Here is a 72089-nt window from a genome sequence, read left to right on the forward strand (position 1 = left end):
AATAGTATCCTTTCATGAAAGCCAAGTGTGTAACCCTTTAAACATACAATGCAAATTGGACAAATTTCGAACAACCAACAAAAACAACAACAAAATTCCTGCACATTTATCTGGTTAAATAAATGCAGTAAAATCTATAAATAATTACACTATTATTGTTGCAGAAATTAGGACTCTAGAGAAGTCCAGTGTTTAGTTGAACTCAATAGAAATGATTGACGAGTTAAATAATTATACTGTGAGTAGATGTTTGTTGGTATTGCACCGATTAGTGGACATTGTTCATTAGTCTAAATTGGCAACACTGGCGCGTTTAGTACAAAAATTATGATTATTGTTTATTTTTCGTAGAATTTAGAATTTTAAACCGAAACATTCATTTGAAATTCGAGCAGCACAGATTTTATAAATTTCTAATAAAGTTAGGTAAGGATGAAAATAATATTGTTTTGGGGCAATTATAATTTTTATTGACTCGTTGTGGGTGGCGTTTGAACGCATTTAAATTAACTCAAATAATAGGAATGCTGTAGTTGTCTATAAGGAAACTGATGCATTGTTGTTTTCTTATTAAACAAACCAAAGGGTCGCTTGAGAGCATTTATACCCATTTATTGTCAATTCATTGTCATTTGGTTAGTTAGGTAATTAACATATAATTTTTTAAATTGAAAACATTTAGGTGTTAAATTTCCTAAAATCGCTCAATTATACTATTATTTGTCTGTTGGTCAATTTAGCTCTTAGTTGTTCAACTAAAAGTCACTTTGTCACATATTTATTCAATTAGTAGTTAATTTAGAGCTTAATTGTTCAATTAGGCTTCTGTTTGGACATAGTATAAAATGATATGGCAAGGTACTGTTGTTTGGAACTAGTAAAGCGCTTGTGAAATGATGATGGAAAAGAGAAAAATGAAGTCACTTTGCCGGAAGAAGACTTGCAAGGAATTAGCGAAGGCAAAATATAAGAAAATCTAACCTTTCCGTAAAGCAAAAAACCCCAAATTCGTCATTGGTGGTTTTCAGCTAATCTTCTTCATTTTAACTCCTTTTCAATTGACTTGAAGTAATTTTGGTTTTTTAATCGAAATTTTTGCTGACAACTCGAATATTATACTTTTACGACACTTTATTGTATATTTGGTGTACTCACAACGTCACATAAAGCATCGTAAAATCATAAAATCATAAATTTTTGTACTAGTTTAAAAAATTTGTTGTTGGATTGCGTACTAAAATAAGTTTAGGTAAATACAACTCTGAACGCTATGTTTCGTTACAACTTATAACTTTATGAGACTATTTGAAACCCCTGTTATGTTCTTATTCAAATGGTCACTTTACCCTCGTTGCGGCACGTCTTCCCATTATCCAATCGCCAAAATTTTTTGCAGAACATAATATTATACTCTAATGCAACTTTTGGGGGGGTGTGATGCCCTGTACGCTATATTTTTTTTGCTAATGCTTATTCATGAAATTCAATTTCTGCACAAAAGTTGAATAATCGTTTTAGTCGACACCCACTGACACCATAAGAATTCATTCAACATATCGCTTAATTGAGTTTCAAAAGAAGAATAGCGAAAAAAATTATGTAGCGGATACGCTAGTGAGCGAAAATTTAAAAAAAAAAACACGCATGTAGAGTCAAAACCGTGGATAGAGCGGCTAGTTCAAACAATATCGTAGTACTTATAATTATTTTAAAGTTTAGTCTATGACAAGTTCCATCTGACCAGTTGACAACGAAATCAACAAACAAACAAAAACAATTTTCACAAGAGGAAGTAGCAAAAATAATAACAAAAAAGTAACGGGAAATTGTAAATAAAACACAAAATATTTAATTTTTCATCAATATTTTTTTCGTCGTCTTCAAAGTAATCCTTACCAGATGCAATACACTTATGCCAACGATTTTTCCAGCCATCGAAAAACTTTTCATAAGCACTTTCTGGGATGGCCTGCAGCTCCTTCAGCGAATTTTGTTTTAGCTCTTCGATCGACTGAAAACGAGTTCCACGGAACGGTAATTTCAGTTTGGCGAACAAGAAAAAAAGCGCACGTAGCCAAATCTAATGAATTGGTCGATGGTATTCATTCCGTGTTTGACTTTAAATGCGGTCACAATCGTGGCTCCGGAACAAATTCATGCTCAGTCATGTCAAGTCAAGCTCAGAAACCCATGTCTCTTCGGCAGTTGTAATGTTAAAAATGGATAAAAACGAATCAATAGTCTGAGCCTATATACCTAATTAGAAAATTCCGAAATTTCGGTTGATACAGTAATTTCCGGCTTTCCAGTTATGTTTTAACAGATCATTTAGACCCATATGCGTGATATTTGTTGTTGTTGTTTTTAACTACTATCGACAACCATGTATGATTTTTGCTTAATAACCATAATAGCATTGAAAGAGGGCAGCGTTAATCCCGATTAACTGAACTAATCCCGATTAATTCAGGAGTTAGTGAAGATAACTCTGTTGCTAACTCCCATTTAGTTCTCAAAATTTTAGAGAGTTAGTTGCATTTTCGTTGGCTACGTGGTTAAAAATGGCCAATTTTATTCTATTATGAATGAAAAACAAGCAACACTGACAGCTGTATTATGTTAAGATGCAGTTTTAAAACTATCGTGTTGATGTAATAAAAAATGGTTTTGTAAAAATTGGTCGGCTAACAATCTTTATCTTCTATTCATTTTTATTGAAAATATTACAAAAATGACTATCAGCTGTTTGCGAGAGTTTCAAACTCGCATAGCTGCCGTCTGTCACCTACAAATTTGGATCTGGTTAAGTGCGCAGTTAATCCGGATTAACGCTGCCGTCTGTCGAGACTACAAGCTTTCAAATCGATTCGGCCATTGATCAATAGCAGCACGTAGAGTTTCTATTGGTATTGACGACGCTGTTCGAACCAAAGATTTTTTGAGACTTTCCGAATTTCTGTGAGGACCATATTCTGCAACTCTAACCACAAACTGTTGTCCGATGGATTCAAAGCTGCACTTCTAGGTGGCCAATCTTCTGTTGCTATGAAACCAGGAATATTGATTTTTAGCCACTGCTGGAGGATTTTTACCTTATGTGCTGAGGCAGAATCCAATGAAAGATTCCATGAAAGAGAGTATTGCTTAACTGCTTAACCATGTCTTATAAAACAACCTGTTTGTACTCTTTTTAACTCAGTTCAAAGCCCTTTTCATAGAAGTGAAGATGTGTAACTCCTTTATAGGAGATTCGCCATCAAACCATTACAGCAGATGGATGGTGGGACCTTGAAATAACATTTTTTCTTAATTTTTCGTGATTTTTGTTGCTTATTAAAAAATTCCCCAACAGTGAAAATTTACTCATCTGTAAAAAAGATACTTTCATGACAATTGAACATTTGCTTGAAGTATGTTGTCAGAAGATGACCGGTTGACCCTCAGAAAACGTTCATATAAACACTCTCTCGAATAAGTTTTGATCTGGTCGATATATCCATATTATAAGCGAATTTCTGCTAATGAGTTCGTGAACAGCTTTGTGGTTTTTATGTTTTATGACTATCGGACTTCCACTTCTCTTTTTGTCATCAATTGTAAAAGTTCGGGAAAAACGATCAATAGTGCAGTTGTGAATAAGCGAAAGAAAGCAATGAACTAGGGACCTATTTTGAGGGATTCTACTTTTTTACAGAAAAAACACAGAAACTTCAAATTTAATGGGGAATTTTCATTATCATTCTGTCATTCTTTATAGTTTATTTTTTGAAGATTATCTCTTTCAAATGTTGGTCACGGCTACGTCTCAGATGTTCCATCCGTTGAGTCCAATTTTCGATGACTCATTCGAACATTTTGTCCGGTAACTGCTGAATGACACATGTGATGTTTTGCTCCAAAGCCTGAATCGAAGCGGAATTATACATATGTATATATAGACTTTAGATTTTACATATCTCCAAAGGAAAAAGTCTATCCTTGTGATATCACATGATCTTAGTGGGCAATCGACCGTCCCAAAACGTGAAATTATCTGCTTATGAAGTGTTCTCTCCATTGATTGATGCCTTGTTGTCAAATATCGCGAAGATCACGAGCTTCAATTTCAGGCATCAAATATTCGGTTATCATGGCGCCATAACGGTCGCCATTGACTGTTACGTTCTCACCGATATCATTTTTGAAGAAATATAGGCCGATGATTCCACCGTTCCGCAAAACACACCAAAACGTTGTTTTTCCTGGATGATATGGCAGCTCTGAATTTTTTCAGGTTGCTCCTCGTCCCAAATGCGGCAATTTTGCTTGTTTACATACCCATTGAGCAAGAGACGGGCCCCATCGCTGAGCAAAATTTGGTTCAAAAACGTCGGATCTTCTTTGAACTTTTCAAGAGCAATATTTCGTATTCTTTCAATTTAAGATCCCTACGTAAAATGCGCAAAATCGGTCCATACGTCAGTCCGAGTTCCTGCGACCGGGGCGAATCGACTCTCCACTGTCTTCGTGTACACTCTTCGCTAAAGCTGCTATATTTTCTTCACTACTTGAAAAACATGGTCTATTTGGTAGAATATTATGCAATAATGAATGCTGGGTCTCAAGATGGGTGCCGGGTTGCGAATAGTACGCTCAGTAGGCCGATTATGTTGACCATAAGTTGAGCGAAGCGCGCCAAACGCACTCTTAACAGAACGTGAATTTTCGTAATAAAGTTGAACGATTTGTAAACGTTGTTCGGGCGTAAGTGTTTCATAATGAAATTTCAAACAATACTGAACAAAAATAACAAGACAGTTTGACATGACTCACACGTGATCTGTCAAAAAATACTATTGAAAAAAGTACCTCTGCTTGGATCACCTGCCCGTTATTTAGAAGAAAATAAATGTTGAACTTCCGTAAACCAATTTCTGTGGAGGCATATAGCCTGAACTCTCTTTTTATATTACGGTTAAAAGTGATACCAAAGTTTTAAGTTTTAAGAGGAACGCCAATTTGACTTTTAGGAAAAGAGAGTACTATGTTTTTTTATGATTTTGCCTTGCTATAAGTAATTTGCGTTGCAATCAAGAAAAATATCAATTATTGCATCCCATCAACAGCAAAAAGCTTCAGTGAACGCGTAAAAGAGGAAGCATGTCTTGTTGCCTCGCTTCACTGAGACTTCAAGCGGTGAAAAAATAACCACTACAATTTCTCGCAGTGTAAAGATAATCGCAATCAAAGGAATGCAGCCAAAAAGCAACAATAAAGCATTTATTAAGAAAGAATATACGCGCTTGTTTGTGTTATAAATAAATGAAATCTTCAAGAAAATAATCTTTTAAGCTTAATTCTATAGAAATTTACACAGCGACAGGGACAAACCGTTACCCACCGCCCACCGCGCGCAACAGCTGATGCCAGCAACACTAACAGCGGTAACAACAACAGCAAAAATCAAGTTAGACCGCATGAGCGCCAGAGCTCCACACCGCAGCCGGAGTCAACAAGAGTTGGTGGGAGGGGGCAGCGCCACAGCGGCAGAGCTGCAAAGCGGTAGCAATGCAAAGGAGATTTCTTCATTGTGTGCTTATTACGCTCAGCTCTATATGTAGATATATGTATATACGTATATTATATGAGTGTACCGCTTTGCGATCTGACAGTCACCGCGCAAGTGCAATTAACACGAATTCGCCAACAAGCAGCGGCGCGACTGCGGCTGAGCGGCGGCGCAGCGTCGAAGAACAATTAAATTGGATAACCGGTTCCAGCGTGCGGTTCATAGTACACACACTTGAGTGTATGTGTGTATATGCACAGTGCAAAGTTTGTTGCTTTCAAGCCGTGAGTAATATGTGTGCACGAGTGCGTATGTATGTACATGGCGGTGCATAAGTGGAGCGGTAGTGGAAATAAGCTAAATATCTGTGATAAAAAAATCATCATTGTGTGAATATGGCTGTGGTGTGGAAAATAAGCGAAATTAGAAGAATGCTAGCAGAAAGTACTTGAAAAGCGCTACTTGCAATTGAAATGAGAAAAAAAATTAAAAACTCTCTAAAGTGCTAACTCATACGAGGTCTATTCTTTAAGTCAGTGACTTTTGACTTTGTATCCCCTGAACTTGGTGTTAAGCTTGCCAAGGAGATTGGAGACAGAGTCTGTCAGTATTGGAGATATCAAACTGAATTTTTGCACCCGTCATTTTCTGTCTAAGAAGCTCCTTTTTTGTCGGAATTGCCGATATCCGACCACTATACCATATACATAGCTGCCATAAAACTTATCGATCAAAACCAAACCCTCGTATGGAAAACTTTCTATTTTACAAGATATATTCACGAAATTTGATATAGATTATTCTTCAAGCCAACACTGCAATGTCCGAACATATTGTTCAGTTGGAAGCACTATAGCATATAATTGCCATAAAAGCTTACCAATCATAGTCAGGATCAAGATCTTTTTATAAGAATTTCTATAAGAAATGCACCTATAAAGGCAACGTGTATAGTAACTTCAATATAACCGAAGCAAACGTTTTTGTTTGTTTTATATTGACTTGAGCAAATGTTGACAGTTTTGGGGGAATAAAATTCGATTACGATTGAGAAGAAGCTCGGCAGAAGCGATCATACTCTTGTGGAGAGGTTCACTTGTAGAGAAGTTCTAGCTTTTGACCCTTCAGACTGCTCTTGGTTTTTCCTGCACCTCCAATTCCTGTAGGACAAGTGAAGTAGCCAAGATCTCTTCTATTCCGAGATCTTGTTGCAGTCCGCGGGGTGGCGCTTCTTGAAACGAAGGAACATGCTTATCACGCCGTCTCACTGAACCTCGCGTACAGAAGATTCTCGGTCGTCTTATTGATTTGGAGGATGTAACTTTGGCCTGGATCATCGTTGATGGATTTCGTCGGTACCTTCGCTTTGGGCTCCGATAGAATACCCCAGCGGTCTACCACCTCCAGCTTTGCTGCTTTCCACGGGTTGGTTTGGAAGCGTTCTGACCGCTTACCCGTGTTAACGCCTTACCCGTGTTAACGTCGGGTCGTCATTGCATTTTAAAATTTTGACACCGCTAAGCCATCCTGCTTCATCAATTGACGGCATGGGTGCACTCGGTTCCCTCTTCTTTCTCGGAAAGAAGGCTTCCTCTAGCTTCATTACCACTATTTTCCACCGCTCCTGTGACATTTGTCCCAGCGACTTACGACGGTCAAATGCCGTTTCGCAATCTCATTGGCCGCCGCCGCTACCTTGGACATTGTCGGTTTGTCGTCCGCGTGCTTGACATCTAACTTCCCGGCGTCGTCTTTGCATTTACCTCTTTTCACCAATGTGCTTCTCAATGTGTTAAGCATACCGTGGATCCGAGACAATACACCAATTACGAGTGGCGAAGTGTGCCCGACCGTTCTTCACCTTCTCTCTAGCCCAAGCCAGCCGTTTCACCTCTTCTCCCTTCAGACCGTCGCTTTGTATCTCGCTTTTGCCCTCAATCTCTCCTTGCTTGGATTCTTCAGGGGCCCTCTTTTGTTGCCAAGCTTGGAACCCTCGGAGAGCGAAGAAGTTCATCTTCCCTTTCCGCGTGCGAGCATAAACAAATGATAACTTTCAGTAAAATAATCGATACAAATCATTAACTACTCCAATTAAATATCTCAGAAGGATCCAAAAACTTGTCTTTGTGACAAGCTGAAACTAAATATGGTTTCCAAAATGTTGAGAGGGCAGATAATGTAAAGTTTGAGTAAACACCCATTATTCTCACAAATCTTTTTTTGAGTTTTCTTACAATTCGGTTTTAAATCTGTATCCGGGAAAACAGTGAATTCGGCAAGACGGCAGTGAAGCAAGGTCTAAGAACATAATCTAGATCTAACATCAACATCTAATAGCATTGACAGACGGCAGCGTTAAACCAGATTAATTGCATTTTTCGGGATTAATTCAGGAGTTACCACAGCTAACTCCGTTGCTGAATCCAAAAATAACTCTCAAAATTTTAGGGAGTTTGTGAGATTTTCGTTGGCAACATTGTTAAAAATGGCCAATTTTCAACTATTGTGAATGAAATACAAGCAACCCTGACAACTGTTTATCAAATTCTCAATATAATATCAATAAAACTTCTTTGTTATGATGCAGTTTTAAAAATAATGTGTTGATATGCTTTTGTAATAAAAAATGGTTTGCTAAAAATTGGTCGGCTAACAACCGTAATGTTTATCTTCTATCAATTTTCATTGAAAATATTATAAAAAGGACAATGAGCTGTTTATGAGAGTTTCAAACTCGCATAGCTGCCGTCTGTCACCTACAAATTTGGATCTGATTAAGTGCGCAGTTAATCCGGATTAACGCTGCCGTCTGTCAAGGCTATAAAACATTAATGTATTTATATTGCTTTACAATCTAATGTTTTGGCTTGGCATGAATTCTGGGATGGAGCCTCGGTGATGAAACGACAAACATATGATTTGTTGCTAGAAGGAAGATAACAATACAGGAATCCTAAGTAATAGGCAATAAGCTGCCATTGAGCAATCTAAAAGTCATCAATATAAGGATTAATGCTTTCGTAACCGTTTTGAGACTTATGCTATATCGAATTCAAACAGTGCGGATAAAAATCCTACTAAAGGTCATAAACTGAAGTTTCGGCAACAGCTTTTCTGATAGTCCGATACAGTCTTCAAAACGTCTCAAGCTTGGCTAAACTGAGAGCACTTAAAGGAATAAATACACCTCTGCCTTCGTCAAAATAAAATTATGATTTGTGCTTGAACAAAGTGCTCAATCTACAAAGCTTGGACTAGATTAGAGCTCAAGTTTTAGGCAGTGCATTCTATAGCAAGAAATCTAAACGTGAAATCTTCGAAAGGAACACATAGAGTCAAAAAGTTTTAGCAAAGTATATATCATATTAAATATAAATCTGCCTTTAGAAATAAAGAGGTTGGCTTTTCAAGCAGATATTCACCGACTTATCAAACTGCGCTCGTGCACACATATATCTATGAGAATCTAGGCAAGGGCAATAAATGCGCGAAAGTGATAAATGAGACCAACAAACAGGCTATGAGCACGTACAAAAACAAAAACTTGCAAATTCGTAATAGAAAAGCGAACATATTTTTGCATTACAAATTTTCATTTCAGAATTGAGTTCAAATTGCAAAGGCACAACGCGCGCAAACGAAACCGACCGCGCGTCGATTACAGCAACAGTGTAATGGCAAGCGCGCGTACACTCAATAAGTCATTCAACCAATTACAATGTACTATATATAGGTACCCACAACCTTCGCGCACGCTGTACAAGTTTCTATTGCAATTGAGCTGAGAAAAAAAGCACACGCTATCATTGATGTTTTCTAAGCGGCGTCGCGAAGTTAGCAGTCGCGCGCGAGGAAACGCTTCACTTTTCGTGCACGCAAATAAATTATTTGAGAAATTAAACACAACAACTTTGTGTCGATTTAGTGGAGAACGCGCTCTCGCGTACATACTTTAAACAGCGTCTACGCCGATTGCCGGTGCTAATCATATCATTTCAGTATGAGTAAGAAAAAAGTGCGATAACAACAAAGAACATTGTGCACAGAGCGCGCCTTACATACTAAAAGGCTGTGTAAATAGAGGCGCTCCATATAGCAGCAACAACAAAGTGGGCAAAAATACCGCAAAGAATGTATTGTATACATTTTTAATAATTGATAACCACAGAAAGCGAAACATACTATGCGCTGCCTTTCAATGCGCTGCTATAACAGCCGCTGACGCAACAACGACGCGCAACCAACGTCTTGCATACATTCGTAATCAGCACTATACACACTTCAACAGCGCCGCCATCCCCAGCGCTTACTTGAAGCCGGGCGCGCAATCAAAAGCATAGCAGCGCATTCGCAATCGCGACGCGCGCCTGCACAGCGCTGAGCGGCTGGCAAGCAAATACCGCCTTGCGCTCGCCGCGTTCAGTACACTTCTGACGCGCGTTTTTTGCGGCCGTCCGTCACAACGCACAGCTACCTCAATTTTCATTTATTATAAAACTACTTTAATGTATCATTTTGCGAAAGTAACGCGAGCGCGTACGCTTATCGCCACAGCGGCCGAGTGACAAGACAACTTAACTTATCTATCTAGCGTGGCGTACTAAGGCTGGCGACAAGGCGACAATTAATCCTAGCATGCGCCTGGCTGCCACAACGCTCGTACATACTTAGCGCTAGCATGCGCCGACAGCAGCAAGAAGTAAGAGAAAAATAAACGAGCGTAATATATGGAAAACACAAGTGAATAATCGTTTCAAGGTAATGTGTAAGCTACAGCTGTCAGCGCGGATCGCTCATCGGTGATCGCGTGGATTGTGGCAGTGATCGCGCGTACGTGCCACGCCAAGCCGCCGAGCGCTTGAGGCAAATTGCAGGCAATTTTAGAACTTGAGCGCGTTGCCTCGAGTAAATTTTGGTACAAAAAACAAAAAGTGAAAAAACGAATTCTCCATACAAATTTGTTTGACTAAATGTTAAAGGAAATAGAGAATATGAAATGGTGCTTAAAACTCAAAAAAATGCATAGTAATGGGTTTTCTAGTGACATCAGCTGATTCATGCTGTTATTCTAGTGAAATTAGCGCGTCTAGTCTAACTACTAACAAGTGCTAAATAAATATTAGATTCGTGTCTGTGTGCGTGTGACTAATGACGTATTTGAAAAGAAACTGCTGCTAGCAGGTGTTACTTGCAAAACCGCAGAAATACTATATACATACGTCCGTAATAATAATGGATACTGCTGAGCTCAGTACAACAATAATTACAAAGCTATATTAATTTATACTCTCTACAATAAATCTCGGATGCTATTTATCAACGGCGTTCCGTTTATGCACACACACCTACGTACATACGTTTGTAAATGTTTAGATGAGTGCATCGAAAGCTCTACATACTGACTTACATACGACCATAAATACACTAGACTTCCACTTTACATTCACAGCTCTGTCGTAATAGGCAAGGAAATCGCAAACTTATTACTTAATAGTATAATTATAATTCACAGAGAAATTCCCTTCACGGAAGATCACTTCAAGTCATGCCTATTTGCATTAAATAAATACTAGTTTCGCTTCAATTGATGTAATTTTGCTTGCTTATTGAACCTTCTAGAAGGCTAGACTTTGACTTTGAACTTGAACTTTGAACTGTAACCGCAGCGACTTTTTCTCTCTCTTCCAACTCACCAACTCGAAGCTAATACCATTCACAAATATGAAAGATGCCTCATAAGAACTTGTATGCCAGCTTAAAGCTGATCCATTTCAAGGTTCCCTACTACTTAAAAAAAAATCAGAACCATCAAATTTAGTGGGGAATGTTAATTATCATTCGAAAGATCTTTCTTTGGCATTTATTTTTTTGAAGATTGTCTCTTTAAAATGTTGACCGCGGCTACATCTCAAATAATTTATACGTTGAGTTCAATTTCCGATGTCTGGTTAGAGCATTTCGACTGGTAACTGGCGAATGATAAGCGGGATGTTTTGCTCCAAGGACTGAATCGAAGCCGGATTGTCCGCAGAGACTTTAGAATTCACATATCCCTACAGAAGAAAGGGTAACGGTGTGATATCACACGATCTTGCTGACCAATCGACCCACCCAAAACGTGAAAATATCTGTTCAACGAAGTGTTCTCTTAATGAATTCATTGATTGAAGCGATATGTGGGAGGTGGCGACGTCTTGTTTAAACCAAATCTCGCCGAGATCATGAGCTTCAATTTCAGACATCAAATAGTCGGTTATCATGGCGCAATAACTGTTACCATTGGCGGTTACGTTCTCACCGGCATCATTTTTGAAGAAATATGGACCGATGATTCCACCGGCCCACAAACCACACCAAACCGTATTTTTTCTTTATGAAATTACAGCTATTGAGTTTCTTCAGGTTGCTCTTTGTCCCAAATGCGGCAATTTTGCTTGTTTACATATCCATTGAGCCACAAATGGCTCTCATGGCTGAACAAATTTTGGCTCGAAAACGTCGGATCTTCTTGGAACTTTTCAAGAGCTCATAGAGCGATGCGATGTCACTTGGAAAAGTCGATATGAGCAGCTTCTTGGTGAGGAAATTATAATATGTGTGCAAAATTTTAGATCGATATCTCAAAAAATGAGGGTATAATTCGCTTAGAAGAACTCATGTAATTATACAATCTCATTCCGTTTTAATTTTGGGTGATTTTAACCGAATTATTTTAAAATATAAGTTATTTAACCAGAGTAATAAAGAGGTTTAATTTTCGTATAGCGACATCAATTCCTTTGACAAATATCCATTCTTAAATGAGAGTAAGGTCTGTACAGAAATTTTTTAAGCTTTTGATCAAACCAAAATTTTTGTGGCATTGGTAAGAGAAATATCTAAAAAGAACGTCACTGAAATTTTTTTATTTTTCATTTTATTCATATTTTCACTAATTTCTCAAATTAGTTCCCTTCAAGAGTGATACTGTTTATAGCGGAACTACAACTTGTCGATACCATTTTTGTAGTACGACTTGTCTTTTGCTTCAAAATAAGCTTCAATTGCGGCGATAACCTCTTCATTTGACGAAAATTTCTTCCCATCGAGCATTCTTTTGTGATCTGACAGCAGTAAATAGTCACTGGGAACCAGTCGGTGCGTTGTCTTGATAAAACAGCACTTTCTGTAATAGTTGGTATTGATTGTCCTTCGTTTTTCAAGGTAGTCACTAAAAGCGAATTAACGGAGTCATGTTTCACACTCCAAACATTGTCACATTACCATACACTGCTCCGAATCATCAACTCCCCGTTGTTTTTGGTCAAAAGTAAGTTCGCGCGGCACCCACTTTTCACAGAGCTTTCTCAGACTCAAATATTGGTGAATGATACTATCTTCACGTTCAGTTGATATCTATAAAGTACCTGCTATATCGAACAACTTCATCGAAAATTATTTGGTGGACTTTTTTGATGTTTTCGTCGGTAGGAATTGCTTTTGGGCGTCCATTACGTTCACCGTTTTGGATGCTCATTTCAACACGTCTAAACTTGGCATACGAATCTTTGATGGTTGATTTTCTCGGGGAGTGTCCGGAAACTCGTCATCAACCCAAGTTTTTGCTTCAATTGTAATTTTCCTGTCGAAACTCCTTTCTACCAATTTTTTGGCAATAAAAGTTGATTCACTCACAAACTAATGATGCGAAAGCTTTCTAATTTATATACGCGGCTTTTGAGAGTAGGACTAAATACAAATCATATTGCTTTCATTCCGGCGGTACCATTTATGTGTCATTCTTCACTGGACTGGACCAGGCCTTGATCTCAGTTTCGAACACTTTTAGGCATCACCGAGCAGGCGATGACTAATATCCAAGCACATTTTTATTATTAAAACACTTTTCATTAAATTCTTTAGTCATCCGGAAACGGTTTAAATTGGTCTGGTGGTCTGTGGTCTGCCCAAATGCTCCTCACAACTGTACATATGAATATACATATATTATATATCCGCAAACTTGGACTCAAATACATCTTACTGGCTAATTTTCAGTAAAGTAAATAAACGAAAATGTAAAAGATTCAATTTGATAAAGATTATTCGGAGTTACAGCCAAGAGATCTTAGTTAGGACCTCTCATATACTAAAGTGCAGCGCGGCCAGACAAAATCGGAAAACTGAGCACAAAATAGTCATGCAATTTCGGCCACTACTTCTTGAAACTAAAAACGATATAACGGGACAAAATACAGGCCAAATACGAAAGCTTAGACGTTATGCTGCCCTAGAAAGCACGACACTTTTTTAAAAAGGGGATTAATCTAAAAATCAAGCTTCGCAATACAAAAAAAATTGTTTACAACTCTCATAACAAAACCGTTACTTGCATATACTATTAGAAACGGAATGGTTACCTTTTATTGAAAAGGGAATTTTTATAGTATAACATATCAGGTTATACTCGAAATTTGATCAAAGCAAATATCAGATGATGTAATACCAGCAATCTTAAATTCAATTAACAAAAGAATCCAAAATTAGAAATTGCAACAATTTATTGTTTTTTTTTTTTGTAAATACAAAATATGATCGAACATTGCCAAAGCTGCTTAGCCATAAAACAAACCTTTGTAAAACGATTATATGCACCTCGTCATATTCTCAATGATTCCGCAATAAGACTAAATGAATTCAGGTGACTTCAAACATTATATACCCCACACAAATTATAAATAATGCTGAGTATCAACTTTAAACGTTTAGGATGAGTTGCCTACACGAATATTTACAAACATTTCATTTTTGGATGCTTTAGTACAGGAACTAGTTGCTTTTCATTGAGCCCTTTGCTGGGCTCGGAAAGTTTCGTCAATACTGTATCACATTTTTTTCCTCAATTCACAAAAAAACTTCGTTGTGCGGAAAGCATTACAGCTCACGTTTACAAATTCAGATCCCGATCTCATTTAATCCGATAAAATATCAGAACCATAACCACAGTTAGGGGTTTCACATTCGTTCAGAGTTGTATTTGCGTAAACTGATTTTAGTATGTAATCCACCAAAAAAATGTTTAAACTATTGTAAAAATTTATGAGAAACGTTCCCTGAGATTAATGGTGTTTTGGCGGATGGTACTCTATCACTTCGAACTGCGGAAGAATGGTTTCGATGATTCAGAGCGGGTGAAAACGACACCATGGATAAGCCAGCCGGCGGAAGACCTGTGACGACGAATACCGATCAAATCATGGAAAAAATCAAGCTAGATCGGCATGTGGCATCTCGTGAATAAGGCTAGATACACAAAAATGGATCACATACGACACTATCAAGCGAAAACGGTCGTGGTCGAAGACCGGTGAATCGTCCCAAACAGTGGCCAAGCCGGGATTGACGGCCTGAAAGGTTCTGCTGTGTGTTGGGATTGGAAGGGAATCATCCACTATGAGCTAGTCCGATATGGCCAGACGCTTAATTCTACCATCAACTGCGAACAACTTAACCGCTTGAAGCAGGCGATCGACCAGAAGCATCCAGGATTGGCCAACAAGAAGGTGTAGTGTTCCACTAGGACCACGCCAAACCATACACTTCGTTGATGACTCGTCAGAAACTACGGGAACTCGGATGGGAGGTTTTCTCACATCCACCAAATAGCCGGACATAGCGCCAAGTGATTACCATATGGTCCTGTCCATGGCGAATGCCTTTGTTGGTGTAACGTTGAACTCAAAAGAGGCGTGTGAAAAGTGGCTGTCCGAGTTCTTCGCAAAAAAGGAGGGGCTATTATGAAGTTGCCATCTAGTTGGAAACAGATTATCAAACCCATATTTGAACGAAATCCGATCACTGTAACATTGAATAAGAGCAAAAAAGCGGAGGGAGATATTTGACAACCTAATATAAGTAGATCAATAACAGTTTTAGAGATATTATTGGCTCGATCTATTTCTCGCTCTCTCACATATTGAAGAAATCACATGGATATGATCGTGCCTGTTGTCCGATTTGGCCCATTTCTGTACTGTGATTTTTGCTTAAATTCCTGAGATATGAGATTTCATCTGAATGCCACACCCACTGTCCAATTTTTACATCGCTTCTCTTGGCACCCTAAAATGCCTTCATAATTTGCTGTTAAATTCTTTAATATCGCATTTTTATCAGTTTTCAAATGATTGGATTAGATTTTGTGGGTGGATTTTTATGGGTGTGAAAATATTCCCATATCCCCAGATGCAATATCAACCATCCTTGGGTACCATGGAACACGCACGGGAAGAATAATGCTGAAATACTAAGAAAACTACCTGCCACATTTGTTGGAAAGCGTCTCAGATAGCAAACAGGAAAAGAGTTTAAAATCTTGTCAATAGAAGTTCAAAAATCGTTGTTGAACTCAAATCGAAAGAAAATGTAATATTAAAATTACAGAAGAAGTATTTCAACAAAATTATTCAATACTAAAATGTAAAGCTCGTTTAATAAAGAGTGATTCATTTCGAGGTTTCCTACTTTTTTAAAGAAAATACACAGAATCAATTTGGATTGTTTATCATCTTTCAAAAGAACATTCTTTGGCATTTATCTCGGATGATTGAACCGTTGAGTCCAATTTTCAATGAGTCGTTCGAGCATTGTCAAGGCTTGAATTGAAGTGGGATTGCCCTTATAGACTTTGACTTTACATATCCCCACAGAAATAAGTGTAACGATTTGATTTCACACGATCTTGGCGGCCAATCGCCAGGCCCAAAACGTGAAATTATCTGCTCACCGACGTGTTCTTTCAATAAATCCTTTGATTGATACGATGTGTGGGAAGTGGCGCCATCTTGTTGAAACCAAATGTCGCCGAGATCACGAGTTCCAATTTCAAATATCAAATAGCTGGTTATCATGGCGATAATTCCACCGGTACAGAAACCACTCTAAACCGTTTTTTTTTTCTGGAAAAAGTGGCAGCTCCTGAATTTCTTCGGATTGATCTTCGTCCCAAATGAGGCAATTTTGCTTGTTTACATACGGATTGGATCCAGAAATGGGCCTCATCGCTGAACAAAATTGGGTTTACAAATGACGGATCTTCGTGAAACTTTTCAAGAGCCCATAGAGCGTAGCGATGTCGCTTGGGAAGGTCGAATGGCTTCAGTTCTTGCATAAGTTGTATTTTGTACGCTTTCATTTCAAGATCTCGACGTAAACTGCGCAAAGTCGTTCCATACGTCAGTACGAGTTGCTGCTAATGGCGCCGAATCAACTTTCCACGGTATATTTTCTTCACTGCTTGCTGGACGTAGTCTATTCCGTCGAATGTTATCCAATAAAGAATGCTGGGTCTCAAGATGGGTGATGATGTTGCGATTAGTTGCTCAGTAGGCGGATTATGTTGATCATAAGTTGAGTGAAGCGCGCGAAACACATTCTTTACAGAACGTGAATTTTCCTTATAAATTTGAATGATTTGTAAACGTTGTTCAGACGTAAGTCTTTCCACGATGAAATTCCAAACTGTAGTGAACAAAAATAACATAACAGCTTGACACGACTCCCACGTGTTCTGTTACAAAAAGGCTATTGAATCAAGTATCCTTACTTGGATCAGCCGCAAGCAAAGCTGCGTGGACCAAACATAAACCGCCAAGCAATATTCGCGTCTGCTTCTTACTTTAGAAATCTAACTGATTCATACATATATTGAAACTAAAATACTCAAATTTTCTAGAACTCGCAACATTCTATATTCTAAACGTACATAGCTTCCCCGTTGGTGACAAGTTCGAAAGTGTATATAAACGTTTTTTAACACAATATAAACTAGTTTTTAATAGAAACTGATTAATTTTAACTTTAAAAATAATTACAGACTCAAGGAAACTATATTCGATACGCAAATAAAGTCTAAATATATGCTATCGCCAAAAAGATAAGAAAACTGAGGAATATGTGCTATCATTAAAAAATAAAAGATATGACAAGTGATAAAAGTGCTATAAATGGTTGTGCAATAGAGCGTTTATATACACAAAATCTAAATACTCATAAAATATATAAAAAGTAGTGCAAAACACGAAAAAATACTCGAAAAAAAATAGCATTTGTTTAGAGGGGCGGCTGCTCGCTCCACGAGCGTGTTTTGTGTTCTTATGAAAACGTCTCAGTTTTGGCGCAGTCTTAAAGCCAAAGTGTCAACAACGAGCGTAAATATTCGTTTCGTAACAAAAACGAATTTGCCGTAAAATACTATCAGTGATAACAACAGCGAGCGCTAACAACAAAACCAACGACGACGACGAATTAACAACAGGAAAACAGCAAAAATATTTAATTAACAGCCGGCGCTGCCTCGTATATAGCAACAACAGCAACAACAATGGTTAAAGACAGACTGCCGGAGCTGCTACAGGTAAATTCAACACACACACACACATACTCACACAAATACTCTAAAATCTAAGTGCATGTGTATGTTCGTAGATTATTTTCGGTGGGGTTTTGAGAGTTGGGAGAGTGCAGATAACAACGCGTTGCCCGTGTGTGTTAGCGCATTAGTGTTTGAAAGATCTAAGCGGTGTTGCCACCAAATTGAAAGTGGAATACTGCCAAAAATGTGCAAATATGCCCGATAACTGCTTGGACCTTTGAGGTTTTTGGTGTTAAAATTTTAAAATATTTATTTACTGTATTTATTCATATTTTTATTATTTATTTAAGTAGCAATGCATGGTAGTTCAAAGAAGTTTAGAGCAGCCTCAAAGTTATTCGTATAGTGAAGCTCTTATAATATGCCATCTTAATTAGAATATTTTTCTTGAAGCTCATAGATACTGTCATGTTAATGGAGCCTCCAGTAATCATTTGTTAGATTAGGTTAATTTAGTAGGCTAATAAGCCAAGCATAGACCAGTTTTGGTCGTTTGCGATAACCGATGGAGTTCAGTTATTAGCTGCTAGTGGAGTAGTCATCCTTTAGGATGCCTGCGCTTGACGCGAGTTCAAACAGATGGTTATAGTATAGTCTTGCCAATGCGGGACAAGTGCACAAGAGATGTTCCATTGTTTCCTTGGTACCTTGCTGTAGACATTTCTTGCAGTCTTTTCGATCTGTCAATCCCGTCCTGCGGGCATGTGTCGCCACCAGACAGTAACCAGTTAGTATTCTCATCATGTGCCTACAGTCTCTTCTATCGAGTGCCACTAGGAGTTTTGTGTACTTCTGATCTACCATTTTGTACATGAATTTTGCAGTTTTGAACTCAGGTAGCTCATTTCATGGGATTTTGGTTTTATTTACCATATTTCTGTCGACTTCAGCGTTCATAAAAGTCAACTGAGTAATGTGAATGGTTGTCGGTTCACCAAAGATCTTAGCTTTGATATAGTGTTTGGTTGTTGCGACCTTAAGCAGCGAAAATCATATAGAACGTTTTCAAAATATAAAAATATTTTCGATATGCCAAGATCCTAATGACACGGAAATCAGTATGTAACCTGAAGCCTTTGGAAATTATAGAGCTCATAAGTCTTAATCAATGAGCTCATAAGTAGAAACTCAATTCGTAGTAAAACTTTTGAAATGACCGCGGACACACACAGTAGGAAATAGGAAATAAGTTAACTCTAATTAGTTTAAGCAAAAGGTTGTGAATTTTGAAGATTCGTCTCCAAGCAGCGCACAACTCTGGGGAAGAATGGTTCACCTTTGGCTCACCTTCAAACGGATGGTCTTTGGCTGCCCGAAAGATACCTGGTCTAAGCGGGAAGTCATGAGCTTAGAATCGTCATAAGTAAAAGAATCGTTTTTGGTCTCACTCCCAAGTGAATGGCGCTCAGAAAACTTTCCTCACTTGCATGAACTGCTGCATATGACTACATCCTCTGATTACGATTTAGTTGGTGAAAAACTGACTAGCGGAACGACGATTGACTAGATATAGAACTCAAAGAAGCTTTTCGATTTTCAATTTTTTATTGAACTTTATAGCCAGTGCGACAAATGTTCTTCAACATTAGCTAGATCCAGAACGTTTTCTATACAAAACATTAGGCCACTAGTCTAATTTGCAAGAAAAATCTGAAGTAAGCGCAATTGGAATAGCCTAACCCAGCGATTGGAACTATTAAAACACACAACATCATTGAGTTTACATTCTACCTAGCACTCTTGAAGATTTGACATCGCCCCAATGTCTATTAAGACTATGCTTCTTCACTGTTATGTCACAGCAATTAATTTCCATAGAAAATTTTAAACTTCTGCTAAGATGTTAGCAAAATGTTGGTACCGTTATGAAACAAGTAGCTATATGACTTCTACCTCTTCTTGTTCAAAACGGCAAAAATATAATACCCAAATCCATAAACTTCAAAAAGTTTTATGAACACGTGGCAACACCATTCGTAGGTGTAAATTTAATTGCACGTCTAAAAGTACATACGTTTGTGTGGTGGGTAAGCGTAATTGGCAACAGGAAGGGTGGAAGCGCGTGCAAACGGCCAACAACAAACAAGCAGGCGAGTCACATCGGCGCACACAGAGAGTTCGGCGACAATCAGTAGAGCACTTAGCGCTTGCAGCCAGCAGAAAATATGGCTAACAGCAGTGAGTAACGGCAGTAGGCGCAAATTGCGCAGATTTGGCAGCACCATCGGCAGGGCGGACGTGTTTTGTTCTTATTTGAATATTAAAACCATTTCTTTTTTGTTTTGCAAAGACATCAGTAAATCGGTGCTTTTTCAATTGCATTGGTCTCATGTTCGATAATCGCGCAAACAAATTGATAGCAATCAGCTGCAGACTGGCGGACACCGTTAGACCGTGATTGTATGAAGACAAGGCGCATCAGCTGATCACTAACAGAGTTGGAAAAAAAAAAAAAAAAAAAAAACATAAAACCGGTTAGTGTGTGTGATTGAGACAATATTTATAAGTGAATTGGGGTTGTTCAATGGCTTCGAAATTTGAAATTTGTAACGTTTAATTATTTAATTATAAAATTAAATAGATTTAATGATAAAGAATTGTTTACTTTTCATGGTTTGCTTAACAAATATTTTATTTGTTTTCGCAGCGCTCCAGCAGCGTGCTGTCCACCGTCTCCGGCACGAATGGTTCGGCATTATTTCAGCGCTCCAGCAACGTCGAGCTCAAATTCGCAGAGATGAGTGCACCCATGGACGCGATACTCAATCCGGTAAATAAATTTACTTTTAAATAAAAACAAGCGAGTATTTAAAGTGCAAGATGGCACCAAAGACGAGGCAGCAACTGTGTGCACAATAGCCTATGCAAATGTATAAATATGTATATGTGTACAAATATGCTTAAAAGTGTAGGCGACTTCTTAAAGTCGGCTGGTCTAACAAAGAAATCATCTTCCAGAAAGACAATAACAAACGGTTTACTTATTGATAGGCGCTATTAAATATGCTTAAGCTGATAGTCCCACATACATACATATTTATATACATATATATGTTTATATTTACATATTCAGTGACTATGTGTTAGAATGCAAAAATCTTTCTTATGCATACATATATATGTAGGTATGGTATATGAAGTGTTATAGATTGTGAGTTTAATAATCGCATCGCACAGTTATAATTTCTTTTATTTTTTATTTTTTTAATTGACTTCATCTGCGCACTTTTTATAATTTTATTTATATTTTTATTTATTATCTTTTTAATTTTTTAATTCTTTCTATTTATGTATTTTTTTTTAATCATACTTTGTCATAAAGGGTGATCTATTCAAGGTTCCCCACTTTTTTAAAGAAAAACACAGAATCTTCAAATTTAAAAGAGAATGTTTATTAGAACATTCTTTGGCAGTTATTTTTTGAAGATTATCTCTTTCAAATGTTGGCCTCGGCTACGTTTCATATGGCCCATCCATTGAGTCCAATTTTCGATGACTCGTTGGAGCATTTCGACTGGTAACTGACGAATGAAACGGGTGATGTTTTGCTGCAAGACCTGCATCGAAGCGGGATTGTCCGCATAGGCATTAGATTTTACATATCCTCACAGGAAACGGTCTAACGGTGTAATATCACACGATCTTGGTGATCAATCGACCGGCCCATAACGTGAAATTATCTGCGCACCGAAGTGTTCTCTCAATAAATCCATTGATTGATGCGCTGTGTGGGGAGTGACACCGTCTTGTTGAAACCAAATATCGCCGAGATCACGAGCTTCAGTTTTAGAAATCGAATAGTCGATTATCATGGTGCGATAATTAAAAATACGGTCGCCATTGACGGTTACGTTCTCATCGGCATAACTTTGACAAAATATGGATCGATAATTTCACTGGCCTGTAAAACACATAATACCGTTGTTTTTTATGTTATGGCAAGTCCGTCTTAAGGTTGCTCTTCTTCCAAAATTTGGCAATTTTACTTGTTTACATATCCATTGAGCCAGAAATAGGCCTCATCGCTAAACAAAATTCGGCTCAAAAACGTCGGATGATGTTGGAACTTTTCAAGAGCCCATAGAGCGAAGCTATGTCGCTTGGGAAGGTTGAGCAGCTTCAGCACAAGCTGTATTTTTTACCCTTTCAATTTAAGATCACTACGTAAAATGCGCCTAGTCGTTCTATACGCCGAATCGACTCTCCTCGGTCTCCGCGTACACGCTCAGCTACGGCTGCTTGCTATATTTTCTTCATTGCGTACTGGATGTGGCACATTTAAATGTAATCCGGTCAAATGTTATCCAATTATGAATGCTGGGTCTCAAGTTGGGTGATGTTGTTGCAAATGGTACACTCAGTTGGCCGATTATGTTGACCATAAGCTCCGCGCAGCGCGAAACACATTCTTTACAGAACTTGAATTTTCGTAATAAAGTTGAAAGATTTGTAAACGGCGTTCAGGCGTAAGTCTTTCCAAGATGAAATGTCACTGAACAAAAATAACATGACAGCTTGACATGACCACTAGGGATCTATCAAAAAAGTACATTTACTTGGATCACCCGTTATTTATTTGAATATTTAAATATAATTATTTACTGAGTTTTTTCATATATTTTTCAATTTTTAATTAATCTACAATCACATAATTTTAAACCCATTTTTTCATAAATCTGGAATTTTGAATCATTTAATTAATTTTATAATATTTGACAGTTTCTTATGTCAAAGTTTTAATTTTTTTGCATTAAATTATAGTTTTATAATTTAAGTATTTTTTTTTTATTATTCTTTCTATCAGGCACATTTTTGCTTGATTTTAATATTTTTAATTAAAAACAGTTTCAACTCCATTTTTCTATTCTATAATTTTGCATTATTTTATAATATTTGACAACTTCTTTTGCCAAAATGTTAATTTTTTTGCATTCAATTATCATTTTTAATTTAAATATTTATTTTGTTTTGTATTTTCTTTATTTAATTTTTTTGGTTTTATATTTCCAACTTTCATTCAAATTTTTGTTTGATTTTAATTAACAATATTCAACTCTATAATATTTTTTTAATTTTTCATAATCCTGTAGTTTTGTATTATTTCTAAAATAGCGTTTTTTGCCAACTTGTAAATTCAAAATTACAATTTTTTTATTATATTATCTTTTTCTTCCATAAGATATTAATATTTATACCCTGAACAGGGTATATTAAGTTTGTCACGAAGTTTGTAACACCCAGAAGGAAGTGTCGGAGACCCTATAAAGTATATATATAAATGATCAGTATGTTGAGCTGAGTCGATTTAGCCATGTCCGTCTGTCTGTCTGTCCGTCTGTCCGTCTGTCTGTATATATACGAACTAGTCCCTCAGTTTTTAAGATATCCTTTTGAAATTTTGCAAACGTCATTTTCTCTTCAAGAAGCTGCTCATTTGTCGGAACGGCCGATATCGGACCACTACAACATATAGCTACCATACAAACTGAACGATCGGAATCAAGTTCTTGTATGGAAAACTTTCACATTTGACAATGTATCTTCACCAAATTAGGTATAGATTATTTTCTAAGGCAACAATGTAATCTCCGAAGAAATTGGTCAGATCGGTTAACTATAGCATATAGCTACCATACAAACTGAACGATCGGAATCAAGTTGTTGTATGGAAAACTTTCACATTTGACAATGTATCTTCACTAAATTTGGCATAGATTATTTTCCATAGAAACAATGTAATCTCCGAAGAAATGGGTCAGATCGGTTAACTTTGGCATATAGCTACCATACAAACTGAACGATCGGAATCAAGTTCTTGTATGGAAAACTTTTGCATTTGACAAGATATATTTACGAAATTTGGTATAAATTATTTTCTAAGGCACAAATGTAATCTGTGAAGGGTATATTAGCTTCGGTGCAGCCGAAGTTAACGTTTTTTCTTGTTTTATTAAATCTTTGGTAATCAAATATTAATTTAATTTCATATTTCTAGTTATTTTTCTTTATGCAATTTTTTAGCCTCATAATCAGTTATTTTAAAATTATTTTTTAAGTGGTAGAATTACTATTTTTTTTAAATATATTTATTTTTTTATATTGTTGTAATATAATTGAAAAAAATTTTTTTTACGTAATCTTTATTTTTTAAATTTTTAATTTCCAACTCCACATTTTTTCTATTTTATATTTCTAGTAATTTGTTATTACATTTTTTCCTTCCACTTTGATAACGTTTTAAGCGCTAATTATTTTCTCATTTATAAATTTGGCCTCATTTTGCACTTTCATATCATTTAACCCGCGAAAAAGCAACAAACAAATTTACATGCTCCTAAATTGTATAATTAGCACACATTTTAGAGCATTGTTCTTAAAAGAACAAGAAAAGTGCTTGTGTTTTGGTGTGTGTGTTGTTTGCATATGCACTTAGCGGATATGTGAGTACTCTTAGGAGAATGCATACGTAATAGGCTTTACTTAAGTGTGTCATTATATATGTGGATGTGTATGTGTGCGTGTAACACCTGAGAGTGACAATCAGTATTGCCACTTGAGGAGAATTGAGTGCCCAGCCACAGTTTTGGATGGAATACAAGGATTGATCTAAAAGTTGATAGAAATTGTAACGGCTCTTGGCTTGAATTTCAACAATACGAGTCATGGTAGATAATTTTCATAATTACTTAACTAAAAACACCGTTATATTGAAAAGAATAAAACACACCCAATATTACTGAATTCTGTTACAATTTTGATCCGCTGTATGAACACTAAGTTCCAAAAAATCAACAACAGATTCAAATTCACAGCCAATAAATTTTAGTTGAGGTTACGGAGGTTAAGTGGAGAGGCTAGCCTTACTGAGGGCAAAAAGGTAACTAAATCTCTTGCAATCGATCTTGAGCCAAAATGCTTTTGCGACAGCACATGTACCGATGGTGGTCCAACGCTACAATCTCGGCTTGGAAAACACTGAAATAGTCAGAAAGTCTGAAACTGCAGTTGATAGAGAGCTCCTGACAGTAAACCCCTCCACCAACCTTCCCGCTAAGCTTTGAATTATCCGTAAGGAAGCTCACTGACACTCTCCTTCAACACAACTCCCTCGCCGGCATATGGGCAAAGAGCCGTCAGAGTTCAGTTTGGCGACTCCAAAAACATTTAAAATTAGTTATTATAGTAAAATTTTTGAAAGAAATTAGTATAAGTGGCAGCTCTCGTAGAGCACTACTGGGCTAAGCACGCTTATCAGCTGTTGCTAAGCCACTTCACGAGTATTATAAATAATTTTTATTGCTTCTGAAGTTGTATTACTATGTATGTAAATTCAATTCTACGAAATGTTTTTCGAAATTGAATAAGGGCTATAAGTATAATTTCTGCTAGAGAAGACACATAAATAAAGCGAACCCAATTCGATGCGATAAAAGCCCAAGCCAAAAGTCAATCCATCAACAAAGAAATCCTAAAAATCCCAGAGCATTCCCGATGATGGACCCTAATGTTTACAATATTATGCCAATAAGGTCATAAAATACATATATGTATGTATGTCACATAACGCTTTTATATGCTTTTGTATCATTTATAAGGGTACCATGGTACACTACACTTCAAAAAGTACAATTCAAGTACCGTCGCTCGACGCAGATTACTCAGATAAGCTCAATTATAACAGATAAATTTAAACCATAAATAAAAAATTTCCGAATTCTTGAGTTTGATGAACGCTTAGAAATTTTATAGCAATTCAGACATGTACTCGTACTTATTTTTTTATTTTTCGGCGCCAAAAGCGTTTTCTGCCTCCAATTTTTCAAATCAAATAATGAACGAAGTAGGCTGCAATATAGATTTATGAGGTTTCTTTTAAGCAGAAATATTCCGCCGTACGTTCGATCACCCATTTCATCAGAAAAAATATGACGCATAAATCAAAGTGAACCATATTCCAGCGAGGGCGCTCTGCATCCACCGAGCAAATTATGGTCACCAGAGGCAAGATCTGGGCTATAAGTTGAGTTCCAAATTGTTTTTAACCAGTTTTACGACATAAGGCCTAGCGTTGACATAATGGAGAATTGTTGTCTCGTGGCAAGTGGAAAATTCTGAGCATTTTTTAGCAATCGCTTGTCTCATTTTGATGAGTTGTTGTATATAGCGTTCTCCATTAGTGGTTATATCTGCTATTAGACACCATTAGAAGAATATTAAGCACAGTCTTCTAATCCGTCCAAATACACAGCACTTTGGCGTCATAGATATTCGAGGTTGCCATTGATTTGGCCGGTTGACCAGGTTCCATATATAGTTTTTTGCATTTGCGGTTATCGTAATAGATCCATTATTCATCACAAGTCAAAACTCGACACTATAACGACTACTTTTCATTTCTGACATGCGAAATTGTCTTGCCACGTCGTTTAGCTTCAATTTGGTACCAAATTTCCTTGCTTTTGAATGTACCCGACTGCTTTTAAACGTTTTGAAACAGCTGCTTGAGCAACTCCCAAAAATTTTGCGAGCTCTTCTCGTGTATGGCAACAATCTTCATCGATTAATACTTTCAGCTCCTTCCTCAAACATTTTTGGCCGCCCAGAAGATTTTTCACCTTAGAAGCCAAATCACCACTTTAAATCGTGCTGATCTTTCTGGGCACGTTCGCTCAGCTAGAGCATGTGCACCATAAAGTTCCACCAAAATACGATGGATTTCAAGATATTTTTCGTATTGAGGATGTATTCTAGTCTAGTGACCCGAATTCCGAAAGTTTTTTGGCAATCAATAAATAAAAGCATTTGATATTTTTACACATAATTAAAAGAAAAAAAATGTAATATGCGTCAAGAACGCATTTGAAGTTGAGGGAAAAAAACCGTGTTCTCATCGCCTTAACATCTGCCCTTGTAGTCTGCTAAAAAATAAAACGATGATGGCATCTTGACAAGTGCGAATGTCACTATGTCAAGAAGCTACAAAACTAAAAACAAAAACAAGAAAAAACGTTAACTTCGGCTGCACCGAAGCTAATATACCCTTCACAGGTGCATTTCTTTTAGTAACTATGTGATCAGTTTGTATGGTAGCTATATGCTATAGTTAACCGATCTGGCCAATTTTTTCGGAGACTACATTGTTGCCTTAGAAAATAATCTATACCAAATTTGGTGAAGATACATTCTCAAATGTGAAAGTTTTCCATACAAGAACTTGATTCCGGTCGTTCAGTTTATATGGCAGCTATATGTTATAGTGGTCTGATATCGGCCGTTCCGACAAATGAGCAGCTTCTTGAAGAGAAAATGACATTTACAAAGTTTCAAAACGATGTCTTAAAAACTGAGGGACTAGTTCGTATATATACAGACGGGCGGGCGGACGGACGGACGGACATGGTTAAATCGACTCAGCTCAACATACTGATCATTTAAATATATACTTTATAGGGTCTCCGACGCTTCTTTCTGGGTGTTACAAACATCGTGACAAACTTAATATGCCTTGTTCAAGGTATAAATATATTTCATAAAATGGCGTCTACTCAAAAATAAAGTTCGATTTTTTCACTCATTTTTTGGCGATTTGCTTTAAAATAATGATACGAGAAATATTTTATGAATATTCAAGCGCAGAATTTCAAGTAAATCGGCGGGTTAGAACTTGAGGTATGTGGCAAGCTTCGAAAAAGCAGTTTCAGGAAAAACGAGCTTAAGGTTTAATGTTAAAGTTTACCGATTCTGTTTCCGACTATAACTTCGGAAATAATTTGAATTTTTAAACCTCGTTTTTCTAGACTCGAATACCCCTTAAGTGAACATTGACAAAAATTACTGTTTCACCAGAAATCCAGTTGGATTATATTATACCATAATTTGTCTGAAATTATATACTCACTAAGAAAACTGCTGTCATAAAATAACTCTAAATATTTTAATTTAATTATCTAAACTAACTTAGACTTAAAAAATGTATATTTGTACATATTTATGTATGTATTTCAAATACTGCCATGATTATGAAAATTTCTGAATAACTACTTATATAAAAAGTGTCAAAAATGGTAATAACAAAACATTACACCAGCCTTAAAACCACACCTACTACCAATTACCTGCTTTTATTGAAGCAAAAAATCACGACAGAAACATTACCGACGACTTCTAGGGAACTATAACTTTTTGAAAAGCACAATCTTTACTCCGTAGTTTTACATAGAATGCATTGCTGAGTTCACTTTTCCTCAATTACTTTGTATCTGGAGTAATTAGAAACTTTTCTCACGTAGCAGCCTCAACATATGTAGTATATGCATATGCACATACTTGTATATATACTTATGTACATTATACCGGGTCGATTTTTTTTTATAAAATCGCTATATAAGAAATGTTCCTCATTTTCACTGCCATTTCACTTGCGGGCAATAAAATAACTGAATAATAGGTTGTATGGGAGCTATTTGGTATAGTAATGATAAATAGAATGTCAAAATATACCTATGTATTAAATTTCATTTGGACATCTCAAAGACTAATGTAGAAATTTTTAGAATACCCAAAAATTAAACTTCACCCAAAACATGGCTGACTCGAAACCGGTTTTAGACCCATACTCCATTAGGCAAAGTTGGTTAGAACGATCCGTAGAACAATTTTCGCATACGCAATTTTTCGTTTTTTTGACTGCCTGTAAATCAACCCGCTCTAATATAAATACATACAGCTGTGCACGTGCTTCTGCGTCAAGTAAATGTCTATTGAAATTGGTGCAGCGTTTCGCCAATAATTATTGCTCACATGCGTCGATACGTTCATAAAAACAATTGAAATTATTAAACATATGCACGTCGTCGTACATACCAAATTCTATATATTTACACATATACATATATGTATGTATGTTTATATGCATATTTATCATAAGCGTGCAGCGTTCGCAATTCATTAGAAAAATGTGCATTTCTCTGGATGCAGTGATCATTTTTTGTAGCAAATGTTCGTTATTAATTGGCATCTAATTCAAATAGATTTGCGTCATTGTAACTGTAAATTTGTGTTTATTTCTCATTCGCATTCTTGCAATTTATGGAGCAATTACTTACATATGTACATATGTATGGGAAAGCATTTACTCATTTTGTTTAATTTTTGCTTTTAAATTCTTTCAAATAAATTACAACCACGCACTCGAGTTGACGAGTACTTTAGATAATATTGTATTATTTTTTACTTTTTATCGCATTCAGCCATAATGCCCTTCATTGATAGATTGACAATTGTCATTGGTTCATGATATGACATCAATGACATAATTCCTTATTCGTACATACATACATACACTTACATATACCGCTACGGAACATTTGAGCTACTAAAAATATTTTGATGAAATAATTCTTTCCATAAAATTCATTATAACGGGTGATTCAAGTAGAGGTACTTTTTTCAATAGCCCTTTTTGACATATCATGCGTGTGTCGTGTCAAGCTGTCATGTTCTTATCGTTCAGTTTTCAGGCATTTCAATATGGAAAGGCTAACGCCTAAATAACGTTTACAAATCGTTCAACTTTATTACAAAAATTCACGTTCTGTAAAGAATATGTTTCGCGCACTTCGCTTATCGCCCTACTGAGCGTACTCTTCGCAACAATACCAGCCATCTTGAGACCTAGCATTTATTATTGGATAATATTCAACCGAATAGACCACAACCAGCACGCAGTGAAGAGATTTTAGCAGCCATGGTTGAGAGTGTACACTAAGGCCGTGGCTAATCGACTCGGCACTGTTCGCAACAACTCGGACTGACCTAAAGAACAGATTGGCGCATTTTACGTCGAGATCTTAAATTGAAAGCATACAAAATACAGCTTGTGCAAGATCTGAAGACGTTTGACCATCCCAAGCGACATCGTTTCGCTCTACGGGCTCTTGAAAAGATCCAAGAAGATCCCAACTTTGGTTCCTGTGAAAGTACGTTCGGTGCCATTATGTATGGAACTTGATTTCTTTTGCATGGTCATCACGAGCACGCTTACAGAAGTCCATACGCTGAACCCAATTTTCGACGGTTTTCAAGCATAAATCGGCCGATACTGCAGAAATTTCACTTTCGATATTCCTACGAAGTTCATCAATCGGCTGGCTTGTTAGCATAGAATATAGACTTGACGTAGTTCCACAGGAAATAGTCTAACGTCGTCAAATCGCACAACCGAAGCGGCCAATTGTCTGCGATAACACGTTCACCAAACTTGGTTTTCAATAATTCGATTGTGACATGCACTGTGTGGCTTGTGGCGCCGTCTTGTTGGAACCACATATTGTCCAAATCCATATCATCCAATTCGGGCCAAAAATATTCGGTTTTCATTGAGCGGTAGCGATTCCCATTCACAGTATTGTGCCGGTCTTGATCATCACGGAAAAAGTACGGCCCAATGACGCTGCCGGCCCATAAGCCGCACCAAACATCATCATTTTTTCGAGATGCAGTGGTGTACGTGTGAATTGCTGCCTGACCAACAACGCATATTTTGCTTATTGACGGTAAAAATCCGGATCATTTTAAAGTTGTTACTTAGCCCAATTCACGACCATACAGCGATTATGGTGGTCAAGGGACTTCAGTTCTTGTGTCAGTTTGATCTTGTAGTGGGAGACTGATTTGGGTCTTACTGAATTGATGCACTAGCGACAGCAGTATCCTCGACACTACGGGCACTTCTTTGATTCAATGGCAGAGGAATATTTTGTACTGTGTCTGTGAATTCAAATGTTTCTACTAGACTTTCAATTGTTGATCTGACAGGACAATTATGACGACCACAATTGGACGTAGTGCTCTTAAAGTTGAGACCACTGACTGCAAATTCAGTAGTAAGTTTCAATAATTTTGACTCGTTGTTGGAATAGTATATCTTGCTAAGATGAAATGGAAAACCTTGCCGAAGAGCGGGGAAAGATATGGCGTCGTTTGCTGTCCCTATCGGTGTACTTTTGTAGTTCCCCAATGGAAACCCCGTTACATTATGGTAGGCTTCGGTGCAAGCGAAGATAACACTTTTTTCTTTTCGTTTTTAAAGTCGTTTTCTTTTAATCTTAAGGCATCGTAACTTATTAGCTATAATTTAAAAGTATATATACTTATCTTTTACAGTTTTCGAAATATTTGACACGCTTTTATTTTTTTATAAAGTGAGAGTAACTAGTTAAGGTTCGGCTGCGACGGGACGGGAAGGCTAACTTCCTTACTTTTGTATTTTTATCATTATATTTAGACTAGAAAAAATCAGCGCACAAATAAATAATAAAATATGTAGAGCTCGTGAGGGCATTAATCATGTGAATAAGCATATATATGAATGTGAATATAATATAAGTATATATGCGTATGTTTGTATGTATGAGAGCTAATTGTTTACGAAACTAATTTCCTCGATTAAAATTCGCTTTGCTTGAACTTTTTTGTGCTTTTTGGTTAATTAGACTCCACAAACAATATTTTTAGTTTATTACTTACATACAGACAAACACATACATAGACATATCATTCATATGTATTTGTATATGTCATTGATTTTAGTACTTATAATAGCTACATGCCCCTATTACATACATACATACATATGCATATGGTACACAGAAAATAATTAATGAAAGCCCAAGCGCATGCAGAACTGAATACCCGACACACTTTAGAGAAATAATATATCATAGAATGGAAACCACCTGATTTCAGATTATTATTTCCAGCAAACAGATTTAGAGAAAAGCTTTCTTAAACAAGTTTTTTCTAGTAAAATATATATATTCCATAAATTATGTCAAGTATGCGCATACCGTTTCTCAAGATTAATAAAATATCTCACTGTAGATCACAATTCTTGGTTTTAAGTCAATCAACAATAGTGTAAAATGGCATTAACTGATTTTGTAGGTGCAGTCCGCAGTGCACTGGAGATGTCGATGAGAATGGCTCTATAGACACGTTCTTAGTAAGTGCAGCCTTTCCGAGGTTTGAGTACGGTTTCGTAAAGCCCAATCTTCGGTGAGAGTCCCAACCTTTGCTGGCCATTAAGGTAAAGCCCTAGGGATTTCACCTTATCAGCACGTTGGAGACGTGAGCTTCTGAATGAAGGGAGAGGTACGTCTGGGATCTTATACCTCCGGGTAAATAAAATTATTTCAGTTCTACTTGGGTTGAGGGCAAAGCCTTCGTGAAGATATCTTGTCACAAAAGTTTTCCATAGAAAAACTTCATTCTGACCTTTCGGTTCGTATAGCAGACATATGGTATAGCGATCCGATATTGGCGGTTTCGACAAATATGTAGCTTCTTGGGGTGAAGATGGCTTGTGCATAATCAAATCGATATCTCAAAGCTAATGGATCAGTGATGGACAGACAGATTTGGCTTAATCGACTCGGCTCATCACGCTGATGATATACATATATACATATTTATACATACATATGTACATATATATATTTTTTTTATAAGATCTCCGAAGTTTCTTTCTGGGTACTACAAACTTCGTGACAAACTTAATGTGTACCCTGTTCAGGGTATAAAAATCGCGAATACCCTTAAAACTATGGAAATATTTATGAAATATTTAAAAAATTATGTTTGATACCTTGAAATTATTCGTATCTATAACTATTAAAATATAACTTAAAAGCTAATCAACTACTTACATATTCAAACATTATATCATTCAATCATTTAATAACAATATTTCTCCTTAATTGCAGTATTCGGAGATACGAGTACAATTGGCACAAATATCCGCCAATTTGGAGACGATGAGTCGAATGGTGCAAACAATAAATATACGAAATTTCAATGGTATGTTAATACAAAAACACATGTACATACATATGTCTGTATTTACATGGAACATAGAAAACAATAATATGGCAACTAACCATATACAACATTTGCACTTTCAATTCTCACAGAAAAGGAAATGGATGAACTGCGCACACAGAATTTAAAAATGGGTAATCAGCTGATGAACAAATTCAAAGAATTCAAAGCGAACATGCCGCCTGAGAACGATTTCACATTGGAGGCGCGCATGAAGCGAACGCTCTTCTACGGTCTCTATCAGAGTTACATACAAATATGGACGAAAAACGAAGAGTTCCTGCAATTATACGAACGCAAGCTAAAGAAAAATCTGGAAATGCATTCGAAAATCAGTAAGTGCTGCGATTTGATAAAATATAAAATTAACTTCGTAAATACTTGTATATAATGTATAATAAATATATTCATTGTTTTGAATTGTCTAGTTAAAAATTATAGCTTAAAATTGAAATTTAATTTTTAATCCCAAAATTGGATTTAAGAGGTTTTATCCACTTGCAAGCGCATATCCAGGACGACTTTAGAAAAAATGTCTGGCGGTGAGGCAGATTTTTCTGCTTAAAACTATTTCAAATCCAAAACCAAAAAAAATTTATCACAATAGATGAATACAAAATAAAATCTTTCATAATAATTTCGATTTTTTAAGACAGTCTAAACTGCAAATTTATTCTTTAAAAACGGTTTTTTTTGGGTGCCACCAAAATTTTGAGTAATTCTTCGGTCATTAACTGAGAATTGTAACTAGAAAGGTCAAGGAAATTTTCGTCGATTGGTCCAGTTGTTTCGGTGAAATTTTTCTCACCGCCTCTGAAAAACACCGCTCCGAGAAAATAACTTACATACAAACATACGTATGTATATCTCCGAAATTATTTGCGAAATGAAATTGAAATTTTAGGAGATTATATTCAAATATGGAAAAAATCGATTTTCTTTTATTCACATGCGGATATAGGCCCTTAAGCAACTAATTTTGAGTCCATAAAATAAAAAAAAAATTTTTAATTAACAAAAAATTAATTTCTGACCCCAGAATCAGAGTAAAAAACTTAAGTTAAAAATAAACAATATATTTAAAATAAAAATGGAATGAAAAGGAATACAAAAGAAAAACTAAATCTACCTGGAATACTACAAGTATAAAATTCAATCTGATTATTTTGGTTTAAAAATTAATTTTAATTTTTTTTTACCTGTTATTTGGGTTTAAATTAAAAAAACGAACAAATATTTCTGACTAAAATGCTATAAAATTGTATTCGTTTTTGGGCTTAAAATCTTTTTTAACTTTTTTTACCAGGTATTTGGGTTTAAAATAAATCAATATTATTTTTAATTAAGATTTTCGGTATTGTAAAATAAAAAAAAAATATTTAAATTTTAATTTCATTGTTATATGTACATATGTATATAATAAAGTTTTATTACTCACCTACCTTTAGTGAACTGCAATTCCACTGAAGAAGAAATTGAAGAACTGATAGCAAATAAGACGACGAACCTTTTTGTTGGCAATGTAAGTCGTATACAAACTTATTCACACACACACTCTACACTAACATTTTACACTAACACTTTGCACGAACAGTTTACGCACATTTTACACCAACACTTTTGACTAACGCACTTTTCACTAACACTTTACACTAATATTTAACCTATCTCATAAATGAACATTTTTGATTATTACTTTTCGATATCTTTTTTCGCTAAGATTTAACTTATCACTTAACATTTTAAATGAACACTTTTCAATATCGCTTTTCGCAACCACTTTACAATAACACTTCTGCCGCCACTTTACACAAACACTATTCTCTGTTATTCTTATCCTCACTATCCATTTACACTAATGCTAAACATTATTGTTGTATTTTGTTTGCAGATTCTAGAAGAAACCGAAAATGAACGACGCACACTTCGCGATTTAATGGATCGCTTCAATGAGCTGAAGAAACTGGAAAAGTCCATTGAAGATGTGCACGCCTTATTCCTGCGCATACAAACACTCGTAATGGAACAGGTGCGTACAACAACAATAACAGCGGCATTTTGATCTGCCTCTGTCAAATTGTCTATATTCACATTATTGTTTATTTGCAGAGTGAAACGATAAATCGCGTTGAATTTGTAGCGCAACAAGCGACGCACTTTGTGGATAAAGGTCAGAATAAGCTGCAGAAAGCAGAATCGCTGAAAAAGAAAGCTTTAAAGGTTAGTTACAGTTGTGCGTTAAAGTTAATTTGTGTGTTTTTACCTTTTCTTTTTGTTTTGCAGAAGAAGTTTTGGCTCATCGGCATCGCGTTGGCTGTGTTAATTGTATTAATATTAATTGGTATATATTTATGAACTAAAGACAAATATATTTATTTAAATTCCAAACGCACGACAATTTTTCACTTAAACAAAGTTTCAAACCGGAACTTTTTGACAGTTAGCAAAGGAAGAGGAAAAATAGCGGCTGTTGGTGAATAACCCAGCGTCGTGTTGAATATCAAATGTAGTGCTGCCACTTATCTGACAGAAAGTTTGCTTAGAAAATTTAAAATCAACAAATGAATAAAAAATTAAATGTTTATTATTGGATTCAGCTATATATTAAATATTCATATATTTTGTTTAATTAAAGTAAATTATTAGATTTATGAAAGTGAAAATAAGTAAGTATTACATTAAACAAGACAATGTAGTGTCATTTTCGAGTAGTTGTTCCCTGTATTGAACTCTTATACTAGAACAAAGTCCTCTTTTGCACTGAAGCTGTGCTTGCTTTTTGAGCGATTCTATAGACTTTAATGAAAATTATCAAATAAAATATTATTTTATAATCAACTAGACGGTGTAATTAAATAATATTATATAATTTATCACGACGAATAAATACACGTTTCCAAGTATAGAATCAGAAACTTCAACGATAACGATCAAAATACGATTACGAATCCATTGTAGTGTGATAAGTGAGGATTAATAGAAATAAGTCTTACCAAAGACTTATCGACTTATGGTATATAACGGTGCGGAAGGGAGCAGAAGAAGGCCAGAACACGTATATGATCTGATATGTTATCATATACGTGCTCTGAGAGGGCCTATGCCCAATCATTTGGTAATGTTTTGTTCAACATTCATCGTATATAATTGCAAAATCGAAGGTGATTCTGTAAAAAATACTTCCATTAGCACTTTTTGCAGGAATAAATGACTGTGACGTCTTACAGTACTGTGGTTCGGACGTTCTGCGAGTACATATTGAAATAGCGTTTCACGTTATATATAAGAAAGAAGACTTGGCACTCAGTGCCGTATTTTTTATTTCGCTACTATAAAGTTATCTGATATCAATTCTACTTCTACCCTTTTTCTGTGGTAATAAAAGCCTCAATTAATGACATACAGGATAACCAAGTTCAATTGCAAGAACGCCGAAGAAACATACGCATGATTGCTGATCTAGTGACAGCTCAAAACTTCCCGCAAGCCGAATGGACTTGTAAGGTAATGTCAGTAACGATGACTCATGCAGAAACTGCAGGGAAGTAGGCATGAGAGACAATGGAAGATCGCTGTTTCTATTCGGCCTTATCTAGAATTCGTCTTTGACATCTAGGAGCTATGCAGTTGAGTGACTAGATAAAGTACCATAAGTAGATATCAAAGTATGACGAAAACTTCAGCTTCTATTAAAAAGAGCCTCCATCTGGTAATACAAAAGATCCGAAGGTCTATGAATGAGGTGTCAATCAACCAGTATATTTTATACTAACCTAATAGAATATCATAATTAAAACATTTAGTCAGCTGTTGTAGATTTTTCTTTGAAATTCAAAAATGCGAAAATCATAATTTTCCAAAATGTTCTAGAAATAATTTGAAATATTGACCAAGAAGACGACAACAACATACAAAATGATTGCTCAAACTTAAGTAAATGGCAAGAAAATCTCTGTAAGGCAGATTATTCCGAAAGATTTCAGCTGAGGAGCCAAATAAGAAAAAAAGTTCAACACTCAATATATGGGGTAAGTAAGCTCGGGTGAGATTTTGTAAACCGTTCGAAAAAATGGTATCACATTTTATTTTCTGAACTAACAATTATAGTCACCAGATCTAGATATAATATTAAATGAATGAGGTTTGACGTGGAAGATTATGAATCTGGGAAATAACACTGTCAAAAGATGTATATTAGACATGGTGTATAAGTCGTTTCAATTTTATTGAAATTACCCATATTATTATGAAATATGGTAAAATGAAAGTTCGCCACTTAAAGGAAACCAAAAAATGTTTACTTTTTTTTGTAATTTTTTAATACTTAATTCCAAAAATTTTGGAATTTAATTTCATTTGTTTTTCATTAAAAAAGAGAAAAGAAAATCGTCAAAAAAGTACATCATTCAAATTTTTACTATAATTTGTGTCCATCGAGTTTCATATAAATATATATAGTACATACAATATCTCCTACAATAACAATAATTTGATTTACGCAATTATTATAATTTTTCACGCTTAAAATCACTATTAAACAAACTGACGATGTGGCAACTTTACGTCAATTAAAATCAACGTCTCCAGAATCCCGTAATTTCTATTGACATATTTTTTCAATCATCTGCAACCCAATCAGCAGATGGTAGTATTTTGGCAAAGTGCATCAATAAACAAAAATCCTATGCAGGCAAAACAACAACAACGAAGTAGTAGAAATAGAAAGAAAAAGGGGAATAGAATTCTTGTACTGAGTTGTGAACACCAAGAGAATATACAAATAAATGAAAACAATGTGAAAAGTGTAAATTATTAATGCATTTTGTACATAAAAACGGCGACATTTGGACGGTTGATTAGGTAAAATAATATAGTAAAGCGTTTGTTATAATATTTTGTAAAAAAACTGATAAAAATAAATAAAAAGGCTGAATATGCAAAGCCATCAACGAAACGAAAGTCGAGCGCCATTTTTGTCAGTTGTCAACTTCGTGTTTTCGCAAGTGAATTTAGTGAAATTTTATCGAATAATTTTACATTAAATCTGCTCTGAGAATTATTAAATTTGGTAAATAATGAAAATTCAAAGTGTTTAGAATGTTTTGAAAGCAGTTATGTGAAAAACTTTGTGGTTTAAGAGAAGTTATTTGCCATTGAAATTCAGCGTGCCGACGAAGTCGAAAGGGCGCAATTAAAATTTCTTTGTCGTGTTAAATTTTGCCAATGAAGTCTTCTTTAAAAGGCTTCTGAAAAAATGCTCGATCCGATGAATATGTTTCGAATTTTTATAAAAAATATTTTATTTTAAATAGGCTGCACAGAAAATGAGCGCCAATGCGCTGGGCGGGGACGAAAATCAGACGGCTTTGTCTATTACGACGACAACTGTACCACCCGGTCAAGAATTCATTGATGAGTTCGAGGAGTTATTGGAATGCAATGAAACTCAAATCCGAAACGGTGAAAGAGTGACACTTGCCATAGCGAGCAATGGCAAAAGCGTTGGCGGCGGAAAAAATGTCAACGAGCGCAAACCAAATGGCATTGCATCCACAAATTGCGAAGAAAAATCGCGCTCCGAGGTATGAATGCTTTGCTGAAATGTGTATGTGTTATATGAAATGCATAAATTAAAATTCGTTTGGAATTTTTTGAAACGCTTTTAGTTGGATTCCGAGGTGAGTGAGTTACTGGGTTCTGTGATAATGCATAATTGTACGGGAACTCGTGCTAGTGCACGCGTCATACAAAAAATGAAACAAGACCAGACGCGACCATTAACACCACCAAATGAACGTGATCCACAGCGACGTGACGAGAAGTCAATGCAAAAAACTCCATCGCAATTACGCAGCTGTAAGCCGACATGGACCAATTTAGAACGAAATCACTTTTTTGATGCGCTTAATGAGTTTGGCAAGGATTTTGATGCACTCGGCAATTATATAAACACAAAGTTGAAACGCAGAAGCACAGCAGACAGTGCATTCAAGACGAAAGAACAAGTGCGACAGCACTATTACCAGACGTATCATAAAATCTGTAAATATATAAAATTCTCTGACGGTAAGTGGCCTTGTTAAATATATTTATTTGCATATATACATATGCATATTGTATGTAATATAATTTTTAATTTTTTCTTTCTTCTTTACAGAAGTTAAGAAACCGGCACAGGAGTTATATGCGCTTATCAATTATGGCGAAATGCGACGGAAACTTCAATTTGTAACCGATAAACACTTCATGAAGTTGCGAAATCTTGTCTACCATGGTCACATAACTGTGCGTTGCAAAGGCAAAAACCTGCGTATTAAGACACCATCATGTAAGGCGTTAAGGAGACTGAACCAACTTGATGGTAAATAACTTTAAGCATGCAATTAGAACGTCATTAAAATTTTTGTTTGCTTTTGCAGATTCACTTGAGGACATACGATTGCCATCGAAAATCGAAGTAATCGTTAGTCCTGCCACTATGGAAGCCTTCGGACGCGTTCAAACCGTTGCACAAAATCCACGTGTACGCACTACGGTGCCACTGCACAAGAAACTGGTAAATTTTATCAAAACGTTTCAAATGAAATGGCGTAGTGCCGAACAGAAAATGGCGGAAGAAGAATTGAAATTGTTTCCTTCGTATTGTGCGCCCACACCCACTCTACATTCAAGCGATTGTAACGGACCGCAGTCTGCCGAAAATTCTGAGCGTCTACCAGCCTTTCAAGATCCTGAAATGTGTTTTTTACCCAAACCAGGTGTGCCTATACATCGTCCATTGTTGAGCATTACGGAGTACCTTGGTAGTGGAAATATCTGTTTGGCCGCCTACGAAGAACGTATGGGCGTAAAAGTGCGTGGTGAAACGTTATCACAAGATCGTGCCGCCAATAAACGACCACGCACCGATAGTGGTTCGGAGAAACGTTCGCCTGATTCGAAGAAAAATAAGCTTTTCAACAGTCCACCATATGAAAAACTAGACAGTGACGGCCCAGTTGGTGATATTGTGTTCAAAGAGGAACTTGGCGTGATGTACGAACAAGACATATTACCTGGAAAATGTGAAAGCAGTAGCGATGAGTTAAGCGACGAACTGCAAGAGTTGTTGAATGCCGATTTGGATAGTAGTGTAGTGATAAAAGAAGGTGCTGATAACTCGCAAGAGGAAATAAAAATGCCATTAAACGCAAGTGATATGACAGCAACAATAACAACTAATGCAAGTTCAACAACTTTTAATCAAAACCCAAACACTGCCAATAATCAAGCGCGTATGCGACGACCTGTCAATGCGCGTGCTGGGCGTGCCAGTGCATCCAATTTTAAGCCACTCATCAGTGAGGCAGTGATACGGCGCATACGAAAAGGCTGGACAATATCCACGGCGGCGGATATAACCATCGGCGACCTTTATGTTGTGCTGGGACAAGATTCGAAACTCGAACTAGACTACTATTGGACTGATAGACAACAGCAACAACCAAGCGTGAATACCGTTAACACCAGCAATGCTTTGATTAATGTAAACAATATGCATGTAAGTAATAACTGCAGTTTGACCTTCGGTGGCGCTGCTTTGGAGTCCATGACGCAATCAGATACAAAAGTGTTTATGCAAAAGCAAAATGGTATGCCATATAATCCCAGTGAATGTGATGACCCGGAGTTGTTGAAATCCCTCTCCACCGCTGGCGTTGCAAATAAGCTTAAGCATCTGCTCTTGATAGCCAATCTGAGCGAGCGCATGCGCAAGAGACAGTGTTCCTGCGGACACACATGTGAGCGTAATGTAGCCAAATCAAGAGTAAGTGACCCGCAACATAATACATTTTGTACAGAAATTTATAGTTAATTTTTTAGATGGAGCGCAATTTGGCTACAAAGACTTATGTGTCGACAAAAACATTTTCGACCAACATCAACAACGATAGCAATAATGTTTTTCGTCAGCCTGTTGCACCCATACGACGGCCACTTTTTAATATGGACAGCGTCAAACAACTCAATCCGGTAAGTGAACGGAAAATACATCTTTTTGTCTCTTCAAGTGTAGTAATTTGCTTTCGTTTCTGTTCACTTCACAGTTGTCACGCCAAAAGCAATCAATGCGTCAAGTGCTGGTGCAACGTATGATATTACCGGGTGGCAGCAACGCCAATCAGTCGTACGATGTGTTGAAAATTAAAAATATGGAAAACACACTTGAAAACGCTGCCACCAATACAGTGGAACAAAGTACATGCGCAGAATCTCAAACGTCTCCTGAATCAGTTAATTTGTCTGCAGCTAAGACAATGACGGAAGTGTCAACCATAGTGCCGCTACATCACAATCCACCAACGAGTAGCAATTCCTCACCTTTTATTTCAATTACAAACCTTAATTATGGCGATAGTGACGCAGCTGCTGGTTTAGAGGAGGTGGACAATAATCCTTCAACTTCCGGAGCTTATAAAATAGCATCTAACAACACTGATCTTGTTGCTCGTTTTTTTCAATCCTCTGCTGTTGACAACGCTGATATATCGCTGTCTTCGTCATTTCCCGATAGCGCTTTCGATGAGTCTACAAGTAAGTAAAGTATTTTTTATTACTTTCTTGTAATTTACCCCACAGCAGTGGAAGCGAACATATGAAAACTTACATGAGAAGCTGGAAGAATATAATTTTTAGTTATGTACATATATTGAATTGAAATATTTCTACGGTGGGAGCGGGGTGTGTGATTACTTTGTTGCATATTAAAGGGAAAAACTCAATTTTTTGCCAAATAGTCGGCTAATTTGTTATTGTAAAAATTATTTAAAATTTTCAAAATAATATTTGGTATTACTCAACGTCAGTTTACACTGTCGAAAGCAGCTTTAAAATCGACGAAGAGGTGGTGTGTGTCGATTCTCTTTCACCGGTCTTTTCCAAGAATTGATGCATGGTGAATATCTGGTCAGTTGTTGATCTTCCAGGCCTAAAGCCACTGTGATAAGGTCGATTCAGTTTGTTGACGGTGAGCTTTAATCTTTCACATGGTATGCTCGAGAGAACCTTGTTTGTGATGTTGAAGAGGCTTATCGCACGGTAGTTGGCGCAGATTCTGGGGTCTCCCTCTTTGTGGATTGGGAGCGCACAATTAAATTCTGGCCGACCATATTCTACAAAGAAGCTGATGCATGCTCTTTTTCAATTCTTCGCCACGGAATTTGAATAGCTCGTCCGGCGATCCATCGGCCCGCGGTTTGTTTGTCTTTCTTACGGGTAATTGCTATTCGAACTTTTCAAGGTCGGGCAATGGAACGCCTATTCCATCGTCTTCGATTGAGGAATCGGGTTGACCATCTACTGGTGTTCCCTCCATAATTTCATTGTCCCTGTCGGCCAGCTTGTCAAGCTCTTCGTACTCACGCATTTCGGGCTCTCTCTTTTTCTGTCTGCAAATGCGCCTCGCTTCCCTCTTCAACTTACGGTTTCTACCCCATCCCCACATGTGGTCGATTGTAACTTTGCGAGGTAGGCAGTGTGTTTTCTCTCCACTGCGACAAGGCACTCCTCATTGTACCAGCGGTTCTGTTGCCTCTTCCGAAAACCAATGTTTTCGCTTGAACTTGTACGTAAGCAGAAAGAAAGCAGGAGTGCAAGACGAGCAGAACATCTTTCGGCTGTCTGTTGTGATTGCAACTTCTCGAGGTCGAACCTTCTTTGTGTTTGTTGACATGCTATTTTTGCTGCGCAGAGGTAGGTGCGTATCTTCGCTACAACAAGATAGTAGTCCGAATCTCGAATCTAGTCTACAGACAACCATATTTCGGGCCCCTGCGAACTTCGCTTTGTCGCAGATTGTGAACAGAGTCAGATATAGGGTTATATATACCAAAGTGATCAGGGTGACGAGTAGAGTTGAAATCCGGATGTCTGTCTGTCCGTCCGTCTGTCCGTGCAAGCTGTAACTTGAGTAAAAGTTAAGATATCATGATGAAACTTAGTACACGTATTTCTTGGCTCCATAAGAAGGTTAAATTCGAAGATGGGCAAAATCGGCCCACTGCCACGCCCACAAAATGGCGAAAACCTATAATCTGTCATAACTAAGCCATAAATCAAGATATTAAAGTGAAATTCGGCACAAAGGATCGCATTAGGGAGGGGCATATTTAGACGTAATTTTTTGGAAATGTGGGCGTGGCCCCGCCCCTCACTAAGTTTTTTGTACATATCTCGGAAACTACTATGGCTATGTCAACCAAACTCTATAGAGTCGTTTCCTTTAGTCATTTCCATATACAGTTCAAAAATGGAAGAAATCGGATAATAACCACGCCCACCTCCCATACAAAGGTTATATTGAAAATCACTAAAAGTGCGAAAAACCGACTAACAAAAAACGTCAGAAACACTAAATTTTTCGGAAGAAATTACAGAAGCAAGCTGCACCCAGGCTTTTTTTAAAAATTGAAAATGGGTGTGGCGTCGCACACTTATGGACCAAAAACCATATCTCAGGAATTACTAGACCGTTTTCAATGAAATTCGGTAATTAATATTTTCTTAACACCCTGATGACATGTACGAAATATGGGTGAAATGTAATTCAACAGCAAAAAATTATACAAATAAATAAATGTATGTTTTGCGACCAGTGATGCAATCATATGAAATTAAAAATTTTATTTTGAATTTTATAATCCCAACATTTATAAACCAAAAAAATTTAATTAAAAATATCGTAACTCTGCTTTCGCTTTCGACAGGTACCAGCTCGCTCAACGGCATGACCCCCACACATTTACTGCGTGAGTCCACATCCAATTCGCGTTGGCTTGAAGAGAACATCAATGATTTCTCCCTAACCAGTCTGCTGGGGCATTTGGATGAGATCAATGCAACTCGTGATATTTTGGTAAGTTCGAAACAACTTTTTTCTTTAACCAAAATAGCTCATATTATATTTCATATGTACGCATACGTTCAACTCTCAGGATCCCTCGTCGAATTTATCGGTGATAAGCGAGAGCAGCGTCGATTATATGCATAAATTTCAAGAGATTACTGCCTTAATGCAAAGCCAGGACAAGGATTAAAGCCAATATGTAAAAGTTGTATAATTTCTTACGCTGAATTTAAGATCTGCTAATGGCTGGCTGTTGTGCCACGCCGAACTATATACATACATAGATATTAATTAGTTATAGTACCAACACCAATAGTCTGTAAGTGAAAAATGTTCGACCTTTTAGACTTCCACGCCCATTATTTTTCATTTCTCCCCACATAAATTTATGAGTCGCGAGGTCGCTGCATCTGCATCCACATTTTTTGCACGTATTTATATACATATAGTATACATGTTTATATACAAAGGAAAGGAAATATGTATTCATTTCTCGCTCACAATTACTTACTTTAAGTGAAATAGTTTTAATAACATTAATTTGTGCTTTAATTTATATACTCAAAACGATTTTATTTTTATGATCATCACACCATATAATATATGCTTAGTTTTTTCCTTATCCTTCCTTTACAATTGAGCTATATATATATACATATTGTATATCTATATGGTTTACTGTATATACCATAGTTTTTAAGCTGACGTTGTGATTTACGCTAAAGCTACACTCATTAATGGCTGCAAATCACAGACATTTAGTTGAAGCGCTTCCTGAAATGACGAATTTCGATCCTTTTCAACATTCTCCCAAGCATTATTTTTCAAGATTCTCCCTAAGTTGCCCTTTTTGGTTATATCTCTTTGCGAGTGTAGTAGTTTATACATTTATATCGAGTATTTGAACACTCTCACACACTCACTCACACTCACTTAGAAACTTTCATGTAACGGGTTAGTTAAAGTTGGCTTCCACTTTGTAATGTATTGTAAAATGGGATGACGATACGCAGTACATCAAATTACAATTTAATTATTAGCTAAGTTTAAAGCATAAGAATATTGTTACTTGTTTGCCATTTCCCTTGTTCGGTTTGTGGACACCATTCTTTTGATACGACCCTACTTTATAAGTGTAATATATGTATGTACACATTGAAGTTTGTATTATTCGAGAACGTATTATTGAAGTCTGTATAAATCATTTATTCATCGTTCTTTATTTAGCTAAGTTAGCCTTTAGTCTTTAGGTAAACAACAAGCATCCTAACAAAGCAATAGTTTAAGCTGAACCATACAAATAAGCACCTGCTTGTGACAGGTGTGCAAGCACGTTAACCAACAAAACTCAAATATATATAAAATGAAAACAAAAAATATTTTTAATATCCCCTGAAAGTGAATTGTTTTAATTCAGAACATTTTTTGAGGTTAGCAATATTTTCTTATGTATTTTTTTTTTAATAACTCAAAGGTAATTTCCTAAACATTTTACCGCGAAATGTAATACCCAGTAGGAAATGTCAGAGAACATATGAAGTATACATATATACAAATAATTTGCGTGACGAGATTATTTAATTCAGTCTTGTCCGTCTGTCTCTCCGTTTTTATAGGCGAACCGCGACCCAGTTTTTCAGATTTCGAGCAGGAGCAAAATGAACTCCTCTCCAAGCAGTTCCTGCTTGGGTGCTTTCGCAGAAATCATCTTTGCAGTCACTTGCTTGGAGCGGAACTACTCCCTAGATCAAGAGGCCATTCCTCAACTACGGGGATGACATCAAACAATACGCCGATCAGACTTCGGACGCAACTAACTCCCGACATGCACTGACCGCCATTTACTGTAAAGCCATCAACACCGTCTCCCTTTCAATGAATGGTGCACTTGCAGTCAAACCACCACCCATTGCAGACGAAGAGCTCGAGTTGCCGCGCGAATCGACAGTGACCCTTACGCAGCTTCGTTCTGGATACTGTAATAGGTTAAACTCATACCTATCCATAATAGATCCCGACATATCCATTGTATGTCCTGCGTGCAATGAGCCTCCGCATGACACTCGCCACCTCTTTGCACGCCCCAGCAACCTCACTCGCATGACACCCCTCTCCCTTTGGTCCAACCCAGTTGAAACAGAACGTTTCCTGGGCCATCCTTTAGATGACGTCGACGACAACTTAGCTAATCTTTACCATCCTAGCGTGGATTACGTACCCGTTGATTGATTGATTGAGTCAGTGTTTAAATGGTTGATTAAATCTTCATTCCGGCATTGCTCAAATTAAATTGAGACGACCTATTTTCGAGCTCTCCTTCAACAGAATTTGAATAATGCATATTGTTGAGATTATTAGTAAAGAAGTTTATTAAAATTAAAAAAAGTGGGTACAGGGTCGTCTTGTTTCGCATTCGCATAGCAGGCAGGTCCATCGAAATGAACCTTGAATTACAGCCAATAAAAAGATTTTTACCACAGCTACATTCCTTGTTCAAGACTATTTTGAAATATATTCACTTCTTTATTGGCGTAGACACGGCTTACGTGATTATAGCCGTAGTTTCTTTTCGAAATTCGAAATACCAAGAGCAGCCAGGTCCTTCGCCTGTTCTCACTAACGGAGTGGAGATCTTTGTCTTCCTCAACTTTCCCCAGCGGGTACGGCGTCGAATACTCTCAGAGCTGAAGTGTTTTCATTCATTCGGACGACATGAGCTGGCCAGCGTAGCCGCTGTTTCTTAATTCGCTGCCAATGTCGTCGTACATCTCGTTCAGCTCATCGTTCCATCGGCTGCGGTATTATCGATATAATAGCTCATCTGTGTACGGCAGCAGTTGTACATTCTTGTAGAAGATTATAGCTTCTCTAAGGCCTCGAATTATTTTTTCCAGCAGTAGATTGAAGAAGTCGCACGATAGGGACGCTGGTTTTTAAATTTTGGTGAAATTTCTGGAAATTTTTTTGTTAATTGGTTGCAATTGAACAAAAAACGTCCTTTATTCAAGACCTTGTAAATTATATCTCGAAGACCTGTGTAAAATTTCATTAAGATCGGTTCAGTAGTTCAAGCGAAATCTTGGCAACCGATTTTGAAAACAAGGTTGGAGATAAACGCGCTTAAAGTTATAAGTGACCTTGATGTCGATGTTTTAGAATTAAATATGACACATTTTTGAAGCCGTGAAACCCATGTAACCTCTTAATCAAATCAAGGTACACTTACCTTGCGTTATGTTGAAAATTTGTTATTGATAACTGTGATTTATTCAAGTCTCGTCTCAAAATTATTTCGGTAATGCTCTCTCCATAAGCTATTGAATCATAATTTTCTTAATTCTTCCACAACCTTCATCTTTTTTACCTTTGTCTCAACGGACAAACTATCTAACTCTAATCTCTAAGAATAAAATGTTGCTTCAAATCCGCAAAGCAAATTCTATTGTTCATCTTCCCTTTCCTCAACTTTTCAATGTTACCATCCTTCTGGTGTTTCCGTTGTCCGACTGTAAAAACACGTTGTTGTTGTTGTAACGATTTTCTAGTTTTCGTTAAAATGGTTAGGTTCAGATGAGTTGTCATCGAGTTCATCCAACGGTAGGCCCAGGAAACGTACTGTTTCGACGGGGTGGGACCATAGGTAGAGGGGTGTTAGATGTGTATGTTGCAAAGAGGTGGTTAGAGTTATGTCGGGACATATGTATATTGGGTATGTCGGGGTCGATTCTGGATTAGTAGAAGTTTAACCTTCTACAGTATCCAGAACGAAACTCGCAGCAACTCGAGCTCATCGTCCGCAGTGGGTGGTGGTTTGGCTCCAAGTACGCCATTCACTGAGAGGAAGTCGGTGAAGGTGTTTATGGCTCCACTGTGAATGGCGGTCAGTGCATGTCTGAAGTTAGTTGCGTCCGAAATCCGGTCGGTGTATTGTTTTCTGTCGTCGGCGTAGTTGAGGAATGACCTCTTGATGCTCCTAGGAGACGGTTCCGCTTCGAGCAGGTGACTATTAGAACACCTCAGCAGAAGCTGCTTGGTGAGAAGTTCATTATGCTCCTTAACTTGGAGCATTCAGGCCTCACTGTGCAGATGCTTGATAGGAGACATCAAGAGCCATCCCGTTATAGACCGGGATGGACTATGGATGTATGGATTACTATGTCACGAGACGCGTTTTTGCGTTTGCGTACAAATCTAACCAACTATCTACGACATACTTATTTCCAAAGTGTTAGATAACCTCGAAATGAGAAACTTTTTTAAATAAAAAAATTTGAGAGTTTTCCATTTTGACGCGTATATATTTTTTCTCTTTAGTATATCGATTGAACAGTTACATTTTATGTGTTTTAATTAATTCATTTGTGTTTTGTTTTTTAGTTTATTATGTTTTGTTTAAGGGTGAAACGTACCACTGTACTCCATTCGTAATGCTCTAGCGCTTAATCAAATTTTTGTTTCTCTGTTTTTGTTTTGTTTTATCTATGATAGTACAATAAGATCGCATTTCGAATGTGTTTATAATCTTTTCAATTTTTTTTAATTTTTTTTAAATTTTTGTTTATATTTTTTTTTTATATTTTTATTTCATATAAATATTTACCCTTTTGCTTTCGATTGAATAGTTCCGTTTTTATTTCAATTTTTCTTTTTTACTGTGTATATATTTTCAATTCAGGTGTACTAACAAAATTTAACGGTACATAATTGTATTTTTTATTTAATTTTTGTGTCTAGTTTCTTATTGTGTATAATTATTATTATGTTTTTAAATGTTTATTTAATGTTAGTTTTCAAGTTTTCATAAGCATCGTAAATTTTTACCGTCTTCTATTTGCTTAAAAATAGTTTTAACAAATGTTTAGTTTGTGTTTTAAATTTTCTAGTTATTCCTTAGCTGATTTCATTGCAGTCAGCGTGCAGATTTCCTTAATTATTTTAATTATTTTTCAAAAAAAAATTTAGTAAATAGTTCTTAACTCAAAATCTAATTAAATTGCTTTATTGAAAAGTGACAATTTGTGGGAGTTCGTAGTTGTGGTTTGACGGATGACGGGAGATGGATTGTTTCCTTTTAAGTCAAAAAAGTCATGCTAATTCTCTCTAGTTACTAAATATTTTTCGGAAAAAGTAGCAATCCAGTAATTGAGTTTTATAAAGTATTTTGTGCTTTTAGCTTACTGAGGTGGGTAACAGGGATATACATAAGTATCTGGGTTCGAAATATATTAGTGAACAATATTATTGACTGATAAATGCTATTGTATAAGGAATAACATTATTCACCATAGCTAAATCCTCATGGTCAAAAAATCACTGCATATTATACGGCGAGATGTAATGCCTTAAATACATGCAGGATCGCCAAGATCATGTGCAAGAAACCGTTAGGAAAACTCGCTTGCTTCTTACTCACGCGATCTCGAAAGGACTGTCTTACGGCTGTTGGTCATCACATGTGAGGCGAGTGAGCATAAGTGATAACGTTACATGCAGAAAGTGCAGAGAAGTTGGCATGAGAGAGACGCTGGAACTATGCCTTTGGAACTATGTCTTTGTTCAGCACTATCAAGACTCAAGTATCTAGGAGCTTCGGATTTCAAACTACTGGATGAAGTCAAGTTGCGCTAAAATTCGCAAATAAATTGACGTCCTGTGTGACGATTTCTTCAGCTCAAATTAAACTGAACCTCCATTTGGCATTACTAAGGATCAGTAGGTCTATGTATGGCGTGATAGCCGGCCAGTATAATCTAACCTCACCTAACGTCGAATTATGGATAAATTATAAAACTTATAAACTTCGATGCTTTTCCTGTTCAAACTGTTGAACAGACATCCATATTGCACTGTTTCTTTAATGATCGTCTAAATTTGGGAAAATTTCATATCATCTCGTGAATCCTTTTATGTAAAATTTAGAGGAAATGTATTTTTTGCTACTATCTATAACAATTCTATCCTAGCTTGTGTTAGATTTAGAGCATGCTTTTAAGCAAAAGTCGAATGTTGAAACTTCAAATGATACCGAAAACTCTATCAACTGTTTGGTCTAGTTTCTTCTCTTATGGTTGCTTTTAATAAGAATACGAGTATTGTATAGAAAATGTAATATTTGATTTCGCAAGCTTCAGGTCATTTTTAAAATGCTGACGAGAAAATATTTCATGTCTGATAAGCAATCCGTAGTTTTACAATGCTTGTCAAAACACTATTTACTATTGCCGAAACATTGGTGAAAAATTCTTAGTTGCCCTAATATAACGAATTCCGTATGCTTGGGTGTATCCGAAGGATATTTCAAAATTTTTATATATTAAATAAATAATAAATACTTAGTAAATTAAAATAAATTAGACAAAATAGTAATATTTTGGTTGCCCTGATTTCGAGTATTTTGCAATATCCAACCAACTAGTCTTCGAAGTCCTAGAGTCTTTGCTGTTATTTATTGTATAACTTGGGGTATCTGTCTTCAAAACAGTACTGAATATATTCATCTAAAGGCATGGCTTGTAAAAAGCACTACCTTTCTATAAATATTTAAATTGCTTGCCAGTGCCTTATGCTGGAACACAACAATCGATAGTTCTCATCGAAGTCATCTAACAGTAGTACCAAGAAACTGTATTCAATTTCATTAATGTTGGACCAGAGAGAGGGAGAGAGTTTATCGACTGGGTTGAAAGAGCTTACGAAGATAGTTTCTGCGTTGTTTTTCTGTGGCGCACACATTTTATACTTGACATTCCTTAGGGTTACTGAATTTAGTTTGGATATGTAGAAGTTTGAACTAATGCTGTATACAAAGTCACTTCTTGCGGCCCTACCGCTTGAACTCACGAACTCTGCATTCGTCGCCTTCGCGTTTACTTTCGGTGTATTTACCAGGTTCAGCTGTTGCGGAATAATACTTCGATGGAATTCCGAACATGAAGGTTTAGCGACAGCAAGAATAATGGGAAAACTCTTATTATAACGGGAAAATCTTCATTTTATTTTATTTTTTTCGTTCTTTACGTATTTCTTTCATTAATTTTATTCTATTAATATTTTTCAATGCATTTATTGGATTTTGCTTAGCAAATTTTTCTACCTGCGTGCCATTTGCCATGCTAACTTCGTCTATGTATGTACATTCGCTACATATGTATGCACACATATTTGTACATATGTATAAATATTTAATTGTATTATTTAAGCATGCGCGTGAGTGCATTTCTCGTAGGCTAGTCAATTCACTTTTTGCTTTTTCATAGTTTGCCATTGTATTGTTCTACTTTATATACATACATACATACTCATGTGTATGCACCATGTGTTTTTCTGTGTATGTATGTATTTTTAGTTCTTTGAGTTTATATTTTTATTTCTGTTGGATTTTGTGTTTTAATGCATATTTATTTTTGAACTGCTGATAACAACAACAATAACTGAAAAGGCACATTTTGATGAAACGCGTTTGCTAATGGAAAATGATTAAAGCGGGTGGCATTTTGTGTGTGGATGTGTGCGTAAATGTATGAGTGTGTGTGTGTATGTATATGATTTGAGAGGAGACTGAAATTGTATTAGGTTTAAACTTCAAAATTGATATTACGGCTCAGCCACTGCGAAGTTGTACTCACTGTAATTATAAAACTTAAAAACAACCGTAATAATAAACAATATAATAACAGTAACAATGAATGAAATTATTATATTGTGGTATTTATTAGATTTTTATAAGTTTGCTTGGTACTTGACCGAAGTCGCCTTATCAGTTGTGATGTGTGCCTAGACACATCTATCTATATTTCCATAATTTTGTTGAAGTTTCAAAATTTCCCTGCTGAACCCTTCTCGCCTAATATTAGATATCCAATTATTGCGCCGATTGCAGGGACGTAATGATAACAGCTCGCCTCTGTTACAGTTGGGAGATATATATCGAAGGTGTGACTTTGGTTGGACGAAAACATGCCCGACGATTGGAATTTAAGTGTGCTCCGCCCAATCCACAAAAAGAGAGATCACACTGCGCCAACTACCGTGAGATGAGCCTCCTCAACATCGCACATAAGATTCTACTGAGCGCGTTTACAGTCGATAATTTAACGACACTCATGTGTCAGTCGACTGATAAATGAAAAGCTGTCAGCGAAGCGTCAGCATCCATAATGACAAAACTGAGACTTTTTGAACAACTTAGGCGTCCGTCAGTCCGCGCGATAGAGGAGACTTAAATGTCCTGTCTCTCCCACGAAGTAATACTTAATCGGTGGTCCCGTGGGAGAGTCCTGAGTTGGGAGTAGTTAGGTTTATCGGATTAAAGTTCCGCACTCCGGCTTTCGATGCTTCCCCCTACTATAAAAAAAAAGCGTGTTGTGTGAGAGATTAAAGTCCACCTTCAACAAACTGTTTGGACCTTATCACTGTGGCTTTAGGCCTGGAAAATTAACAACTGACCCATGAAAAGATAATCGACACACCACCCACCTCTTTGTCGATTTCAAAGCTGCTTTCGACAGCACAAAGAGGAGTTTCCTTTATGCAGCTATGTCTGAATTTAATATCCCCGCAAAACTAATACTTTGAGCAATACCAAAAGCTCCGTCAGGATCGGGAAAGACCTCTCCGAGCCGTTCGATACCATACGAAGCGACTGCCTACCGTGCGACGTCTTCAATCTACTGCTGGAGAAAATTATTCGAGCTTCCGAGCTGAATAGAGAAGGTAAAATCTTCTACAAGAGACATCGATATCATTGGCCATAACAAGCGCGCCGTTGTGGAATACTGAACTGAATAAGGAAGCGTCTGATAGTGAAGAGGCATGGACGATGGCCGATAACAACATCTACGGCAACGCGAATAGCACAATCGATGGTACGATGAACTCTACGAGATAACGACGACATTGATATAGTTCAGCGCATTAAGCGACATCGGCTACACTGGCTAGATCATGTCGTCCGAATGAACGAAAACACTGCAGCTCTAAAATTTTTCGACGTAGTACCCGCCGAGGGAAGCACAGGAAGAGGAAGATCGCCGCTCCGACCAGGTGGAGAAGGACCACAAAATCTCACAGAAGGACTTGAAACAGAGCGAAAACACGATTTTTGATAATTAAAAAACGAAATTGAACTGTTTTAAAACAGTAAAATTTTTCGAATTACACGCGATCTGCGACAGAGCAGAGAAACAAAGCCCTCCACTGTTGTTGTGATTCCGGCTAATTTATTGTTTGCTAAAGTTATTGTCTTGTCGGACGAAAATCCAGATAGACGTGTCTAAATTAAACCATTTTATTCATTTGAATAAATTACTGCTGGTCTTATTCTCTGTACTTCTGTGCTTAGTTGAAATGTTAAAAAAGCTTCAGCCGAATGAAGTTCAGGTCGGTAATTTCAGTTCTAGTAAAATCATATGCATTTTTTTCTTCGTGTCGTGTTTTTAAGTTTACGGTATTTAGGTTTGTTTAAGAGTTAATACAACATCGAGTCTTGAAAAAGTGGACGAAAATACTCCAGCTCTGAAAGTATTGGACGCAGTACCCGCCGGGGGAAGCAGAGGAAGAGGAAGACCTCCACTCCGTTGGAAAGGCCAAGTGGAGAAGGACCTGGCTTCGCTTGGAATATCCAATTGGCGCCACGTAGCGAAAAGAAGAAACGACTGGCGTGCTATTGTTAATTCGGCTATAATCGCGTAAGCGGTGTCTACGCCAATTAAGAAGAAGAAGAAGAAGAAATGTTAGTGTGAGGATGAGAGGGTGTGTTATAATGAATTTATTTTAATGTGGCAATATGTATTTATAAGCGGCGAATAGTTCTTTGTACATATGTACTCTAATATGAAGAAATAATTGGTACATATCGTCACCTAAAATGCAAAATTACGTAACATCACTTTTCATGAGTTGCTGAGTTGACAGCGAAGGAAAGCGGTATAATAGAAACCACTCATATGGAAGCAAAATTTGAGCTTTGATTATAAAATGGTTATATATTGCATATATATTGGTTACATAGGACAGCGGTATAACCGATATATAACCATTTTATAACCAAAACTCAAATTGATTGGTTTCAATCGGCTGAAAATTTAATGCTACATATAAATATGTAGTGGAGTAGTGGATCGTAAGGAAATAAAAAACCCAATTTCGACTTTTTTATGATAGTTTTTTTGCATTTTAGGTGACGATGTGTGATTGAGGAGTATTTTGTAAGTATTCATAGGTATTAGTTATCAAAAAATTGTTTGTTTTGAAAAATTTTAATTTTTAATGTAGTAGTCTGGTCTAAACACGTGGTTTAGGTAACCATTTTTGAAGTTTTTTTTATTAGCTCATTATTGAATTTTGCCTAATTATTTATTTAGCAATTCTCACAATAGAATTTATGTTGCCTACTTATACACATTGCTACCGTATATACACATGTATGTATGTCTTTAATCAGTTTAGTTTAGAAATCGATTTTATTTCCTTTTTTTTGCAATAAATAATTTTTAATTGTTTTTTATTCGTTTCTATTTTATTTTTTTTTTAATAAATAATTTTTATTTATTTATTTTTTTTTCTTTTTTCTTCGTGTCTTGCCGGCACAATGACTACAATTTTTTACATTATACTTGCATTTTTCGCTACATACTGTATATTTGCAGCTTTTCATAAGAATGGTATGCATAGTTCATTAATTTATTAGTTCCTTCGTTTTCATATACTCGCGTGTATGTTTATTAGGGTGCTTCAAAAAAAATTTAATTTTTTTTCAACCTTAACCCTTCAAATGTTAGTCATGTTAGAGTGACAAAACAAAAATCCACCCTCAAACCAGGCGCTGTAGCTTAACTCGAAGGGGTCGCTTTTTTTTTTTTAAATTTCCATTAATTTAACACAGGAATTTTCGTTTTTTCATTCAAACTAAAATTTCACCAATTAGTTTTCGTTTCAAAACTAACCATCATACATACATATGTATATTCAGAAATTTGACTTTTCAAACTTTAAAAATTTGTGCGAGAAAACTTTTTTTTTGAAGCACCCTAATGTATATGCTAGTTGTTGCAACAGCTTTCCCGGTCTGTTATGGGTAGAAAACTTAACTTAACATTTTTTTTATTTCGAAAGTAAATTTCTGAAAGTATTTGAAGCGTGTGTGTGTTCATGTATAGCAAGTTTTGTGTGTAGTCCAAAAATATTCAATCAAAATTTACCGTTATCGATATTGAACTTTTCAATTTTCTCAGAAAACAGCTGCCATAGATATCTGGGTATAGACTGCCCCGTCTTCTTTGTAGCTTTTGATTTTTAAATTTTGTTTCTAGTAACTCTTCTCCTGTGCTATAAATGCTATATTATAGTATTGATTGAGAGAAGTTTGCGTTTGACCACCTTAGCGTACTGTTAATTTATTATTTGTGTTTTTGACAATATCAGCCGTGCAGTGACGTCACAATAGCAAATTCTGTTTATTTTTTCCATGCGCCTAGCATCATATTTAACCCCTCGTAAAAAGCTATCAAGTTGAATCGATTTCGTATGGCCTGAATACTGTTGCCACAAACAACTCAGTTGAGCTAATGTATCACATATAACAGCGATATATTCGTATATACATTTTCTTATATGTATATCGTCACTTTAAATGCAAAACAACGCATCGTTTCGAATTCGAAATTGCGTTTTTATTGCTTGCGATTCAGTACGTCATATTACAAAGTAGCATAAACTTTTAAGCTTCCGTTGTCCAATATATAACCATTTTATAACCGTAATATATCCGATATATAACCATTACATAACCAAAACTCAAATTTGTTTCAATATGAGTGGTTTCTATTAAATGGTTTTTCTATCGCCTGTAAACTTATAAAAAGTGATGTTACATTATTTTGCATTTTAGGTGACGATTTATAACTTTGCTGATAAAATTCTCGCATTCGTCCATAAACATAGCCAAGTCACCGTTTCATTGGTATAATTGATATTTTTTAAAAACTGACCTAAATCGATTTTTGCGTTGGGGTTAGCCACCTTTTTTCGGCATAGTTCGACATAGTCCATTTTACACTATTTTCATACACACACACACACACACAGCGTATGCTCTACGTGAGGCTTGCTTTTAAAGCAACAGCGAGCAACACTGCGTATACGTAACTTTACTCTGAATGGAAATTCTTACTACTGCTTGTGTGTACCCATAAATGTATGTATGTATGTATGCTCTGTGTGAATGTATTTAAAGATCTGCTTTTTGTTGTTGTTGTTTGTGAGAAGTGCAAGCTAATATTTTTTTGAAAAAATAATAATAAAACAATGTAAAAGTGTACATAAAAATAACTGTAAATAAAAGGAAAAATTAATTTTATTTATTTTGTAATCTAAAAATTTACTTATATGTACTAATTAATTCCACATAACAACAAAAATATAGAATGCTTTGTAATATAAAAAGATATTTCCAGAAAATTTCAGCACAGCTCCAATTTCAACATATTTTTTTGCCATATCTCAGCTATTGAAGTTCTTAGTTACATAGACATTGTACTTCTTTTTTATTAATTATTTTAAAATACCGTTATTTGCCGCGTAAGCGGTGTCTACGCCAATATAGAAGATTGTTAGAGCATGTGTACCACATTTTCGCATGACTCCGGACAGACAGTTGTAAATGTGCCCATTTTGATTCCAAAGACACTATGCGGTTCTTTGTAAAAACCTCTGTACTTAGCATATATGATACATACATATGTATGTATGTATGTATGTATATAGTAAAAACAAAATAAAACGCTAACTTCGGCGGCACTGAAGCTATAAGAGCAAAACCTTTACAAATGCGTTTCTTATAGCATAAAAGTGTATGGAAAGATCTGTATCTTGATTTTAATGACACAGCTTGTATGGCAGCTGTGTGCTATAGCAGTTCGATTTGAACAATTTCTTCAGATATTATACAATTGCCTTAAAGAATAATCCGTGCCGAATTTCATGAAGATATCTCGTCAAATAAAAAAGTTTTTCATACAAGAACCGAATTTTAATCGATCAGTTGGTATGACTGGCAATAGCTATATGCTATTGTGCTCCGATATCGATGGTTCTGACAAATGAGCAGCATCTTGCGGCCATAATGACATATGCAAAATTGCAAATCGTTAACTCAAAAACGGGGGACTGAGTTCGCTTATCAACAGGCATTCCAACATGGCTAAATCGACTCAGCTCGTCATGCATCTCCAATGTTTTCTGCTGAGCATTAAAAATTTCGTGGCAAACACAGAATTCCCTGATCAATGTTTAGTTATGTCTAAAATAACAATATAATCGAATTAAAAGAACATGCAATAAAATTTATTATTAAAAGACACAAAAACAAATAAAAATAAAAAAAGTAAAAAATAAAATAAAAAAAGTAAAAAATAAAATAAAAACTTAAAAAATATAAATTTGAGAAATATAATAAAAAATGGAACTGTTCAGGGTATAATAACAGATATATGTATGTATAAGTGCTTACATAAAACCGACCGTGTCATAATTGGAAAATAGAAACATTGTTCTTCTAATAGCGACCACTGCGGATATTACTGACACAACAAACCTCACTCACCTTCAGCTGTGTGGAGAGACGTGGAGAAGCTCGGCCACTATATATCAATATATGGTAAATAGACTATACCTAGTGCTTATGTATGTATATAACAACGTTCGCTCACAATGCATTTTCCTTCACCATTATAGCAACAAAATGCAGGCATAACCAAATAAAGGTTTTTTTTTTAGAATTATTGCAGCCTTTAAAATCCTTAAAGCAGGCAATATATTGTATTTGGCAACAGCAGTGCCATGCATATAACCCTTGTATCATATTATGGAATCAAGGTAGTGGAAAAATTGCGGCAATGCTTCAATTTCACAGGTAAGTAGGGCTTCGAATTGATTTCAGTTCAACTTTAAATTGAAAACTAAGAAAAAACTATTATACTCTGTAGAAACATGCTGCAAGAGTTTTTACTAATACACATTAAAATACATGCACCAAACCTACATCAATGCAAAACTTGTTTCACTTAAAAGTGGTAAGTTTAAGAAAACATAATTCATATTTGCGCTGCCTTATTGTTTCCGGCATAAATTCACAAAAAATACGCAGCCACTAATTTCCTAGAAATTTTTGTTAATATTCTAAATCAATTTGTGTTCACATGCGCTTTAATTTGCCGTTTAAATCAGCAAAATCCGTGCAGGAAAACGCAAGTTATGCTTAAAAAGCTGCACGATATAGTAATGTACTAAGGAGTACAGTACAAACAGCAATTTTGCGTACAGCTCTCATGGGACGCCTAAAAGCATGCTACGATTTTCGACATATTTTTGCAGCAGCCACCTACTTGGCACTGCTGCGCGCCTGGTGCATGTCGGCAAAATTGTAAACGCAAGAAATCGCATGCGAGCACGTGTGGTGTGTGTCTCGGCTAAATTAGCTGCTTTTGCTAATAAATGAGCTATTTAAACGTTTTTAAGCATAACTCGGACAAATCTCAACCGATTTCAATGAAACAGGTGTCAATTGAAAGTGCATGGTCGTGGCTTGCTAACTGTTTATAGGCAACTTAAAAATTGTTGCGGGTATAGAGTAAAATTCGCTTGTAATACGGAGAGTGCTGCTTTGGTAGGCATAAAATGGAAAATTTCGCATACAAGTTTCTTTACAAAAATGCGAAATGGTGTAATTTACGTTTGAAATTGCTATTGGCAGCAATTGAGTGCAGTTTTTTATTATAACTTCCAACTGTTTTCGTGTATTTGAAACTAAAATATACTAGTTATATAAAGCAAATGAAACAATATTGTGTTTTTTTTTTTTATTTTTTGAATAAAAATGAAACGATTTAATTAAGTTAAATTGTTTACTTAAATTCTGTATTATTGTTTACGCTCTTGTTCTTGCACTTAACGCATTTTAGTTTAGATATTCGTTGAAAAAAAGTATTTTTTGTTCTTGTTATTGTTAAGTTTGCATATTTTTTTGCTTAATTTTCTTGTTTTTTATGTTATTTTTTGTTGTTGTGTTTTGTGTTTTACTATTAAGTATGCATGTATGTTGAGTACGCACTATATGTGCTTGTAATAACTTGTACAATAGTTTTTAAATAAAAATAATAATAATTAAAATGTAAGACAAAGATAATATTTAACTAGAATAAGAAAGAAACATTAACATTACACACACACACATATACTTGAACAATAAATAGTGTAGCGGAGTAGCAGTAATAATTTATATAATAATAGTATTTGTAGTTTTTGTTGCTGTTGTATACAATAGTAGTATGCATAGGACTAATAGGGTTTGAAGCTGTTCGCTTTTGCACAAACACGCACAAACAACAACGCCGCGCCGTTGGCACTGCTGTGAGTGGGCGCTTATGGCGCGTGTGCTGCAGCCGTTACGGAGAGGCAAGCAGTTGTTAAAGGATTAAATAAGTGTGAAAACAATGCAAGCCGCCCAGTTGGTTGGTGGTCAGTGACAGCTTTACAACAAAAATGTAAAATATCTTTAAATTAAGCGCTTAAATTAAAGTGTAACATAACCTAAAAATAATAAAGAACAGTTATGTAGTTGTTGTAAGTGTGTAAAAGTTTAACGTAAACTCGTAAAACAGAGTGGTAAATGGTAAATTATAAATAAAAGTAATATAGTTTAATGTATGTATGTGTGCGTGTATGTAGTTAAGTAGCATATTCGAATTTAACCTCACTATTTTGACTATGCCTCTTTGCATAAGCACATTTACAAGGCTTAAAGTAATGTTGTTGGTGTAAATTCTAACTTTTTCCAAAATATATAACCAACTGAGCAATACAAATACAAATACAAATAAATATTAAACAAATTATGAGCCTTATGCATGCAACAACAACAAAATTGCAGTTTGCACGCTTACAGTGTGTTATAAAAGTAAAGTAGCTATTTTTAAACTCGAAAAAAAACCATTTTAGCGGCATACAACGCATACAAAATATTTAACATAAAAACACAAACAATTGTTTGCACTGTTTCTCTCTTGTTTTTCAATACATAGTTGTTGTTATTATTATTGCTACACTAGCGTTGAGACAATATCAACTCAGATTGTGACAGTTTGTAGGAAAGTAAAATTGTTGTTAACACTAAGAGTAAATAATAAAAAATTATATGCGTAATTATTACATAAAATATTTTGTTGTAGTTTTGTTGCATTTTGCTGTTACATACAATTGTTTATGACAAATACAGTTATTTTTTCAACATACACCGCATTTAACAATTCTGCTTTACTTTACTTTACTTTTTTTTTGCTTATAAGGTTTTTATATATAGATTTGTATATATATTTATATGTAATATAAATAAATTATTGTACGTTATAACGTTAATAAAACAATTCTTAATTTTTTTTCACTTTAACTACGCATTTCTCAAATTTAAATTTGCAATTTTTAGGTTAGGTTTTGCTAACTCTCTTCGCACGCTATTTTTCGCTATACTTCTTCAACTTTAACTTCACTTCAACGGTTTTTAGTCATTGCTGCATTGCCTATTGTACATATGTAAGCGAGTTTGTTCATCGGCACTGGTTATAATTTTAACTTATTTACTTTGTGTGCGGCATTTATTACATGCTCTTGCTTGCGCTTGCATTTTCGTTATTTTCTGACGTCTCCTTTGCGCAATTTCTAGTTGCTGCTCTCATTGCAATTGATTTCTTATTATTTTTATTATTGTTTTTGTGTATGATATATGCAAATAGTTATGTATGTACGTCGGTATTTATATATGTAGGTATGTATGCGTGTAGAATTTGCAATTTCTTTATATATGTATGTATGAAGAGCGTGTGTGTACTCATATGCATTACAATTTTATTAAATTTCTGCTTCGTTACTAATTATTTATATATATATATAATTTTATATATGCAGCTGTATATTTATATATACACACATATATATGTATTAAACGATTATCGAATTTCTTTTTAATTGCTAGCGGTAACAAACAAACAACAAATGCACCATCATCATCATCATCATTATCAATATATATGTAGTAGAGTAGTCGCAGCCTGACTTATGCCTATTCATTATTATTATTTGTTTTTGTTTTTGTTGTTTTCTCTTTATTAGCTACAACATATTTCTTCTATAGTGTTTTTAGTTTCATATTTTCTCCACTTTTTTCTTCAAAACGCGCGGTCGCATCAACGACGTAAGCAACCGACTGCAAATAGGCAACCACACAAACACACGCACACACACATTGACAGTACAGACTGAAACACCAGCCATATTGCGTCACCAAGGCCTGATAGACCTTGTTTGCTTTTAGCTGGTATATATTTGCTTAAGGCTGGTGACATTTTGCGCGTGGGTGTGACATGATTCTGCGAAGATTGAAGTTTGCATGCCGCGTGTGTGTGTGAGTGTGTCTGTCAAATATTTTGTATTCGCTTGCTTTAGCTCATTTGCATAACGCATCCACGTGAATCATCGGCTGCGTTTCGGTTACGTGTTGTGAGTGTGTGTGTGTTGTCGTTGTTGTTGGCGACATCGTGTTCCATCAATGTCGTTCAAAATCAGTGCGTTTGCTGTTGATGTTGATTTGTTGTTGATCTCGAGACTGGTCGACAGCGTACTCGAGGCGGCAGTGTCCATGTCGTCGTGGCTGTTGGTCATAGAGATTCTTTGGATGGTACCCAAATGATTGGTCCTGATTGTGACCAGATCATCGCTTTGACTTTACTGTAGATCTCTTCGATGGTGTCGCCTTGGACCACACCTACAAACGTATATACATGATAATTATTATTTACATATTATTTATGGTTATGGAAGCGTTTGGTACTAACCTGTGAAGTATTCGCCGAATTCTTGTTCCATTTTAATCGCACGTTCGTAAGTTTTCTTCGCTTGCTCTTCCGTCATGCGTCGATTCATTTCCCTGGAAGCAAATGAGAAAAAATTTGTTTATTGTATACCTCGAAGTACTACAAGACTTCAACTCTACACTTCCTATAGGTCTGAAAATATTGACAACGAGTTATCTGAGCGGTCGGCAATTATCTGTATAATACAGATTCGAGGTCAAAATTCAAAGTTAACAAGAATTAATTTTGTGTTCCAAAGATGGAGGGGATCCACTTCGGGTTCACATCTATGAGCTCGAAGCTTCCTCAACCACCAGTGGGAATTCCCATCACGATATTAACAACGGGCAAAGTAATCGTTGGCATGTGTTCCAGAGTAAACAATTATCTCACCGACTTTTCTGGCTTCTTTTGTGCAAAGAGAACAACACTCTTCCCCACTAAATCCGCAGCGACCATATTCATGAACTGGGCGCCGTACCCACGACAGTCGGGTCTATGTAACCGAAACGGACCCGGATTTCTTATCCAGTCAAGGGCCGTCAACTCGGCAGAATTCTGCAGCTACAACAAAAACAACGAACTGGACGAAAGAGTACAGACTGGATCTTAATATTGCAGCTGGCGGCATGAAAATATCGACCTGTAAGTTCTAAGTCTAACACTTCATATCATGTATAATTCCACTCTGCAAATGACTGCCAAAGTACAGAGCCGCAACAAAATCCTCAAGTCGCTAGCCGACAACACGCAGGGAGACGACAAGAAACGTTGTTCGCAACATATAAGGAATTTGGCGGGTCGGTCATAAATTACACAGCGCTGGTAGGGTTTCTTAGACGTAGTGGAACGCAGACGAAGAGACTGCAAACGTGTCAGACATTGCACTCCGTACAATAGAAGGATACATTTTGATGTCTGCTGTGAAACACCTACATAGTGAGTCACGCATGCATACGGTTAAGACACATAATGAATTTTCTACAAGCAGTTTCCACTAGGATGCTTTCGTATAAATTATGCGCACTGTCATCTGCTTGAAGCGGAAGTGTCAACAGATCATTCCTTGATTACGTGGGCGATATTGCACCGACCTAACTACGAAGGCAACGAACGTCAGTCATGCACTGAAAGTAATTAACAGTGGACTTTTAACTTCACTCACTTCCTTCCAGTGAATGGTCAGCACCTATAGCAGAAGAGCTCGAGTTGCCTTGCGAAGCTAGAGTGACTCTTGCCTAACATCGTTCTGAATACTGTGGAAGGACATTCCTATTTATCTAGAATCGAGTACCACATGCTTACTTTATGTCTTGCATGCAACATGTCTCTGCATGACTCTTTGTATGCCCTATGAAACCAACTCATCTAACACCTTTTTGTCTATGGTCCCTTCATGTCGAATTAGCATGTTTCCTAAGCCTTCCGTTAAACGAGTTTGATGACAATTAACTGGCCCTTTGTCATCCATACAAAGCCTGGATAGTAGTTACCGACAACAATACCGTCCGATGCGATAATTAAAATATATTATAAGGATTCCTCCAAGGACGGACATCAGCATCGAATATCTGGAATACCGCCACATTTACCACCAGACTTTTTTTCTTTAAAGTAGAAAACTCTAACATTTATCAGTATGTCAAAAACCGAACATAAAAAAGTCCTTGACACTCTCCACACTGCCTTAAAACCAAGGTCGATATCGGTACGTTACTTCCCTAGCCACAATACCATATAGCGAATAAGAGAACCTCCTTGTTTCCTTACGCCTTTATACCAATAGATCTTTAAAATTTTTCAATACTTTGGAAGGCTTTTTTCGCTATCGTGCAGAGTCAGAAATAGCGAAAAATCCATTCATTTATCTTCCTTATCTTTGATTTACTTCGCTAACTTTACTGATATATAGTGATACAATTTAGTACCTATTACGAAATTTCATATATCAGGTGATCCAAGTAGAGCTACTTTTTTCAATAGCTTTTTTTCGGACAGATCACGAGGAAGTCGTGTCGAGCTGCCATGTTAATTTTGTTCAGTCTTGTTTGGCATTTCATCATGGAATTCGCGGGCTTCGCTCAACTTATAGTCAACATATTTGGCCTACTGAGCGTACTATGCGCAACATCGTTACCCATCTTGAGACCCAGCATTCATTATTGGATAATATTCGACCGAATAGAAGAAAATATAGCAACCGTAACTGTGAGTGTACACGGAGACCGTGAAGAAACGATTCGATACCGTTCACAGCAACTCGGACTGACGTATTGAACGACTTGGCGCATTTTAGGTCGAGATCTTAAATTGAAAACGTTTTTGTGCAAGAACTGAAGCCGCTCGACCTACCCAAGCGATATCGCTTCGTTCTATGGGCTCTTGAAAAGTTCCAAGAAGACCCGAAGTTTTCGAGCCAAATTTTATTCAGCAATGAGACTCATTTCTGTCTCAATGGGTATGTAAACAAGCAAAATTTGCCGCATTGGGGACGAAGAAGAAAGAGATTCAAGAGCTGAAAAAGATCGATCCATATTTCTTCAAATGCTGCAAGAAGTGAGAACGTAACCGTCAATGGCAACCGTTATCGCGCCATAATAATCGACTTTTGGATGTCTGAAATTGAAGCTCGTGATCTCAGCGGCATTTGGTTTTTATAAGACGGCGCCACATCCCACACATCGCATCAATCAATGGAGTAGATAATTTCAGTGTTATAACACCGTTATGCGTACAATTCCGCTTCGATTCAAGCCTTTGAGCAAAAGATCACGCGTGTCATTCGCCAGTCACCAGTCGAAATGCTCGAAAGAGTCTTAAATACAGTTTATAGAATAAACATTTCGAAACTTACATTATTGAGTCCACCGATTTCGGTTTGATAAATATAGCAATTGGATATAGTTGAGCGACTTGCAACCGCTTAATAGCATTGCCGGAGACATCTAAAATGCAGTGTTTACCCTTCTCCGCAACTTCGCGTACGCTCGCCACCGATGTGCCATAGAGGTTGTCATTGTATTGGCCCGCTTCGATGAACAGATGATTTTGTATATCGCGTTCCATTTGCTCACGTGACGAAACAAAATGATAATCACGACCATCCACCTCGTAATCACGCTTCGGCCGAGTCGTGTCTGCAATGGAAAGTAAATATATAATAATATTTATTGTATTTTTCATTGTTCTTGTAGGAGTATTTGTATTTTGCGCTACACTCACGTGGCACACAGGAGCCGAACTTCTCGGGATACTCCGATATCAAGTCATCATTGATGCGATCCTTCAATGGGCCGAGCACAATTACGGGTCGTGTATAGTTAATGGATAACCGTTGTACGGCCTCGTACGAGAGCACATTCTCTTCGGATGCTGTAAAATATGCATAAAACGGGATGTCATGACGGTAATGAAGTATGGAAGTTGTGAACGAAACAAAAACAAAAAAAAATAGATGTTTTCAATGCAATGCAAAATATGCAATTGACATTTCTCATTGACAGTTCATATTGATCGAATAATATTTATTATATAAGTATATATGCATATAGGTATATATTTGTAAATATATTTTAAGTTAATTAATTTTATAAATATTTATTTACGGCAAAGAATTACTAAATTATTAGCGAATTATCTGCCCTACCAACATTTTGGGAATGCAATGACGCTTGCAGAGCATAATTTTTTGCTTTGTTTAATTTTTTATTTATTTCTTTTCAAATTTTTGTACTTTTGGAGTGGCTTGCATTCACTGTTTTGCTAGAAAATATTAATTTTTAATTAATCAATTTATTTATTTTCAATCATCAGTAGAAATTTTTCGCATTTACATTACAAACTTAAAACAACCAAACGTTTTTAAGAGCGGCTACTAATAATAATTTCTTTGTAGTTGTAATAGGCGAAACAGAAAAACACAAGGCGACAGACACAACAAAGCGCAACGAGGGACAACAAACAATATTTCTTTATTTTTTGCACTAAAACAATTCACAATTCGAGTTCTTAACTAAAGTTCGGTGTAGAAATAAAATTTAGCAGAAACGAAAATGCACAAATTGAGCTCCAAGGGCGAGGCAGGTACACACACACATTAACAGTAATTTAAGTATGTATGTACATATATTATATATGTATAAGTATATATGTACATATGTTTAGGCGTACAACATATTATACACAGGCTTATATACCCTAACGATAATTAATAGCTAACGGACAGACAGCAATAGATTTTGCGAATTACTTATAATTAACAAAAATGGTTAAGAATAATGGTTGTATATTTAATAATCCCTGTACAGTTATTATTTAAACTATCTAAACAATAAAATATATTACATACTTTCATGTGGAAAGTAATCAATTGCTCTTATTTTCATATTTTTGAAACAGAAAACTCTATTTATTTAACAAGCTATCGATTTTTTTTTTGTTGAACATTATCTCCAGGGTTCTACATACCAATGTAGCGAATTCATAATTTATCTAATGTTATTAGCATAAATGTTCATTAATAAACTGTAAGTAATAACGAAATAAATAATCAAACAACATGCTGCGAAACTAAAAGCTTGCTTAAGGGGGTATTCTAGTCTAGAACTAAAAAAAAAATTTCAAAAACATGTCAACTTGACGATTTTCCAAAACTCAAACTATTTTCGGAGTTATAGGAATTTTGCTGGCACAACATCCAAACTGGACTTAAGGAGGTATTCTGGTCTAGAAATTTAAAAAAATCGATTTTTTTTATATTTTCAAAGTTTAACTATTCAAGAATATGTGTACAAGAGGATTTTTCAAAATTCAAATATTTTCGGAGATATAGGCATTTTTCTGACCCAGCATCCAAACTGGTTCGGCCGGAACTAATCGAATAAAAGACTTTACGCAAAACTTTAAACGCGATTTTCTCAAAACTGAGTTTTTCGGAACGATACCCACGATTTCTCAGGTTCTACTGGACCGATTTACTTGAAATTTTTATAGTCTTCTTTATAGGCTTGTCTATGGTTGGAACTAGCCCCATCCCCAAATTTTTATTTTTATTATTTTTAAAAATTCGAAATAGTCAGAAAAAGTGATCCAAAAAAACTTTTTTTTTCAGGCAGTCGCCATTTTGTGAAAACAATTTTTTCCCACTTTTCCGTAGTTCCGGCCATTGCGACATTATTCTAGATTAATAATCTTTTTTGTTTTGGTTTAAGATAATCCTGGGTATGGTCACGTGGAAATTTTTAGAGACCCCCCACTTCGTCAGCTCATAATTTTTGAAATTTTTTCCTTTTGTTAGTTTTTAATTTTTTTCTGTACTCTTCTAAAATTAACAAATAACTAATAAAAAAATGGATAGTAAAAGTATTAATTGCCTTTTTTTACGACACTTTAAAAATTACCTGAAAGTCATGCTTCAGGACCAGAATACCCCCTTAAAGGGTTATATACAGTTAGAATTTTCAAAAAATCGATTTTTTAAATTTTATTTTCACAGAAAATTTCATATCGTTCCGGTAAATATTTCAAAACCAGCTTTTTTTGAACTATTGGGGTACTCACAACGCTAAAGCATCGTAAAATCATAAAATCATAAATTTTTGTACTAGTTTAAAAAATTTGTTATTGGATTGCATAATAAAATAAGTTTACGCAAATACAAAACTCTGAACGCTATGTTTTCGGATGGTTATAACTTATAACTTTATGAGACTACGTGAAACCCCTTTATGTATATATTTAGTAATTAAACGAAGCATCCGTCAAAAAATGGTTTAGGCATTCGGATATGCGGAGAAGCGTCGTGCTGCCTAACTGTTATGGAAGGTATAACTGCAACCTCTAACCAATGAGGAACTGACAAGAAGCTCCACGATTCCATTAATTGCGCGGAAGCGGTTCTACCCAACTTTAAGCTTGAACCGCCATCAGTGGCAGCCAAAAAGCAGAAGACAAAGGGAGTGACGCCCGCTAAGTCATTTGCTTTCCAGAGCTCAATAAAAGTGGGTGCAAACTGTGCTGACAAATGTGGTGTAGGAGTTGGCACTAAGCAATTCGGGTCCACCACTATCATACACGCATGATAGCTGCTACCAAATCAAAATGATTGCTTGCGGCGACGAGAAATCGATCGAACTTTACAAAGCTGAATTTGTAAACAGAAGGTTTACACCGGAGCTCAGCTGATAGCAGTGGACAAAAGCATAATGCAATAACAAGCTTCTTGTATAAAATAATAAAATATTATGTGGCTTAAAAGAGGTATTTCTCTACCAATGAGAGGAATGCAACACAATTGGTTCGTGTTGGAGCAAATAATTTAATAAAATTTCTTCCTTTCTAGTTCTAAAAATAACGGCTTCACTTTTTCGTTTCGAATACTTTTCAACAAATATGCCAAAGCAGTTTGGTTTCCTAGTAGCATAGCTTCAAGCCAATAACTCAGCAATAAAAGGACCTTTTTAAATTGAAACAATAAATTTTTGTAGCAGTTCTCTTTCAGAACGCTGTGAGAAATTGTTAGCTTCAATAACTTAATTGAAATATGTACATTTGTGAGGTTTTTTTTTTTGATAATTTGGTGTTGAAGCAATTCAATCAATCAATTTGCTGTAGGTAGATGTTATATGCCGAGTTCAAAGGATTGAACTTGAACTGAAATTATTTTAATGGCAATGAGATCTCTCGCAGAGAGGGCGTGATCATGTGTCATAGTCTTCCTACTTCTTTTGCCAATAAGGCACGCTTAGACCAGTTTTGGTCCTTTGCGATACCAGATGAACTTCAGTTGCTAAGTGCATGAGGAGTAATCGTCCTTAAGGACGCGTATTGACGCGATTTTGAATCAACATAAAAAACATAAAAATAACTATCGAAATTTTTTTTTTTTTTTTTCAAAACAGTATAAAGGTTTCTGTATAATTTTTAAGATAAAAGAAAAATCGGTTTCCTTATTTTCTCGAAATACTTTTTTTTTACAATACGATATTTATTTGAAATTTCGAAAATTAAAAACGATCCTTGCATAATTCAATTTTTGTTTTGGCTTCATTAATAGACCTACGTCTGATATTAACATAAATCTAGCAACTATTAATACGAATTTTTAATAATTTTCTAAATGATTTCTACAGTTTCTTATTATCCTCAATATGAACTAACATTACATAGAATTTTAAAACTCATATTCTGAAACAATTCTACTATTTATTGGCATACCGCTAAAACATGCCATTCTAAGGTCTAACGCAGCTGTAATAAACTAATCGATAAATTGTGTCTTTATATAGATCAAGCTACATTCGTCTACTCAAAACCACAAACTATTACTAACTATTACTTACTTAACTATTTTGGCTTTAAAAACAAAAAACTTGAATTGAGTTGAAGACTCACTATATTCTTAAAATACACAGTTCGAGGTTATACTATATATTTTACACTAAACAAAATGGAAGACATACGATTTTTTTAACCTAGAAAAACTACTTCTCCAGCAAAAGGGACTATTCGGGGTATTGTATGGTCTCAAGGCATTATTAAATCATATCAAATACGAGCTATATGCACTAAAATATTGGAGGTATAACAATACATTAGAACAACAACAACAGCAAAACAATTCATACCAAATGCAATTAGCAATTAAAAAATCGGAATTATAACCAAAAATGTAGAACGAAATAAGTAGAAAAAAGTAAATGAAAATAGTGTAAATTGTCTAGAATGCGACGGCACTACGATTTTGTTGTTGGTACTTGGTAAAAAGATATTGTTGGTGGATGCTTTGAGAACCTAAAATAGGGTGAGCGGGGTCTACAAACAAGATTGCTAGATGCTAGACTAGACTACATACTAGACAAACGAAGTAACGGGCGAGCGAATGCGACAAAAGGTGGGTGGGTCTCAAGTATGTATGTATGTATGTAAAAGAAAATGGCGAGAAGACAAAAAATATGGGTGATGCAGCCCAAAAGTAGGCAAGAGACAAAATTTATGCGTCGCTGCAAATTGCTGACTTGCATACCAAAATTCAAAGTAAAACGTAAAAGTAAACGAACGAAATGCAACTACGTGTGATTGTACGTGTTTAACGGTACAGGCTGGATGTGTACGTAACAGCGAGTTGGTGTATGGACCGTTAAAGGCGATGGGTGTGGTGACGGTGGTGGCGGTGGTGGCGGTGATGTTGGTGGTACAGTGGTTTGGATTTGGTTTGGAGACACGAGCAAGGAACGAGAGAACATATGAGGAACAAACAAACGTACGAAGGAACAAATAAACGTATGAAGGAACAAATAAATAAACGAAGGAACAAACAAACGTACGAAGGAACAAATTTAGCAACTAACGACGGTAGGTGTTGTTCAGAATCTGTTAAAAAAGGAGGAATTGTGAAACGAAGAATAAATATTCTAAAAAAAATCGCAGTAGAAGCCAAAATTGTGTATCAATACAACTGAAATACGAACAAAATTAGGTCAAACAGCACAGAGTTCAGAAAACGTCAAACGAATTTGAAAGTTCAATACAAAAATTTTTTTAAAATTTTTAAATAACATTTCATAAAATCGAAAACAAATTCAGCTATTTTTCGGCTAAAAGCTATAAGAGGTACAGGAACAAACGTGAAGAACATAAAAATTAAACCGAAAGTGTAAACTATAGGGAATTTCTCTTCAGGAACTGGGTAGGTGGATAATTTTCGAAACAAGTTTCAACTACAAAATTAAAAACGCTAAGGAAATGAGCAACAAACAATTAAATTCAAACAAGCAGCTGTAGCACGCAAAGTTTCAGAACATAAAACAAGCCAATACATAACGTAACATAACGTTAACGTAACGATAACGTAACGCAAGTAAAGTGTAAAAGGTATTTTCAGCATAATCATGTTGTTTGAAAAATAAATTTGTGATTTTTTTTTTTGTTTTTTTAATTAATATGATTTTAAACGTTGCGCTGTAACGGAACATGGGGCGACGGCAAAAACACGTGTGTGTGGTGTAGAGTGGTGTGGCGTGGCAGAGTTAAGAGTAAAGTAAACGAAATAGTATGTTTCATAAGAAATGCACAATCGAACGAACGTACGAACGAAACAAACCAGAAAAAAGACGCTTTAAGGTAAAAAGTACATATATGTATATATATAAATATCGAAATTAAGAGAACAAAATACTGTCATTTTAATACTTTTTTCTTTAATGTATATGCTTAAATTTGGTTGCTACTTTAAAATTTAAATTGCTGTGACTTTTAATACTTTTTCGATTTTTTTATTTTTTTAATTTTTTTTTAATTTTTTCAACACAAAAGCTAACATAAAATACTTGTTTTGGGTAAACTTTTAAATTGCTAAGCTTTGCTGCTTGTGTTGCTTTGCTTTTTTGTTGCTTAAACAAACTTAAAACTGTTAACGGTAATTATATTATTTTAAACATTGCACTTGCTAATTCAAAATTGCTTTAACAATTATTATTATTTTTTTGAAAATTTTTAAAACATTTTTTTATGTTGGCACTCTTGAATATACTTATTTAATTATTTTTTAAATTTTTTTTTTATACTTTTTTACTTTTTTGTATTACGCATTTTTTATTTAATACTTTTTTTTTTTGAAATTTATTTTTTTCATTCAGCCGCTGGACTTACGATAGTCAGCATCGCTATTCTCCAAATAGATTAGTGTTATCTGCTCCATGTCTGGCAACTCCACACGGTAGATAATTTCGGCTTTTAATGCGAACGTTACGTTGTTCGTGTTGTTGTTGTTGTTGATAGCGGTAATAGTAGTAGTATTTGTTGTTGTTGTGTTGATGGCATACAATTGTTTAGTGGTTGGTAGTAGTGATACAAAATAGTAGTAGAAGTAGTAGTAGATAGTAGTTAGCCGTTTTCAATGCAATCCCACCGTAACGGTTGTTACGGCACACATGTTTCATAGTGGTTTCGTTAAAGATATCGCATACATTTTGATTTGTTTGTATCGGTTCATTTGATTTGTGATGGTAGTAGTAGTTGGATTTGGCCATTTGTTGAATAACGAAACAGTTTTTGATTTTTTATTTTCGAATTAAAACATTACAAACAATCAATCAATCAATCAGTCAATTAATCGATAACGTTTTAGAAGAGTAGATTTGCGAACGAGAGCAGTAGTAGTAGTTGAAATAGTAGCAGAGTGGCAAAGTAGTAGTAGGTAGTTGGTAATGGAGTAGGTAGTAAAAGTAGTGATGGTAGAGTAGTAGGAGTAGAAAAATACGACAAAAATTCAAAAGAAAAAGAAAATCTATTATTTCTGTACATTTTGACGGTGTATACTTCATTTCAATTCAATTTGAATTTTAACTTTAATCTTAATTGTGTGTGTTCATGAAGTAAAATTTTGCAAAACAAAAAAGTTGTGAAGACTTGTATGCTGATATGTCAATAAGTATATATGTATGTGTGTGTTGATTTTAAAAAAATATT

General features: G+C 35.9%; 3 protein-coding genes across 18 annotated transcripts in view; 2 read left to right on the forward strand and 1 right to left on the reverse strand.

Moving 5' to 3' along the window:
* The first annotated feature begins 9583 nt into the window (after positions 1-9583).
* Positions 9584-35225, forward strand: LOC120775012 (syntaxin-4). 9 transcript variants are annotated; one of them, XM_040104952.1, is made up of 9 exons: positions 9584-10306; positions 17262-17942; positions 20608-20730; positions 32723-32816; positions 32930-33172; positions 34286-34359; positions 34729-34866; positions 34947-35057; positions 35121-35225. In XM_040104952.1, exons 2-9 carry the CDS (start codon positions 17910-17912, stop codon positions 35190-35192), a joined length of 888 nt encoding a protein of 295 aa, XP_039960886.1. In that variant the 5' UTR covers positions 9584-10306; positions 17262-17909; the 3' UTR covers positions 35193-35225. The 9 variants fall into 9 exon arrangements, with proteins under 9 accessions (XP_039960886.1, XP_039960887.1, XP_039960888.1 ...); XM_040104953.1 differs by having other exon boundaries at positions 17296-17942; XM_040104954.1 differs by having other exon boundaries at positions 17403-17942.
* A 2325-nt stretch (positions 35226-37550) lies between these two features.
* Positions 37551-45079, forward strand: LOC120774429 (protein cramped). Of its 4 annotated transcripts, none has more exons than XM_040104065.1 (9): positions 37551-37697; positions 38150-38419; positions 38504-38903; positions 38998-39198; positions 39257-40644; positions 40701-40850; positions 40913-41411; positions 43583-43731; positions 43811-45079. In XM_040104065.1, exons 2-9 carry the CDS (start codon positions 38162-38164, stop codon positions 43910-43912), a joined length of 3147 nt encoding a protein of 1048 aa, XP_039959999.1. In that variant the 5' UTR covers positions 37551-37697; positions 38150-38161; the 3' UTR covers positions 43913-45079. The 4 variants fall into 4 exon arrangements, with proteins under 4 accessions (XP_039959999.1, XP_039959997.1, XP_039960000.1 ...); XM_040104063.1 differs by having other exon boundaries at positions 37552-37697; positions 38995-39198; XM_040104066.1 differs by having other exon boundaries at positions 37553-37697; positions 38995-39198; positions 40925-41411.
* A 15722-nt stretch (positions 45080-60801) lies between these two features.
* LOC120774786 (disks large 1 tumor suppressor protein) overlaps positions 60802-72089 on the reverse strand; it is a 58688-nt gene continuing 47400 nt past the window's right edge. For 3 of the 5 annotated variants that reach the window (XM_040104568.1, XM_040104567.1, XM_040104566.1), the window contains 4 exons: positions 64845-64994; positions 64477-64759; positions 61605-61696; positions 60802-61534 (listed from right to left, as the gene is read on the reverse strand). In XM_040104568.1, coding sequence (XP_039960502.1) covers positions 61428-61534; positions 61605-61696; positions 64477-64759; positions 64845-64994 — 632 coding nt within the window. In that variant the 3' untranslated portion in view covers positions 60802-61427. Of the gene's footprint in view, positions 61535-61604; positions 61697-64476; positions 64760-64844; positions 64995-71270; positions 71352-72089 lie in introns of all 5 variants that reach the window. The other 2 variants (XM_040104565.1, XM_040104564.1) reach the window with 1 other exon arrangement.

The sequence above is a fragment of the Bactrocera tryoni genome, chromosome 4, assembly GCF_016617805.1.
Source record: "Bactrocera tryoni isolate S06 chromosome 4, CSIRO_BtryS06_freeze2, whole genome shotgun sequence".
Classification (NCBI taxonomy): domain Eukaryota; kingdom Metazoa; phylum Arthropoda; class Insecta; order Diptera; family Tephritidae; genus Bactrocera; species Bactrocera tryoni.

Coding starts and splice junctions, on each gene's coding strand:
- LOC120775012 (XM_040104952.1), top strand. CDS start 17,910: ATGGTTAAAGACAGACTGCCGGAGCTGCTACAG. Junction 17,943..20,607: donor GACTGCCGGAGCTGCTACAG/GTAAATTCAACA, acceptor TTGTTTTCGCAG/CGCTCCAGCAGCGTGCTGTC. Junction 34,360..34,728: donor CGAACCTTTTTGTTGGCAAT/GTAAGTCGTATA, acceptor TTTTGTTTGCAG/ATTCTAGAAGAAACCGAAAA.
- LOC120774429 (XM_040104063.1), top strand. CDS start 38,162: ATGAGCGCCAATGCGCTGGGCGGGGACGAAAATCAGACGGCTTTGTCT. Junction 39,199..39,256: donor GAGACTGAACCAACTTGATG/GTAAATAACTTT, acceptor TTGCTTTTGCAG/ATTCACTTGAGGACATACGA. Junction 40,851..40,912: donor GCGTCAAACAACTCAATCCG/GTAAGTGAACGG, acceptor CTTTCGTTTCTG/TTCACTTCACAGTTGTCACG.